Here is a 52,813-nt window from a genome sequence, read left to right on the forward strand (position 1 = left end):
TTTTTTTTTTTTTTTTTTAAAAGCAAGCCCTGAAAGCGTTCCCACTTTCTGTTTCTTTTACAAAGCTAAGGTGCCCAGGGAAATCTCCTAGAGATATTTCTGGAACCTGTTCTCTGGTATCACGGAGGGACCTGGTAGGGAATTCCAAGATGCCAGTAGCATGAGAAATCCTTGAAGCGTCAAGAATACTGTTTTTCCCCTTTGGGCTTCTTTTTACTTCCAAAGCGCGTTAGGCACACCCATCCATATTTATACAATGTGGAAAATGATCCTGGAAGAGAATCCCAGTAGTAGTTCCTTCTAGAAGTAATTTCGCCTCTTGCTGTGACATGCATTTTTCTGCGTGGCTGTTGACTAGTGGTTGGTTTGAGTGTCAGGTGCTTCGCCTCTTTGAGGCAAGACACACCTTGGGAGCCGCCCCTCCTTTGTGACTGTCTCCTTCACATGTGACCCAAATAAGAGTTGGGTTTTTATGTCACACGGTTCCTGAGGTAATGTTCAACCAACTAGAGCATTCCTTTGGTTGATACAGGAAGTTACAAATTACCAGTCTCTAAACCATGGCCTGGGCCTAGGAGATGTTAGAGTAAGTCAGATGGTACCACTTTAATTTTCGGTGATTTCTCATCAGTGGAAAGATTTTTACTTTGCCTTTAGGATTTGAATTTCAGAACACTGCATTTCCCATCTTTCACACTCCCGTTTTTTCCTGTTAGCATTTCCCAAGCACAAGCCTGCTACAGCTGGCCCTGGGTCCTGGCTTTAGGCCAGCCCTTAGCAATCTGTCTGATAAGTGTGTTTTCTCCTATGACATCATGTTGAATTCTTTCCCATAGCCATTAGATTTTACAATGTGGTCTTGGTGGGAAAGCCCCCCTGGTGCCAAGCCCAGGAAAAGGCCAGCTCGCAGGGAGAGGTCTGTGTTCCAGAGACTGTTCCCTTAGATGACGAAACTGCCATGTGCCTGTTTACTGTGGTATCCACCTACTCCTAGCTCAGCACTTCGCTTGCTGGACACCTTGCTCCTGGGCTATTGCCGGTCCTCCTTCAGCAAAGACTGTTAGATCACGTGGGGTCCTTATTCGCTAAGAGAAAGCCTAGCCTGTAAGATTAGGTATTACTTTATTGCTGTTGCCGAACCACGTTTATGACATTGCATCTGTGCATGGACAGCGTCCCCAAACTCAGTTCCTGTTTAAATATAAAGTATTTGGAAGCCTGAGAGTTCAGAATCTCAGCTTTGTGACCATCCCCTTATTCCTGTGGCCTTCCTCAGCCAGCTCTTGGCTCGTGGATTCCCTCTGTCTTCCCCAAACAGGCAGGCAGTGGAGGTGACGACTCCCTTGGAAGGTCGCCGGCTCCTTGGAGCTCCGTGGCACCCAGTGTTACCAGACTGCTCAGAAGCGCGCCGTGTGTTGTCAGCTCCTTAGGAACATCTCCTTCATCTGCACCTGGTGGTGGTGGCCTTGGTGGCTCTTGGGCACTGTGGCCAGATAACTTAGGAGAGCATCTCCACACAGTCAGGGTGGTCGTGTCCTCAGGGCCCTGTGAAGCCGCGTGTGCAGGGGAACTTCAGGCGTCCCTCCTGTGGAGAGCATTCCCCAACACTCTGGCTGCTTCCATGAGGGCACGTTTAACCACGACTCTGGTTTGGACAGGATGCCAATTTTGTCTTAACGATTCACTGAGAAAAATGAGACAGAAAGTTTCCTTGGCCTTCACAAGCACCTGAATTAGCAAATATTTGTCAGTATTGAAGTATTTAAAATACGTGGTGTTTCTTACTTGAAGCTTTAACCCCTTCCACTCCTGCAAGTGTGCCTTTGAGCCACGTCACATGGACTTCCCTGGCCCCCTCGTGGACCTACTGTGAGAGTCTCGGTGTCTTCCTTTCCTCTTGGACAGGGCTTGCGTTTTCTCACCTTGCAGGCTGGGCAGTAGAGAGGCTTCTGTATTTCCGTTCACATTTCATGGGTGGTGGGCTGCGCAACCACCCATTTACACACACACCCTGCACACACTTCTGTATTTTAGGAGCACAAACTAGGTGTTGAAACAAGCTTACATTTAGTTGTAATACTGGCCTTCCTCTCCTCCCAGCCCTCCGCAGATTGATCTAATTTTAATCTTTGAGTTTTATATCAAGAGCTAAAACCACGAACTATCCCAGGAACTGTGTTGGAACTCTCTCAAATAAAGAAGAGGACAACAACAAAAAAAACCAACTGGAGAAGTCTTGACATTGGAGAACAGAAAGCCACCAGCTGATGGAGAACAGAGGGATACTTCCTTTCCTCTAACTTTCTCTCTCTGGGTTTCCCTCTGCTTTGCTTCTTTGCCTCCCCTTAAAAGTGATGTTCCTGTGGGTTTGTCTGTCTGTCCTTGTCCTTGTGGTGATCCTGGCATGGTGATGTGCTCTGCTTTGCGTTGTCTCTGCTCTCTTACCAGCGCACAATTCAGTGGGGAGGATCTGAACATACCCAGGGGCAAGGAAGCCGAACTTTGAGGCCTGCATCCCGTGCAGCCTCCCCACGAACTGCAGAAGGCATGTTCTGCATGGTCACCAGTAAGTGGCTCCCTCTCACTGTGTTCACTGTCCTAGGAGAGCAACCTTAGGCCTTGGCTCCACCCTTGCTCTCACTCCTTGCTCTGCTCCCTTCCCACCAACCAGGGTTCATGTCAGTGCACACCCGTCGTGCCCTGGCGAAGCTGGTGCTGTGAGTGATGTTTCCCATACAACTCAGGGGTCCCAGATGGCTTACCCTGAGATGGTCATTTTAGGCACATAACAGTGTAGGAATGAAAAGTGGACTTCATTGGTATTTAAATCTGTCAATTTCATTTTTTGTTAAGGTTTTCCCTGATGACTTTTTAGCTATTTAACAAATAAAACAAAATGGACAGAATTGTCTTAACTGTTTTATTAGTAGAAAAGAAGAAAGAAACGAACTGTCATGGAGAGCAGTTGAGATTGGAGATTGAAATTGGAAGCAAGGTAGTTGGAAACCTGCCCTTAACCGCTCTAGGAAGGTTGTGTTTGGGGGTAGAGGTGAGGAGCTGCCCTTCCCTGGGGACAGCTCCCATTGAATAATGAGGCAATTCTCAGTCATGCTCGAAGGACTTGGCGTTTCAGAGTCTCAGGCACCACCCTGTGGTGGAGACTCAAGAGAGGGCATGAGCTTGGAGCAGGGCCCCAGGGACCAGGACAGCAACAACCACATCATCGCTGGCCTCTTAAGCAAAGAGGAGGACCCAGGGCCCCTGGATCTTGAAATAGCACGGCAAATGGTGGTTAGAAATACAAGCCTGAAGCCCCAGAGGCCTGTGTTCTAATCCCGCCTTCCTCTGCTTTCTGCTTAACCTTGGATGCGGGTTTCCTCCTCTGTAAATACAGTTGTTTCTGTCTTTTTTTTTTTTTTTTAAGATTTTATTTATTTATTTGTCAGAGAGAGAGAGAGAGCAAGCACAGGCAGACAGAATGGCAGGCAGAGGCAGAGGGAGAAGCAGGCTCCCTGCTGAGCAAGGAGCCCGATGTGGGACTCGATCCCAGGACGCTGGAATCATGACCTGAGCCGAAGGCAGCTGCTTAACCAACTGAGCCACCCAGGCGTCCCCAGTTGTTTCTGTCTTAAAGGATCATGAGCATTAGCTGAGGTTGTGTATAAAAGCACTAGGCACAGCGTCTGGCGTATGGTGAGTACTCAGTAGATGGTGGCTACTGTTTATAATGAACCTTGGAAGAAAATAGAGGCTCAGGAAGGAAAGGGCTGGGCTCACTCTGTAAATTGCAACAAGCATGCCCCTGCTGAGGATTACGCGTGTCTCTGGTTGTCGGGGTCATCTTTTAGATGTCCGCGTGAGAACCTCTGAAGCTTTTGCCTCTCGAGAGCAGTAAGCAGCAGCTGCTACCATAAATCAGGTCGGAATTGTCTCATTGCTTAATCTCCCTTTCGGACTTGAATTCTTTGGTTTGCTCGTTGAATTCTGCCTCTGGCTCATAAGGTATCCTTCTGCCTGGATTCAAGGGCACACTTAGTTGGCTCCCATTCTGGAAGTGACAGTTGGGGACTGATGACATGAGTCTGCCCAGCTGCGTGGGGGCCTGGGAGGAGACAGGCACCGTGAGGGTAGGGGCTGAAACCACTTGCTGACTACATGCCAGTTTCTTACACCCACGGGTCTTTGTGCCGAGCACCATTATGTTCTTTTCGTTCGGTGAGTACTGTGTCCTGACCCTGTCCCAGGCTCAGGTGCCGCGAGCCCGCAGCTCTCATGCTAGCTCACATTTGTGTCTCCCAAGATGTGGCATGAAACTTCCCTTTCTAACAACATGTGGTCCGATGCTGTCTATCCCACGTCCTGCACTTTGAGACGCAGTAAACTAGAGCATGGCCGGAGGAAGGGTCCTGGGTCTGAAGGGTCCAGCGCCATGTGCTGGTCACTGCTAAACTGGCAAGAGGCAGAACGACTGTTCTGTGTTCTTTCTCAGTCGCCCTTGTGGAAGGGCTGGGCTCATTGTGGGTCTGTTGGGCGGAACAAGGTCCAGTGGGTAGAAGCTCTAGAGAAGAGATTTTCGCATCGTTGGGAAGAACTCCGTTATGTCAGAGCTGTATGTATCAGAACCAGTCTGGCACTGCTCGGGGAACTCAGGCATTGCCTGGGCAGTCTGGAATGTTGTAGAGGAGGCGGCGTTTAGTGGGTAGAGTGCCGGGGCGATCGTGGTCCTGCGGAAGGAGGCAAACATCAGTGCCTGGGGAGGACCCCACATGCTCAGCTTTCAGGATAGGTTGGCCTGTAAGCCCCCAGACAGCATCCTAATGTAGTCTGTCCCACCACGGGCCATGCTCCTGCTCCAGAGATGATGACCTGAACATGAAGACAACAATGTGATCGGCCCCAGGTCACAGGGTGTGTGGGAACAGAGAAGAGAGGATATGCCAATGTCAGGGAGGACACCGCTCAGAGAAGATCCATGATTACCCCAAGGCCTGGCAGGAGGCGGCAGCCACTGCCTTCCTATGCAGGTCTAGCACAAGACTCCTGGGCCACTCCCCTCGGTATTGATGGGCCAGAGGCCTGTGCACGTTTAGGTCTAAATGACAGCACCTACAGGGAAAGGGCAGCTCCACGCTGCCCTTTCTCCTTCCCAGGACTTGGTTTTACTTCTCTAACTGGCTCTGTGAGTAAGCAGTGCGGGAATCACTGACTCAGACGAGGAGACCGAGGCCTTGCCCATGTCCCTACCCTCAGCGAGTCCTGCAGCCTATGGCTTTGTCTCCCATCACCCTCATCTGGGGAACCCTGAAAGGCCAGCCTTTGAGCACCCTCATATCCAGCAGGACAGGAGGCATCACCTCCGAATCTTGCAGGCTGGTCTGCTTGTAGTGCTGCCACAGGGGGCCGGTGTCCACCCTTGCTTCTTTGTGCCTTACCACCTTCCCAGAGATGGGGGAACATACCTAGCTCAGGTCTGCCTTCTGCCCTCAGTGGCCATAACTGTCCCCTCCCCACTATGATCTACCACGGCCAACAGTAGTCCAGAGCTCTTGTAGATGCTCTGAGAGGTCATGCTTCCACCGTTACAGAAAGTGCTCAGAGATTGGGAACTTGCATGGGAGGGAATGACAGAGCTGATGTGTGCGTCAGATCAAAAATGGGACCAAGAGACCCCTCCATGCCCTTTCAACTCAGAAGGGGCTTCCTAGAGAGGCTGCAGGACAGGGACGTGGGCTGACTTTAAACCAGAAAAGACCTTGGTTCAAAAGCTGGTACTGTCACTTTGGGCTGAGACAAGTCATCCCACAACTAAAGGGCACATAGGAGTCTCTTGATCCCATCCGAGCCTCAGTTTTATCACTAACCTGGGTGGATGCTGCTAGCCTCACAGGTTAGCAATTCAGCAGTAATTGTTCATCTGTGGAGTGGGTGCGCTTCCCCAGAAGACCACTTGGGGGCACCCTGTGAAAGGCTTTGCATCCTAGGCATTCTCTCAGAGGCCGACTTCGGAGGGAAACTGAATGGGCTGGAGGAGAAAAATGCCCATTCTCCCTTCTCTCTGTTGGTAAAGCCTGGGTAGGATCCCATCCCTGGCCTCTGCCACATTTCTGAGCATCACCCCCAGGCTGGCTCCCTGCCCTCTCTGCCCCAGCCCCCAGCTGTGGGAAAACCAGTGTTTTCCCCACCAGGCTGGGCTCTGGGCCCAGGCCCTGTCAGCACGCACAAAGCTGAGCTGATGTTAGAAGAAAATGCCTGAGAGGGCTGGCAGAGTGTGCCATTTCCCCACCAGGGAACCTGTCTGCCCACCCACTGTAGGAAAGAGAAAGAGGGCTGGGGGCCAGGCCTTACCAGGCAGAAACCTGGAAGGAAGAAGGAAGCTCCTGCCCATCCATCAGCAAGGGCACGAGAGCCCAGCACTGCCCTGGGGATCAGTCATTCCCCGCACACCTTTCCCTGAGCGTGGACTGGCCCTCGAGGCGCTGGGACACAGATGGCTGAAAAGAGGCCTGCCCCTGGAGTTGCCCACAGCCTCCTCACCAACCAGGGAGGTGTTTCACTGAGCTGAACAAAGGTGACAAATCCTGAGCTTCAGAAGCTGAAGACAGTCCTAGGTAACAGACTAAAAAGACACTAAAAAGAAGGTAAAGAACTGTCTGCACGCAACAGCCAGTCAGGCAGGAGAGCTGTTCGGAAGCCAGAGAGAGCCAAGAGATGGGTTTCTCCACACCCCAGCCTCACATCGCTAAACTGAGGCAGCGAGCAGATGAGAATAACGTCTGTCTGGGGGATCCCAGGCCTGGGCTGGGGCAGTCAGTAATGCAGGATGTTGGCAGTCCTCCAGTCCTCCAGGCCTCACACTGGGAAAGACCCATTCACTGTGGTCCAGGTAAAGTGTAGAGGACCTGTGGGAGACCTGGCATATCAGAAGGGCTGAGGGCAATGCAGAGTGACCCATAGGGATTTGATGACCCGGGGTTATTGCCTCAGATGTAGCAGGGAAAGAAGCTTATGACCAGCCACAGTGGGAGGAGAGGCCAGCACAGATGGGGCCGTGGCGGAATTATGAAAGAGAGTTCTCCCTGGAGCAGGAGACCCACAGGGTCCAGAACAGAGGATGTCCAAGGAGAGGGTGCTCCCCTCCCCACACATGCTTCCCTGGCATTTGGGTAACCCATCCTACACACTGAAAATGAGCCCCAGGGCCAGGGGAGGGGGAGACAAAAAGAAACAACCTTGAGGAGATTGAGATGAAACTGTAGAGAATGAGAAGTCAACTGAATTTAAGTTCACTGGGAAATTATTGGATTAAAATAGCTGCAAACAGATTAAATCAAGTCAGGAAACAAAGCTCTTTTTCAGTGAAGGTAAGGGCTTGTACTTGCTCCCGTTAGAGGGAAAGAAATCAGATGAAGGGCTAGGGAATCCCAAGAACCGAGGGTGAGAGGCGCTATGGCCAGTGCCAGAGGGAGAAAAGAGAAGGGTGTTCCAGTAGACAGAATTGCCTTTGCAGAGGCACAGAAATCTGAGCGTGACCCGCCCTTCTTGGGACCTTGAGGAAGGTCAGTGTGACCTGAGTGCACAGGGCAGAACTGGAGAATGCGCTGGAGAGGGGGATGAGAGGCAGGCAGGCGTGGGGTCTGGACCCAGGTGGGGGCGACCACAAGAGGATGTTAAATGTATAGGGAGAAAACTCAGCCGCTGGTGGCTGACTATATCAAGAGAGCAGGAGGCCAGCACCCACTCCTGCTTTAAGCAAGCATGTAATGCTGTGCGCCAGACCCTTCCTGTGGAGCTGACATTTCAGTGGGGGGTGAGGGAGAAGGAACAGATGGGTAAAGAACTGAGCAGGACCATTCCAGATGAGGACCGTGAGGATTATAAAGTTGGGATGTGACAAAATGTGATCGGCTTGGGCTCACCAGAGAAGGCCTCTCCAAGGAGGTGACATTTTAGCTGAGACCCGAGTATAAGAGCAGCGGGGCAGAGAGAACAGCAGCAGCAAAGGCCCTGAGGCAGGCATGAACTTGACAAGTTCAAGGAGCAGAGGAAAGGCCAGCATGTCTGGAGTATGTGAGTGAAGGCAGAGGGTGCAGGTGGCCCTTTAGGCCATGGGAAGGGAGAGGTGGCCATGACTCTAGGTGCAGTGGGTGGCCATTAGAGGGTTGTAAGCAGGGAAGTGATACATGAGGCTTTCCGGGTCAGGGACACCAGCCTTGCTGCCAAGCAGGCCTCGCATATTCCAGGCTCAGAAGAACTCTCTGGGGATAATTTGGCAGCTCAGCCCCAAATTTTATATTTAAACAGGATCTAGACATTTCCAGTGTGCCCTTTCTCTCTACCCTGCTGTCCTGTTTCTAAGTGCAGTTGCCTGGTTATTTGATCGCAGTCCCCACCAGTGTGGGATCCACAAGGGCAGGGTCCGTATCTACTTCCCAGTGGTCTTCCCAGCGTCTGGCCTGCCACAAGGTGTGTTTGTCCACACTTGACAAGTACCCGTCTGCATCCCCTCGGGCCTGGGATGTTCGCCCAGCTTCCTAACTGGTCCTCCTTCCCGGTGCACCCTCTTCAGGCCACTCCCCAAGCTGCAGCCACAGCCCGTCAGCCAGTCAGCCAACACATTTCTATTGAGCTTTTACTGGGTCAGACATACTCCAGCTGGTAGATATTATTATGGGCCGAATTGTGTCCTTCTGCCCCTCCCCACCCCGCCAAATCCTTATGCTGAAGTCCTAACCCCTAGTACCTCGGACTGTAATCATATTTGGAGATAGGTAGGGTCTTTACTGAGGTGATTAAGTTAAAACCAGGCCATCAGGGTGGGCTCTGATCCAGTATGGTTCATGTCCTTTTTTTTTTTTTTAAAGATTTTATTTGTTTATTTGACAGACAGAGATCACAAGTAGACAGAGAGGCAGGCAGAGAGAGAGAGAGGGAAGCAGGCTCCCTGCTGAGCAGAGAGCCCGATGTGGGACTTGATCCCAGGACCCTGAGATCATGACCTGAGCCGAAGGCAGTGGCTTAACCCACTGAGCCACCCAGGCGCCCTGGTTCGTGTCCTTTTAAGAAGAGCAAATTTGGAGTAAGATTTACGCAGAGGGAAGGCAGTGTGAGGACCTGCGGAGAGCCTGGTCACCCACAAGCCGGAGAGAGAGGCCTGGAGGAGATCCTTCCCTCCCACCCCTACCAACTCCTTGTCTATCATTGCCAACCTCCAGAAGTGAGAAGACACGTTTGTGCTGTGTAAGCCACAGTCTGTGGCACTTCGTTACTGCAGGTGGAGGTGATATGGGGATGGAACAGAACAAAAAGGCCCTTATGCTCATGGAGCTTACGTTCTGGCAAGAGAGACCGACAATAAATTTAACATTTCAGAATCAAGGGGCGCCTGGCTGGCTCAGCTGGTAGATCATGCGATTCTTACTCTGAGGGTCATGAGGTCGAACCCCATGTTGGGTGGAGAGATTACTTAAAAAAATCTTAAAAAAAAAAAAAAAAGTAAAATTTCAGAATCACGAACAGGATGATGTGAAGGAGTGAGCCGAGGGAGGAAGGGCTTGTCCGTGAGTGGGGGAGGAGGCAGGGCTCCACGCAGGTGGAGCAGCCCACGCATAGGAGGTTAGAGGGGACACGATGTAGAGAGCGCTGTGCCGGGCACTGTGTGGGAACAGAAGGCCGGGCTCGCTGGAGTGCAGTAGGCAAGGGGAAGAGGGTGACCGTTGAAAGCACGAGGGGCCAGTCACAGAAGGCCTTGAAGGCACGAGGTTTGGATTTATTCTGAGTGCAGTGAAAACTACTGGAAAACTGTAAGCATGGGTGTGACATTGCCGGATTTACACTGCTTAAAGACTGCTCTTGTGCCTCTGTGGTATTCCAGAAGGCAAGCTGGGAAACCCTGCAGGACACCGCTGCAGTGTCCAGGCAGAGAAGAGAGAGAAACATAATCCCACTGTCCCTTCACCACTTACCCTCCCTGGGCGTCCCATCCCCCCCTGCCCCCGAAGTCCTGTGTGTTTGCCCCCCTGGGCCATCTATTTCAGGCAGGTGACTGTCCCTCCCTGCTTTGATAAGTCCTCTCCAGGCCTTATGGGGCCTTGTCCAGAAGGTGCTCGATCAACTTGGGGGATGGAGAGAGACCAAACCATGAAGAAATGAATGGATTAATCGGGAAGTTTTAAATCAGAAGGGCCTTTAGATAAATGGCCAACCTGCTTCACCTTAGGCCTTAAGAGGAAAAGCATCTTGCTCGGGGGACCCTCAACTTAATGGTCAGAGTGGGCACAGGAAAGCGGAACTCACCAGACCGGAATGGTCCACAAGCATCCTCTTGAAATGAAATTCTGACCACCTCACTCCCAGCTCTAACCCTCGACTGGCTTCCGGTTGCCAGCAGCAGTGTTTACGTGAGATCTGTGGCCCTGCTGTGGACCCCCCACCCAAATCCATATGGTAAAGCCCTAACCACCAATGTGACTTCCTGGGAGATAGGCCTTAAAGGAGGTAATAAAGGTTAAAGAGGTAATCAGGGTGGGGCCCTGATCCAGGAATACTGGTGTCTTTATAAGACGAAGACACACCAAGAGCGTGTGTGCACAGAGGAGGCAGCCGCTGCCTGCAAGCCAGGAAGAAAGGCCTCATCAGAGACCAGCCCTGCTGGCACCTTGAGTTTGGACTTCCAGCTGCCAGGACTGTGAGAAAATAGATTTCTGTTGTTGAAGCCACCCAGTCTGTGGTGTTCTGTTACGGCAGCCCCCTCAGACTGCTTCAGAACCCACCTTGTGAACTGCCCAGGGCTCTTGTTAAGTGTGCAAGCTCACAGACCCATCCGGCCCCCAAAGCAGAATCTCTGGAGGATGGACCCCAAGAATCCATGTTTGGAACAGGCTCCTGTTGCTCACTGAAGTGTCCTTTCTGGGGCTCCTGAGGGCAGTGAAGGCTCATTCCCCTAAGAACCTTTGGCCACTAGCTCCTCTGATCACCACCCTCCCTCTCTGTCCAAGAGGACTTCGCCTTCGGCCTCCAGGTGAACCGGCAAGCTCATTCTGCCAAGTTGCTTTGTTTCCTTACACCGTCTCTGAGCCCTCCAAGAGCCAAGACAGAGCAGGGCTAAATGTGAAGTCTGGAAACTCAGATAAGTGAGATCTGAGCCCTGCCACGGAGGGAGAATGCTCCACACACTGTGACCAGTCCTGACTCTGGGAAGATGCAGTAAGACCTGCAGGAAAGGGAGCTGAGCAACCTGGGAATGTGGGCAAGAGTTTCGAGCTGCAGAATCCCATAAGAACTGGTGTTCAGTTGTTGTGTTTCTGCCTGGCTGTTGTGGAAGCAAGCTGAGAGCAAGCGCCCTGTCTCACATGGCCACATCCCCTCTATTCTCTTGGACATAAGGAGCCACAGTGATTTGTGGGTTCATGGCCCTCTGGCCGCTTTCAGCATTACCAAGAAGAGCCCTCCTAGAGGCTGGGGGCAGAGGGTACAAAACGCGAGACCCAGTCTGGCAGGACAGATGTTCAGAGTCTAGTTTTCTAGACTTAGAAGACTTACTTGGGCTCCAAGTCTAGTTTTCCCACTGACCATCTGTATGATGTGACCTCAGATAACCAGGTTGTCTCTGAGAGCTTCCTCATCTGTAAAAGAAGGATAATATTTCCTCCACAGGCTTGTTTATGAAATTAAATGTGGTCGCCCCTATAAAGTACCCACTGTCTGGCACCTAGTTAGCCTTCAATAAAAGTTAACTTATAGATTATTCCTTACAAAACAGGGATTTACCCAATGTGAAGGCCCTGCAAGAAGGTACTGGTGAAAATCAAGCATGACAGACAATCTATGAGGAAGGACCCACCCACACCCAGTCCCACTAGCGGGCATTTCCTGAGCGCCCACCTTCTGGAAAGAGGCCGGTGCCTGTTGTTGGAACAGTGGAGAGGGGCTGTAGGCGTCAGTGCTGAAATATCAGCTCCAGGAGGGGAGCAGGTATTGGTAGTCTCTGTATTGCCAGCGCCAGGGGGCGGGGTGCACGGACGCGTAGTAGGTGCTCAGTAAGTATTTGCTGAATGAATGGGATGAATCAATCAATAAATGAATGACCGGCCAGCATAATCCTGTGGGCCTCTGACTCATTTTTAAGACCTTGAGCAAGTCCCTCACGCTCTGAGCTTCTGGTTCCCCACTTGTGAAGCCAGGGGTGTTTAACTCATCATTTAGGTCCTGCGAGCAGAATTAACAGAGCGATAGTAACAGCAAGAATAACTTACCGAGCACTGCTATGGGCCAAGCGCTGTTGTAAACAAAACACCTTAGGAGGCAATAGTATTTTGCCTCCACTTTTTTTTTTTTTTTTTAGCTTTTATTTATTTATTTGACACAGAGAGAGAGAGATCACAAGTAGGCAGAGAGCCAGGCAGAGGGGTGGGGTGGGGGGGAAGCAGGCTCCCTGCTGAGCAGAGAGCCCAATGCGGGGCTTGATCTTAGGACCCTGAGATCATGACCTGAGCCGAAGGCAGAGGCTTAACCCACTGAGCCACCCGGGAGCCCCAAAGATTTTAATTTATTTGAAAGATGGATCACAAGTAGGCAGAGAAGCAGACAGAGAGAGAGGGAGAAGCAGGCTCCCGGCTGAGCAGAGAGTCCGACGCCGGGCTCCATCCCAGGACCCTGGGATCATGACCTGAGCCGAAGGCTGAGGCTTTAACCCAATGAGCCACCCAGGAGCCCCCTGCCTCCACTTTATTGAAGGGAGATTGAGGTACTGAGAGGCAGGGAAGGCTCCTGGAGACAGGGGAGTTGATCAGTTTTTGGAGGAATGCCTGGGGGATCGGACTGAACAATGAAGAAGACCCACGGGCCGAGAGAGGAAGGCTCTGTCCTGGGTGTCGCCGCCGGGTGGTAGCGGCGGACTTTAAAGTGGGGGCCAGCCCCGCCCCCGGCGTCTCCCTGACAACAGCGTCCGCACATGCGCCTCAAACACCGGCGACTGGGCGGGCGGCGGGCTCCGACGCCGGATGCGAGCCGGGCGGAAGGTACCGGAGCGGGCTAGGCGGTAGGGGCGCGGGCTGGGCTTTTAAAGGGACCAGCTCTTCACTGGCCCGTTCGCCGACGGGACCCGCTGATGGTGAGGGCTGGGTGGCCCAGGTAGTCGGGATCAAGGCAGAGAAGAAGCAGGGCCATGTAACAACCCCGCCCGGAGATGACAAGGGAGGGGAGGGCTGTGTAAATGCCCCACCCCCACCCCCGGCAATTAATGGGATGAGTATCCCCCAGGGAGCAATATGGGGAAGTAACTATGGGATTGCACCATCTGGGTAATAAGAGGGAGAGGGGGATTGCGTAACTCCCCAGGACCGTGAAAGGAAGCCCGGGTTCCAATAGCGTTAATGGGGATAAGGGTGGGGTGCCATAACTGATCCCCCACCCCAAGGAGGAGAGTCAGAGAGCAGGTTGAGTGGGATCACAGGTCCAGCTTAGGACAGTTACCATCTCCCATCTCCTACTCAGCATTCTGCCATCTCTCTACCCCTCGGGTCACCCAGCCATGGCCAGACCACCTGCCCCGGGCTCGGTGATTGTTCCAGACTGGCACGAGAGTGCTGAGGGCAAGGAGTACCTGGCTTGCATCTTACGCAAGAACCGCAGACGGGTGTTTGGTAAGTGCCTGACCCCCAGGCTTGTCGCCTGTCACTCCCTGGTGAGAAGTGTCACCTGTTGTTCCCTGGGGAGAGCAAAGAAGTAGGGCAGTGAGGGCCTGCTTTGCTGCACTCTTCAACCTTGGAGACCCCTGGAAGCCCTATCCCTGGGGCCCCCATCCCCGAATCACCTTAGAGCTAATTCCATCATCAGAGCCAGGGACATGGAAACAGCCGAAACACTGCCAAGAACCATTGTCACCAGAGAGGCTGTTGATTGAGTTCTCACCCTGTGCCAGGCCCTCTGCTGGGCACCTTACACAACAGACTCCCAATTACCCCCAGCAGTACACCTTACAGACTTCTCCAAGATCCAGCCTAGTAATCAGAGGCATGCCTCTTCTACAACCTGCTATCTCTAAGACAAGACATTCATGTTTCCCAGGATGAGCCAACTCACCCAGGGTTGGGCTGACATCAGCAGAGGGGCCTGGCATCCGCTGTGGGGGCTCAGCTCTGGCCAGAAAATGAGAGGGCAGCCCACAACTTAGGACTTTCAGATCCCAAGCCTATGGATGTATCATAATTCTTTTTTTTTTTTTCAAATTAAAAGCATTCATAAAGATCTTGATTTATTGATTGTGCTGAGTTTATTTTTAGTAGTTGAGAATATTTTTGCTAATATTTCTCCATTGAGGAAAAACTTATGAAAAACCTTGCCTTTACATGTGGGAAATCTAGAACATGAGTTAATAGTATCAATAAAAACAATCTAATGCATCCAACTTCAAATACAAGTAACTTGGTATTATTTGGAGTAGGTCTTGATGCAGCTCATAGAGCACAGGTGAGCTGTGAGCTTCTTAGCAGAGCTCATCCAGGGACCCCCCCTTGTGTCCCAGGCATCTGTAATGAGCATAGAAAACCATGGCTGGAAGGCACTGAAAAGCTCTTAGAGTTGCTGGGTCTGATGGCGCAGACCTCTTGACCCCCTCTGGCTCCCTTCTTGTTCCAGGGCTGCTGGAGCGACCAGTGCTGCCCCCACCCGTGGCCATTGACACAGCCAGCTACAAGATCTTTGTGTCTGGGAAGAGTGGCGTGGGCAAGACAGCGCTGGTGGCCAAGCTGGCTGGCCTAGAGGTACCCGTCATACACCATGAGACCACTGGTGAGTCCAGCCAGGGAGGCCTTGCCTGGGATGGAGGAGGGACTGGCCCTTGTCCCACCATTTACTCTGCAACCTTGGAAAGTCACTTCACTTCTCTGAGCCTACCTCTGGCTCCTCTGTTCAGCAGAGGTAATAGTACCAACCCCAAAGTACTAGAGATAGTACTGAGCTGGCTCAAGAGAGGTGCTCAGGGAGCACTACACTTCCCTTCGTGTTTCCTCCCACTGGACGCTGATTGGCCAGCAGGTTGCAACATTATCCAGTATCCAGTACCTTTGGGTCTCCCGTGCATACAAGTGAAACTGCTTCGTTGCGGCTAGGGCTAGGCTGCACCTCTCCAGCAAACTGGAGGCTTATCTAGGCAGGCGTTTTCTCCCATCAGACTGAGAATTCTCCCAGGTCAGTGACTATGCCTTCCCTCTCAGGCTGGTGACCCACCAGGGACATGTCTTCTTTCTATTCCTTCCTGGTCCCCTTAACCCTCTCCACTCTGCCTTCCCCATGCTGAATGGCTGACCCTCCCCAGGCATCCAGACCACTGTGGTATTTTGGCCAGCCAAGCTGCAGGCCAGCGACCGTGTTGTCATGTTCCGCTTTGAGTTCTGGGACTGTGGGGAGTCTGCACTCAAGAAGTTCGATCACATGCTGTCGGTGAGCAGGCAGGTGGGCCTGGGAGGGTCCGGGAGGAGCTGGTTATCTGAGATGGGCTTCGGAATCTGAATGTCTGAGCCCAGCCTGCCTGATCTGCAGGAGCCAGATCTGCGCATGGGCTGAGGGTGCTGCCCCAGGTGGGAGAGCTCTGAGCTGGCAGTGGGGACTGGTCCTGCGGAGGGAGGAAGTGAGCTGAGACTTCTCAGGGCCTGTGGTTATAAGCCTCACATCAGCCTCTCCATACCCAGGCCTGCAAGGAGAAAACAGATGCTTTCCTCTTCCTCTTCTCCTTCACCGACCGTGCGTCCTTTGAAGACCTCCCTGGACAGCTGGCCCGAGTAGCAGGCGAGGCCCCTGGTGTTGTCAGGATGGTCATTGGCTCCAAGTATCCTTTGGGTAGCCCCTAGGACAGTCAGAGGCCACACTTGGCAAGGCAGGGAGCAAGGGGATCAGGAACCCTGCCTCTGCCCAGCTGTGGGATCTAGTCCCATGGACTTTATCTTAAAGGCAGCAGGCGTGCGCCCCCCGCCACCATCCCAGGGAGGAGGGCTAAGGCTGGGCGTGATGAGATGGCAAGCAGAGGTACCCAGCCAGGCTCCTTGACCCTCCTCCAGATTTGACCAGTACATGCACACAGATGTGCCTGAGCGGGACCTCACAGCCTTCCGGCAGGCTTGGGGACTGCCACTCCTGCGGGTGAAGAGTGTGTCGGGGCGGCGGCTGGCAGATGGACGCACTCTGGATGGGCGGGCCGGGCTAGCCGACATTGCCCATGTGCTCAATGGCTTGGCTGAACAGCTGTGGCACCAGGACCAGGTGGCAGCTGGCGTGCTCCCCAATACCTCTGAGAACACCCCAAGCTGATCCCTACTCCCAACCCTCACGTGACCCAAGGCAGAGGGCAGCAGCCAGGTCCTAGGGCTGAGGCAGGAATGTCTGATCTCATCCTGAGGACTGGCCAGAGGGCCCTGTCGGGAGGATGGTGCCCTGAGAAGAAGCCTCCTGCCCCTGTAGCACCTTCCTTGCAGAATTCATGGCAGTGAGATGGGGGCACAAGGCTCTGTGGGCCAGTGGTCTGAGGGCATCTGGGTGCCCCGGTCTTCTCCTTCTCACCTGGGGGTCTGGGCCCTGGAAGCTGAGGAACTGTAGGGGCAGGGCCCCAGGGCTCAAGCTTCTCCCCCAGCTGCCTGCCGTCCTCCCCCTTTTTGCAGCACCCAGAGAGGGTGACTGGGAAGAGGGGGTGTCCCAGCTGGGCCTGGACCTCAAGTGACTTCAATCAAGAGCCTACATTACAGCCATCTGCTGTAGCAGATAAATCCTGAAATCTCCGTGGCTTAACTCTATAGAAGTTTTTTTCTTGCTCTGTCTCACCTCAGTTGGAAGTGAAAGGTTGGTCTAGGGGCTCTGCTCATTGAACTCATGTAGAGACCCTGACTCTGAGGTCTTTAACATATGGCTTCCTGTTTTGGCCTGGGACATCAACCCCCAGTCAGCCCACTGGGAATGAGCGCAAATGGAAGATTATCTAGGTCTCCAAGGACCTGGCCTCTGCCCACCTTCCATTGGCTAACACATAGTCACATGGTTACATGAGGCAGGGCATGCTGGGAAATGTAGTCCACCAACATGTTCAGGAGGTGAGCTCTCTCTCTGTAGCACCTTTCTCCATCAGGAAGGTATCAAGCTAGGCTTAGAACAGGGGCCCCACCAACCTAGAGAATCAGAAAATTCACTATACAGGGCCAGGGACTGGACCAGGTGGGGTCAGGGAGTGAGTTGCCCTGTTGGGCAGCTCTGCCCTGTGGAAAGCCAGCAAGGGCAGGTGAAGGAAAACGAGTGAATTTGCCCATTCTTGTGTCTCACATCTGCCCCATCTACTAGACACCGGTGAATGCAGGCTGAAGTATGGGGGTGGGTGCTGATGAAGAGGGCCTTTATGTGTTCTGACACCCCCGATGGTGGGCTGAGGCCTGGCCTGAGTCTGAGCCAGCTGGAAGGGACTGGGGGCCCAGATATGTGACCCCAAAAGCCAGCTGACCCTTGGAACCCCCTCTTGAAAAGGCAGCATCAGCAGCTCTGTACAACATGCAACATGGGATCAACATGCAAGATCCCATCCTAGCACTCCTTCTAAAATGCTGCCGTCCACACATTTACACACCCCCTGCTGACATGCACAGGAGGTTTGTATCCTTGCACTCTGGCTAACACTCCTGGACACCCTGATTGCCTGCCTGGTGTCTACCATGTCTGCCACCCTGGACACTACCCATAGGTTCATCACCCCTTCCAGGACCTAAAGGGCTGATTTTAGTGCCTTCTTACCCCCAACTCTGGTTCAGAGCTGAGACCCAAGCTTATCCCAAACCCCAGAGAAGGAATATTCCTGGGCAGGAGCCCATGCCTCACAGTGGCCCAGCAGGTGCCATAGACCCTCCCATGGTAGGCTTCAGCTCTGCTTCCGGGCAGTGAGTTCAGCCCATTCTCTGTACTTAGCTCCAATAGACCTTACCCCAGCAGGCAAGAGAAAAGCTTGGGAGTGGGACCCAGAGAAGGTGGCCTCTGGGCCTGAATGTGACACCCCGCCTCCCAGGCACTGGTACCTGTGTTGTGAGCACCAGCTGCCCCACGTCCAGCACTTATCTCTGGGCTTGAATCTCCCCCAAAAAGGAAGCTTCTGCATCCTTCTAGGGTACCAGCTCTGCATCAGCAGGCCAGTTTTCTCCTGGTTAGCCCTGCTCCAGTCAGAGAATCACCCTATCACACTCCTTCACCCCAAACCAAGAGGTGAACAATTCCCTTTGCTGTTTTCCTGTGTAAGGACAAGGTGGGGAGGGTGGTGGGACTGGCAGCCCAGCACCACTCTGTCAGCCCCTGCAAGCCCAGCCCTTGTGACACGTTGGCCTACTGCTCCACGGTAGTGCAGAACTGGGAGCCTGAGGGAGGAAGGAACTGCGAACCATTATTGTAATAGCCGGTGGCTGGGCCTGCAGTGTGTCCTCCGGGCAGGTTACAGGGAAAGCGAGAAGCGTGTGTAGACACATTGTGTGGGTTCAGGCCAGCTTCATGGGCCTGCCACGTGGGCATTCCACAGGGTCCCACACTCAGAGGGGCCTTCCCACCTGGTTTAATGCTCTGCTGTTGCCATCCGGAAACTCTGCACACCACAGATTATGTGGCAGGTCCTGTGTGTGTTGTCCAGGGAGAGGGTCTGGGGTCCCTATGAAGCCCCCCTCTCAGGGCTTAGAGTGAGAGACCACTTCAGTGAAGTGTCGCAAGGCCACCAAGAAGTTGCCTTCTTCCCGCTTTGGTGCCAAAAATTCCACCATTAGATCACAACAGCTCAGGGGCACCTGGGTGGCTCAGTGAGTTAAGCCTCTGCCTTCAGCTCAGGTCATGGTCTCAGGGTCCTGGGATCAAGCCCCGAATCAGGCTCTCTGCTCGGGGGGAGCCTGCTTCTCCCTCTCTCTCTGCCTGCCTCTCTGCCTACTTGTGCTCTCTCTGTCAAATAAATAAATAAATAAAATCTTTAAAAAAAAAATCACAACAGCTTAAAGGCGAATACCTCTCCACTCACCCCACCCCCTCCATGGGCCCTGAGGGTCCCTGGGAGGAAGGGGTAGTGACTGTGCCCCACAACAGTTCAGGGGTGGGCCCTAATTTAGAGGGACCTTTGGGAAAAGAGTAGCCATGCTTGCTGCCCAGGGCCCTGGAGCCACTGAACTTTGGGGCTCCGGAGGGAAGCCTGGAGGAGGAGGGACCATCTCCTGAGGTGAGAGTGCAGGTGGGCTGTGCTGTGGCCCATCCCGCTGCCTGCCGATCTTCCCAGAGTTAGGACTGACCAGCCCCCTCTTCCTTCCCCAAACAGGCTCTCAAGGAGTCCTCACCCCCTTCCCTACAGATGGGGAATGCCACGGACTGACTGTGTCTCTCCCATATTTATAGTTTGAAATCCGAATCTCCAATGCAAATCACCTCCTTTGGGAGGTGATTATCTCTTGAGGGCAGAGCCTCATGCAGAGCTCTGTAGCCCCTTCTACCCAATGAAACGCAGAAAGTGCAGGCTATAAACCAGGAAGATGGTCCTCAAGGCCCCTGCTGGTGCCTTGATCTTGGACTTCCTACCTTCAGAGCTGCGAGAAGCGAATTTCTGTTGTTTATGAGCCACCCAGTCTATGGTATTTTTTCATAACAGCCCGAATAGACTTAGGGAAGCTGATGTCCAGAGAGGGACAGGCATTTGCCCAGGGTTGCAGAGCCACGAAGCATCTCTGATGCTCTCAGCCCCAGGCACGCCCCTCCCTTGAGCCATCCCCCCCTCCAATCTCCTAATGCTGTCTTCCTGGTCCAGCCCCTCCTTGGCCCACTCCAGGTCCTCCCAGCTTTTCCAGCTGTGAAGCCTGGGGCTGCCCGTAGGAGGGGAGATACAGTGCTGTCACCTCCTTCCTCACTTTCCTTCCCTTTTTCTCCGCCCCCCCCCGCCCCCTCCCCTGCCTCCCTTCCCAGGCCATGCCATGGTCACTGAAAAATTCTTCCCTCTGCCACCCAAATCTGGCTGGCCTCCTGGGCAACTGGGCAAGTGGGAGGACCCCTGGCAAGGAACCTGGCCCCAGCATAAGGAAGGGGACGCAGGAACCTGGCTGAGTCCGGGGTGGGGGTGGGGGTTTCCCGTCTTGCGGTGGATCTTGCTCCCTGGGCAGCCTGGTGCCAGCTGTGATCCCCATGTGCCAGGCAAAGGCTTGGGGAGGGTAAGGAAGTGCCCAGATGGAGGTAGGAGGCTCAGGGGCCTGGACAAGTTGGAGCTGTGTGGACCAGAGAGGGCCAAACTGGGGGTGGGGAGTGAAGGGTGGGAGGGTGGAGGTTCTCCCCTCCCTGTGACCTCAGACACAGAGGCTGGGGCAGTGGGGATGGAGAAGCTGGTGTTCTACTCCATTCTGAATGTAGGGGTGGGTCCGGAGAGCAAAGATGATTGACTGAGGCTGAGGGTGGAGAGGGGCTCCAGAAGGAAGGTGAAGGAGAACTAGGACCTTGAACCATTCACTTTAAAATTCCTGCGTGTTTGTCTGTAAAATGAAGATAACAACACCCGCTTCTGGGAGTTGTAAGTAAATGGTATGTAAATGTTCAGCGCTGCACCAGGCACCACCTGAGGGGCACAATAAAGGCTGGCTATGATCTTCCACGTTGTTCTTATGGTAGTGGTGGCCGTTCCTGGGCTGAGAGCAGCAGGGGGCAGAGGGGCTGCCACACTGCATCCTCCCCAGGGATGGGCTGGGCAGCTGGTGGGCAGAGGGAGGGGCAGCCCAGCTGGGCCGACCGAGAATGGAGACACTCCTGGCACCTGCAACTGCAGGTTGCAGGGGACCCCTCTCCCCATCACTTCCGTCCTGTTGCGCCCAGGATGGCAATGGCACCGAGGACACGGACCCGGACCATGCCCGTCTCTGCGCATCCTGCGTCAGCATTTGTGCCTCAGAATCCAGGGGCAACCTTTTCCTCGACGGGAAAGCCAAACTCGGTGAGACTTGGGCCAGACAGGACTCTTGCCCCACATCACCCGAGGCCAGAGTAGCCAACGGACGGTCCTCTCTTAAATCCCCTCTCCCTCTGCGAGCAATCCTGTGGCATCTCTGGTCCGTTGCTTGCAATGGGCAGTGGGTAGTTCCCCCTTGGAAACAAACCCAAACCCTCTTCCTGCAGCGCAAACTACTTCCTTTAATTCTGGCTTCAGTGGGACTGATAAACCCAGTCCCCTGCGGGAGAGAAATGAGGCGAACCCTTCCTAACTGTCCTCCCTGCCATGGGGCAGTCTTCGTGCTCTTGCGGGATGAGCAGCTGTGCCCTCTCCCCCCGCGCGACGGCGCTCGCACTGTGCGTTCCAGTGGAACCCATGGAGACGGGCTGAGCCGGCTGGGTACCCGAAGCTGAGCGCGGGCTCCCTTAAAGCTCTGGGACCTGCGCAAGCGACTGCACCACCTCATCTGTAAAATGGACTTTATTGTCGTGTCAGCCCCTCAGAGGGGCTGATGCTTAAGTGGGCGAAGTGTGCACAGCGCTCAGCCTGACACACTGGAGATGCCCAATACTTGGGAAACAGCAGCCACTGCTCTAGGACGCCGGCCCGCTCAGCGTGTATCCATGTTTATAAAACGGGGGCGCTAGTTCCCTCCTCGTTTGAATTTCAAACGAGAAAAGGCGCGTCAAAGTGCTTTTGAAGGCGGAAAGGACCCTCGCGCACAACGGGATCTGTCAGCCCCAGCCGGGGTCCCAAGGTAAGGGGCTCGGGGCTCTGGCCCACCGGGAACCCTGGCCCCCAGGCGCACGGTCCCGCCCAGTGCCGCGCCCAGGCCGTGCACTTCGCCAAGCTGAGCGCAGCCCGGGTGCTGCTCTGGTTCCACGCAGAGAAACTGAGACTGAGTAGTGGGCCCGGGAGGGGTCGGCCCGGGTGTGGAGTGTCGCCAGGAGCGGGTGACTCTGCTCTTGTCCCCCAGGCCCGATCCAACCTGGCCTCGGACCGCTCGGAAGAACCGCTGCGACTCGGGCGCCTGCCTATATAACTCTCTGCAGCTACGCGCCGCCAAGCCGCTGGACAATCCAGCGCTCCCAGCCTGCAACTCCCTGCAAGCTACGTGAGGGGGCGGGGCCTTCCGCGGAGGGGCGGGGCACTTGGCTCCCAAGTTCTTCAGAAAAGCAACTCCCGCCTCCCTCACTCTGCGTCTTCAGCCAGTCTGTGTTCTAGCGGCTCCCGATGCCTGATTCCCACCTCTTCAGTCCCCCTCAGCTGTCCATCTGGCTGGAACACACCAGCCCAGGCTGAGCTCCGTGGGTAGATGGGCTCTCTGGCTTTAGCAACTGGTACGTCTCCACCCTCTGCCCCCCAGCCTAGAAATTAGACCCTGCAATCCCACTGTGTTAGGTCTGACCCCTGCTCTGCTCACCGATTCCTAGGCAGTGAGTCCCACGACTCGTACTTCTCCAACACACAGAGACACGAATGGCAAGACAGCTGCGTGGGGAGGGTGGAGCTGGGACCTTAAGGGGAGGAAGCTGATGTCAGGATCCTCTCAGGCAGGTGGCAGTCAATGGGGAGCAGAAAGCCATAGCCTGTCTGCTGGCAGAGGGAGTCTGCACTACAGGCTTCCCACTGCGTGAAGGAGAGAAGACACGAGCTCAGCCCTCTTCTGCTGCTGGGGCATCAGGAGGGAATTCTGGGACCTCCCTGCAGCCCTCCCTCCGTTCATCTGCCTAGGACCCCTTTGAACTGCCCGGGTATCAGGTGCCTGGGGCACACCCCAACCCTCACCAATTGCTGCACTCATCTTGGGCCTGCTGGAGATGCTGGCACAGGCACCAACCCTTGCACCTCATATGAGAATACTTTGGGGACACGGTGGCCATCTACTTTGGCTAGGTGAGTCGGGCACTGGGGGGTGGGGGCTGGGAGCTGAGGTCAAGTACCAGTGATGATGGCTCACGGACTTTGTCACCTCTTCAGGCTTTTGCACAGCCTGTCTGCTGCCCTTGTGGGCACCTTGGTCTTTGTCTCTGGCCTTATTACCATGGGTACCAACACACCATGAGTGGCTAGAGCTGGGGGCAGGAGGATGGGCTGGGTGGGCCAGATCAGCCGGCTGGTTGAGAATAGCCCTTCCCAGGATGGGCAGCTTTAGCTCACAGGGAAGAGATCTGGGCCATGAGGGTGCCTTCCTTATGTGCCCATTCTGCAACACCTGTGCCACGTGGAATATTTCCAAGATCTGCCCCATGGCCAGGTGAGACAGGGACAAGAGTAAGGGAATGGACAGGGTTTGGGACAGCTGGGCCTGGCTGCAGGGAAGGCAGTGCTGGTCCTGCAGTGTGTCCTCTCTCCCTCCCTTACAGCTGGGCTGCTTCTCTATCTGGTAACTGTGTTCTTCAGCATCTTCATGTCCTTCCGAGCCCTTCTGAGCCACAGCCTTCCTGCAGCACTGGAAGTGCAAGAGCACCCCCTTGGCCCACCACCAGGACCTCAGTGGCTTCCAGGAAGAGGAAGTGATGCGCAGCGCAGCCTGCCAGGTCCAGAACTCCACTTCCCAGGATTCTCAGAGACCACAAGGCATGCTGGGAAGAGCCCAGACCGGAGACCATCATTCCAGGTTCCAAATCTGGCTCCTTCCCATACCTCCTGGGTTACTCTACCACCCTCCCCTGATATCAGGATGATACCAGGTTTGGTGAGATTAAACACTGGGCATATTTAGGGTCTCAAAGAGAAACTCTGGAACAGGGAGGAAGGGGAGAAGCATTCCATTCACCCATCCAGCCAGCCACCCACCAAACACCCCATCATTGATCCTGAATCTCTTTGCTTGTCCCCATCTCCACCACTGCTCCCTTCCCCCATCCCCACCCCCTGTCCCAGCCACACTGCTTCACCTGGACCACTGTGGTAGCCTTCCCAAGATCTCCCTGCTTCCATGTTTGCCCTACTTAATTCATTTTCAGGGTCAGGGTGACCTTTTGAAAACACAAATCACATCATGCATTGCCCTCATTCAACGTCTTCTAGGGGGTTATATTATGCCCTATGGGCTGCATGAGTTTAAACAGATGTGGGAGGACCGAGAAAGCAGTCAGGGACACAGAGGTAGCAAAATCAATGTGAATGGTGCCCTCTAGAATACGGTGGTATACAGCTCATGCACCATAAAGAATGGCCCTGCCTTTCTGGGAAGAAAGACTGATCTTCCCTGCCATTACCGCCACCACCGTGGGAGGCTGCCCACCACCCCCCACAACTCCTTACTTAGATCAGTCCTTCATCGGACTTGTTCACAATTACATATTTGTGCTTGTTCATTTGAGGTCTGTCTCCCCAACTAGACTGTGGTTCCATCAGGGCCCAGGTCGTGCCCAGGTTGTTCACCACATCATATCCAGTATCTATTGCAGAACCGTATGCGGTCAGTTAATAGTTATTCTTTTAAAGATTATTTATTTTGGGGGGAGCAGACGGAGAGAGAGAATCTCACACAGACTCTGCACTGAGTCCAGAGCCTGATACGGGGCTTGATCTCATGGCCCCGAGATCATGACCCGAACCAAAACCAAGAGTTGGACGCTCAGTCATCTGAGCCAGCCAGATGCCGCAGTCAGTTCACAGTTATTGAATGAACTAGTGCATTATCCATTATCTGTCCATCCATCCTCATGCCGGTCAGCCATCCCTCATCTGCTCATCCACAGTCATCCATCTGTCTGTCCACCCGTCTGCCCTTCTGCTCACCCACTTGTGCACCCACTCATGGAGATCTGCCAATTGTTTCCTATCCGGTTTACCCATCCATCTGTCCCTCTCCTGTCCACCCAGCCATCAGCCTATCCAGCCCTCTCCCACAAGTGCATCCACTGTTGTTCACATGTACCTTTCATCTATGCATGCATCCATCCACAGTGTTTAGCCAGAACCTGGGCGGGAAAGGCCCTGCAGAGACAAAAATGACTTGGACCTCGTTCCTGTATTTCCAGAACTCTCTGCACAGGCAGAAAAAGATGGGGGCTCCTCCCACCCGGGGTTGTAACACCCAGTCTCTTGGGCCCCAGGAGGCACACCTGTTGCGTCTCCGAACACGAGTGTGCATGTCCAGAGTTGGCTACTCTGGGCCCACAGATGGCCCAGATCCCAGTGACAGGCTTTTGAAGGAGTCCCACTTCCCTCCCACATTGCTCCTGCCTTCCTGACCTACTCACCAGCTCTGCAGCCATCCTTGTCGTGGTGAGGGGGCTTTGGGCCCTTGCTCTGGCACCCCTGCTTGCTTTGCTCAACAACAACCGGTTGGAGAGCCAAATGGACCCACAAGTTCCCGTGCGAGTCTTGGAGACCAGAGGCTGAGCGGGTACAGGGCACTGGCATCTAGCTGCCTCTGCTTGAAGCCATGGCTCACTTTCATTGTGAATGTGAGCATGGGGCAAAGGAGGGGCATACAGGGTCAGAGGGGGATATAGAGATCAGAGTCCGGGAAAGGTGGCTTAGGAATGGGGAAATGGGGGCTGAATTCCAGGGTCAGAGGTAGGGAAGTAAGAGGTAGAGTTCCAGGATTCTGGGCGCAGGCTCATCCTGCCCACGGGAATGGGTTTGGACCCAGGGTAGCTGGGGAATTGGGCCTTGGAGTCCCTCTGGCCCTACAGGCTTTCCTCCTCGCCTTCACCGCGGACCTAATGCATCTCCTGCGCCAGTAGGAACACCACAGCCTTCTGTGCAGCTTCGTCAACTGCACAACTGCGCCCGCACCTCCAGTCTACCTTGTCCAGGAGGACCTCACGCCCTCCAAGTGGGAGCCTCAAGGAGGGGCTCTGGGCCTGTCTGGGAGGGGTGGAGCCGTGAGCCTGGGGACGCACGGGGCCTGGCTGGGGGGCCGGGGTGCTGAATCTGGAGGCAGAGCGGTGAGTCCGTGGGTGGGAGGGGTGAGGCGGGGCCTGACTGGGAGGACAGAAAGCTGAGTCTGCGCAGCGGACTCCTGGGCAGAGCTGGGGGCGGGGGCGGGGGGGTGGGGGTGGAGGGTATAGCTGAAGGGGCGGGGCCAGGCACCAAGGCCCGGAGGGGCAGGAGAGACTCGCGGGACCCCGCGCCCTCCTCAGCTCAGGTGCGCGGCCTTTTGCGACCCACAGGGGAACCTCACCCTCTTCTACTGGAAACTGCTGGCCCTGCGTCTGGGCTTCATCGTCGCCTTCGAGGTAGGCTCAGCTATTTGTGTGTGGGACACACTGGGGTTCAAGTTCAAGCGTTGCCGCCGCCCAGATGTAAACGGCAGGTATGATATGGGGTAGTATCTACTTCATAGGGTCGTTATGAAGATTCGGTGCCAAGCCCTTGCACAGTGTCCAGCACAGTGTACGTGCTCAATAAACAGCACTACCACTACCACTGTTCTCTTTAGGCAACGACCTGGAGGAAGGAGAGGAGGCATGCTCCCTCTGGCTTTGCTTAGGATCCTTTTTCCAGCTCTTCCTCTACCAGGGTCCCTAGTGTTACAGGTTTTGAATTATGCCTGTGTCTTTGGGCAAATGACAACCGCTTTATGCTTCAGTCTCTTCACCTGTAAAACAGGAGTAGTAACTGTCCTCACCTCCTAGTGTTGTGAGAATTAAGTGAATTAATACCCGGGAAACCTCAGAACAGTGCCTAGCATTCAGTAAGCGTCGATAAATTAAGGTAACTAAGGGACTCATTGTCTCTTTGGCTCCCCCATGCCCCCAGCACGTGGTGTTCTTCGTGCGCCTCCTCGTCTGGCTCGTGCCCGACGTTCTAGCCGCCTGGTGACCAAAATAAAGCGCGAGCACTATCTGGTCGTGCAGGAGCCTGCGGACAACCGGGAGGTGCTGCCTCCGGTCAGCGCGGCTGAACGATCCTGGCCCCTCCCTGACCACGCCCCTCGGCCCGCCTCCAGGCCTTAGCTCAGCCCTCTCTTGCCACGCCCTCTGGTTTGGCCTCTCCGTAGGAGAGAATTGGCCGGCTTCCTTCTCCTTCCTGCGTGGTCCCGCCCTTCTCCAAACTCCGCCCACTTCCCGCCCCTTCTATGACCGCATCCCCTCTGGAGTCCCCTCTGCTCTCCAGGGCCAATTTACTTAGCCTGACCAAGCCATGCTTTCTGTCCTTTGCAGCAGAGGCACTGTCCCCAGAGCCCGGGACTAGGGGCGAGTGAGGCGGAGCTGTCTTTCAAGAATCCTAGGCTCTGCAGATGCTTCCTTTCCTTTGGGGGGTTCTCTGCCTCTGGCAGGGGGTCTGGGCAGTACCTTGGCCAGCGGCCCCAAGGTCGGCCTCTGAACTGGGCTGCGAGGATTAAAGCTCTCTGAAGACCGCTAGTCCCGCGTTGCCTCCCTCTCCCTGTCGCAGTCTCCTTTTCTACGTGCAGTGCTGGCAACAAACCTCTCTGCCCCCCAGGGTGCCATCTCTCCGCGGACACTTGGTTTACACACATACACTGTGCAGTGTCTCTTCATTATGTCTGCATGCTCTAGAGACCGAGGGAGGGGAGGGACCCTAATCACTCAGTACTGAATGGTCACCAGTTGGTGGGAGAGAGTACCTTGGGATCTGGGCCCTGGACACCTGCCCCATATGCTCAAGGAGGCCTGCAGTGTATGAGTAATAGTAAAAGGGTTTAGTCAGGGGAGCCAAGACACCTCCCAATGGACGTTTACACACTTTTCACCAGATCTTCCCAAAAGCCTGGTCACGTGGTCCGGGGCTGTGGCTAAGGACAGAGGTTGGTTGTTGAGTCAAAGACCTTGGCTTGAGTATTAGTTCTGACACCTATTAGCTGTATGAACTTGAGCAAGTGATTTAATCCTTTGGGCCTTATTTTCTTATCTATAAAATAGAGACATCATAGAGCTGATGAGAGATTGAATGGGATAATCCCCCAGATTTAACATGTACTTGTCCTCATCTGGTAAGTGGGAACAATAACAGGGTCCTGGCCAAGAGTAAATGAATACAATATACCCTGCTTTTCAAAAGTTTGTGTTACAACCACTTGGCTTCCCCCAAAGACCTCTATTAGTACCTGTTTTCACTAACCAGAAGAAATACAGAGAAAATGTTTGCTATTGCGGAAAAAGGGGGAAATAGCATTCAACATTTGTTTTGCAAAGATCCATTATAGAGGCAGCAAACACCCTGAGCGGAGAGCCTGCCCCACCAAGCTCTTCCCCACCCCGCACTAGGCATCTCAGTATCAAACTACTGGACCTTTGAACTGTGTCCGGGAGCATCTGTCCTTTATCTCGATTTATTTTGCCATCTGTTAGGAAGATGTGTCCTCAAGTATCAGAAAAGTCTAAGAGAGGTTATTTTGGGGGTATGGAAATGCTAAAAAACATTTTTCCATATACATTAATGGTAACTGCTTCTTTGTTTTGTGCCATTTTTGGCTTAGGAAAGCTTTTGTAGGAAGGCTCTACTTTGGGGTAGTGGGGAAAACCTGTAAACAGATGTGAAGTGCTCAGAACAGTGCCTGGCACATAGTGTACAATAATTTATTCACAACATGAGTATTGGTATTTGTGTACATATTGGTATTAACACTGAGTGTCTGGCCATTATGGAGCGCTTAAATAAGTGGCAGGTAGTATTAGGAAAAGAACGGCTTTCCCTTTCATGGGCTTGGGATGATTGCATGGTTGCTCTAGTCTCCTTACTGGAGGCTGGTTCTGCTTGGGCTGTTGGTTTATTGAGGGCTCATTCGGTGTGGACTAGAGACCCAGAAGGCTTCCTGGAGGAGGAGGCCATTGGAAATGGCAAGGTGGGTCATTCCAGGCAGCAGGGGAGGACGGGTCATTCATGAGAGCAGTGATGCCGAAAGGGTTGGTCGGGCCGGTCCTCGATGCATCACATCACCAACTTTCGTGATTTCCATCTCTCCACCATGGAAACGAGTGTTCCTATTTTATGGGTGTTGTAGCCAGCTCAGAGAGGGTCAGCAAACTGCAGAGTTCTCAGGGTCCCTGAGGAGTCCAAGGCTTGGAAGTTTCTCTGTGAAGCCACTCCTCCCCCAGCATGTCTTACATTGGAGCAGCTTCAGAAGAGGGGTGAACTGTTTCTTGGGCAGTAAAGCAGTGCTTCCCCCATCTTTAGGACATCGGTCTGGGGTCCTTCAGAACCTCTCCTGGGCATAGGACTCCCATTGTTCCAGCCCCCCTCTTGTACCCCAGACTGGCCAAACCGGTTCTGGGGAAGGGGGGCGGGGAGCAGGCACGTTGAGACAGCCGCCCGCCTGCCTGCGAGGGTCCCTCCGCCTTCGCCTCCCCCCCTCCCCGCCCCACACAATACCCAGGATCGTGCACTGCCCGGCTCAGGGGCCATGCTGACATCGCCCCCTGAGGACCCAGCTGCAACCCCAGAGCCCCCAGGTGGTCTGGAGCCCTGGACCGTGTCGGAGGCTGGACAGAGCTCCCTGGCTGAGGTAGGGCCCCACCCTGCTGCCAGCAGTCCCATCCTCCTCCCGCCAGTGTTCCCAGAGTGAGTCCTTTGTGCTGCCCGCCTGGCCTCCGATCCGGGCTCCCACCCACTTATGGCCTCCTGAGGCTCCACAGCCTGTTTGGCTTGGATCCCCCTTCCAGCCATGACCTTCCACTCGGCTTTATCCCTGAAGGGGCACAGGGGCCATGGCAGGGCCCTATTCCTCTGGGCACTGGGGCAAGGGGGACCAGGGAGGGGGCAGGGAAATCCTGGGCATAGGAAGCGAGAGGTGTTCTCCCTGAACCACAGTAGTATCCAGAGACCCTCTCTGCCAGCCTTGCCAATTGGGTCCATTGTCTGTGTGATTAGCAGTGTCCACCGGATGGGGCCCTCCTTGGTCCCTACTGTCCTTCTCTGGCCATGGAGACACTCATGATGACCTGGGCTTCCTAGAGAGGGCAGCCAAGAGGGACTTTCCGTGTTACTTTATAGATGAGGACACTGAGGCCCAGGAATAGGCTATGACTCACCTAGGGCCACACAGCTGGTAGTGTCAACACTGGGCTTGAACCTTGGCAGGGGTTTTCCCCTGTAGGTTCCAGAATGACCCTTGGCACTAGAATATTCAGTGATCATTTCTGGGGCCGGGAATGACCATGCTACTTGGGGCCAGTTCTCTTCCTGAGGCTTTTTCCTTTTTTTTTTTTTTTTTTCCTAGCAGAGATGAGCTGCACACAATATGAACACAGCTCAACCCCTCTTTGGTCCCGAGCACCGAGGTTGAGTGGGCCACATCTCTGGAAGGCCATAGGGCTGGTATCCCAGCTAGATGGGTCATTGCCTTTTGGTCTGACAGAGGTGGAGGTTGACTCATCCCTGACTTTTCCCCTAGGGACCTGCCTCCAGCCTCCTCTCTACAGAAAACCTACCACCTTCCCCTGGCATTCACCCAGGCTTCTCCTCTAAGCTCTTTTTTTTTTTTTTTTTTAAAGATTTTATTTATTTATTTGGCAGACAGAGATCACAAGTAGGCAGAGAAGCAGGCAGAGAGAGAGGAGGAAGCAGGCTCCCCGCTGAGCAGAGAGCCCGATGTGGGGCTCGATCCCAGGACCCTGGGATCATGACCTGAGCCGAAAGCAGAGGCTTTAACCCACTGAGCCACCCAGGCGCCCTCCTCTAAGCTCTTAATAGGGGGGTGCTCCTGCCCCAAGGCTTCCATGTTTTTGCTCATTTATCCCTGTAACTCAGGAGGGTGTGGGGTGGTGTGCTCCCTGCCTTCCAGGGGCTTCCCAGATCCAAGTGGAGAGGATCTCCCAGGATATAAGGGAGCAGAAGCACGTGTGTATTCTTGCACATGGGTCCTCACAGAAGCAAATAGGACTTCTATGTCGAGAACTTCAGAGTCCTGGAGAGAAAGAGACTTCTCTGGCAGGCAGTGGTCCCGAGTCTCCTTCCACACGCTCCTACAAAGAACGGTGGGTCTCATCCTCACTGACTCAGTTTCCCCATCCGTGGGATGGCCCATGCCACCTGCCCGACTAGAGAAAGACTAATTACAATATTCAGGAGAATGACTATCAACTACGGAGCTCCTACCATATGCAAGGGGCTTTACACGCGCTGTCATTGATTCACACATTAGTGTTTTAAAGCTGGTATGAGTGGCCTATTTATCAGATGAGGAAACAGAGACGTGCTCAGATGGACAGAGGTTTAAGGTACATGCTAAAGTTGTCCCTGTGGAGAGGGCCTGGCAGAGTAACTGTCTCTTAGGAGCAGCCCCTCCCCAGGCAGGGACTGAAGAGAGCAGGGGAGAAGCTGTGCAGATAGAGTGGTCCCTCCCCCCACCCTAGTCCTCTCCTCCATCCCTCCCTCATCCCTCGGTCACTGACACTGTCACTGTTTCTCTCAGGTCAAGATTTTCTCCCTATCCATGTTTACTGGGTCCCTGGCTATTTCAGATGGAACAGTTAGCCATTACTTCCTCCAGGAAGCCTTCCTGGAATGCTCAGGTCAAGTTGAACCCAGCGCTGATGGTTCCTCTGGTTTGGCTCCTGCCAACCCCGAGTTGTAACTGTTCTCATTTTTAGCTTCCTCACTAGACTGGCAACGCGGTGGGCCACAAAATGTTTGTCCATCTGTCTCCGTTTTTTTCCAGGCTTTGCATCTGTCTCTGAGTATCTGGTCTATGACATTTTTGGTATCTCTGTCTCTCTGTCTCCATCCCTGGGTCCCTGAATGTCTCAGCATCTGTGGTTTTCTGGGTTTGAGTGTTTTGGGGTCTCCCATGCTGAGATGCTGCCTAAAGGCTCTCCGTATCTCTGGGTCTCTATCTCTATCTCTGTCTCCTGGGTCTCCTTGCCTTGCCAGGCTGGGCTCTGCTCCTCTGGCCAGAGGGGGCCTCGGGGGGGGGGGGTCCTTGCTGCCCCGCCTGCCCACAGTGAGGCCAGGCAAGGGTAGGCCCCCGCCCAGCCCGCTGCCTGTTCCCTCCCTCCCTCCCGCTTGCCTCACCACAGGGTTTGATGAATCAAACTCTTTGTCTGGGTGGGATCTCCCCCAGCCGGCTGGGCCGAGAGAGGGCTTCCCCAGCCGCGGGGAGCAGGAGCAGAACAAGATCCGCAGCGGCCCTCGGCTGGAGAGGTGAGGGGCTGCGGGAGGGCAGCTGGTGGAGGGCCGGGGGAAGGGCTGTGGGGGCTCAGATCCCTCTGTCATCAGGCCTGTCCCGAGGCTCCGGCAGACTCCTTGGGGATGACTTCCTGCCCAGAGAGGACCCAGTCAGCCTGGCTCTATCTGGGGCTGAGAGCCCGGGTAGGGAAGAACCCCTCTCTCGCCCCAAACTGGGGAGCTGGGACATCTCCCTGCCCTTCTCCCGGGAGGGCCTAGCCTGATCTGGGTGGTGGCCCGCCTGCCAGTCTGTGACCCTCCCAGCCAGCCTGGCAGGGTGTGGGCACCACTCAGCGCTGAAGGCTGCAACTCTGGGCATGGGAGCAGAGGTTGGGTAACACCAAAGCAAGGACTTCTGGGCCTGTGTGTTTGCGTTGGTATCTCAGTGTGTGAGTGTGAATTGAACAGGAGTGTGAGAAAGCTTGAGCAGATACATAAATATCTAATGGGTCAGCGTGTGTGTGTGTGTGTGTATGAGAGAGAGAGAGAGAGTCTGTGAATATATGTAGTTGTGTGAAAAGTGTGTGAATGTGTAAGCCTGTGAATATGAAGTGTCTGAGTGTACCCATGAAAGTGTGTATGTCCATGTGTCTCCTTGGAAGGGAGCGTGTGTGCATGTGCATGGAACCTACACGGATTGTGTGACAACGTATGTATGTGTGTCTGATCATAGGTCAGTGAGAGTTGAAAATGCTCGAGCTGGTTCAAAGCACAGACTCAGAAGCCAGACTGCCTGGGTTTGAATCCTGGCTCCCCCATATGCCAAGTAACCTCTGTGCCTCCCCTACCTCACCTAAAAAATGGGGATAAAACTAGCGTCACCTCAGGGTGGTGAGGATTAGATGAAATGACATATATAAAGCACTTGGCCTGCCATTCAGTAAGTGCCCAGGAAGTATTAGCTGTGACTATGCGATTAGGTGTGTGAGTGTGCTTGAACAGATGTGTGCGCATGTGTGTACACAAGGGTTTGTCCAGGCCTCCAAGACAAAGGTGGCTTGCTGGCCAGCCCTCCTGTTCTGTGTCTGCCTCTCATACCTTTTCCCCTGCAGGCCCAGGTGGGTGGCAGAGCAAAGGAGGAATGGACTGTGGGCCACCTGCCACCCTCCAGTCCCACCTGGCTGGGAGACGTGGCACTGACCGCCGCCCAGTAGCTGTGTGCCAGCAGGAGAGTCTGTCCTTTGCAGAGCTGCCCAGCCTGCAGCCCCCGAGCCCTGTGTGTCTGGATCTCTTCCCTGTTGCCCCCGAGGAGCTTCGGGCTCCAGGCAGCCGCTGGTCCCTGGCGACCCCTGCTCCTCTCCAAGGGCTGCCATGGCCACCATCCCCGGAAGTCCCAGACACTGAGATCTCCACCAGTGGGGGGCTGCGGCCCAGCAGAGCTGGCAGCTGGCCACACTGTCCTAGTGCCCAGCCCCAAGCTCTGGAGGGACCCTGGAGTCCCCAGCACCCACAGCCACAGCGCCGGGCCAGTCACGGCTCGGAGAAGAAATCTGCTTGTAAGTCACTCTGAGTGAGGGGGTGGTGGCCTAGTGGCACAGATAGGGGAGAAGTTGAGTGGCTCTTTTAAGACTCATAAGCCCCAGCGTTCCCCCAAACAGGCAGGACAAGTGGTAGATTCTAGTGACAAGAGAACTGGAAATCAGGGAGGACAGGTGACTTCTCAGAGGCTGCACAGCAGATGAGTGGCTGTCCTGGGCTCTTGGCCCTTTGCCCACTGCAGTCAGGCACTCTGTTCTCTCTACTAGCCCTCTTGTTGATCCCATTTGGGGATGGGGACCAGATCCTGGCCAAAACACTGACCCTTCCCTCAGATGCTCCGGGCCACAGGGTAGCAACAGGGAGGAGTGGAGAGAGCGCCCAGCGGATGCCAGCCAGTGCGCTCACCCCACTTCCCCACAGGGCGCAAGATGCGGGTCTATCAGCGTGAAGAGCTCCCTGGCAGCCCCGGTGCCCATGCTGTCTTCCTGGAGCCTGGCCAGGCAGCAGAGCAGACCCTGAGCACAGAGGAGCCTAGGCCACCGGAGCTGTCCGTACCCTCCAGAGTAGGCCTGGAGGGGCCTGAGCGCAGGCGCTTCTCAGCCTCGGAGTTGATGACCCGCCTGCACTCTTCCCTACGCCTCGGGCGGAATTCAGCAGCCAGGGTGCTGACCCCAGGGTCAGGCACTGGCACAGCTCGGGAAGGTATCAGCTTCTCCCCTGGGCCCTAAGAGCAGGCCATGAACCAGATGCAGCATGGGGCAAGGCCCACACCTGAGACTGGGTGGTCAGCTGCAGCGTGGCACCCCAGCGCCCAGCGCCATTCTTGGAGCCACCCACCCTCAGCTCTCGCCCTCTCCAGGAAGAGCATCTGGAAGGGAGTCGCGCAGTGTAGAGATGAGGGTGGACGGTTTGGTGATGCCAGCCCCTGTTGACCCGAGCGGGTGCCATAGCGGCTGGCCCGAGCCCAGGTACCATCTCCCACTGCACGCTCGGTCCGAGGAGGGGTGCAGGTGAAGAAGGGCCCTGACCTTGTCCGTTTCCTAGGCTGGACACGCCGGAAGAGCTGGCTCTGGGGTCCAGGAGCTCCAGCGAGCGGCGCCAGTCACGGTTTCTCCTTAACAGTACGTGGGACGAAGGGGCTGGGGGCGGGGGGTTTGGAGAGTTGAGAAGTTGGGATCTTGGCGAGAAGGAGGGAGAGCCGAATCTCAGGAGCGAGCACAGTGGCCAGCACGCAGTGGGTGCGCAAGCAGTGTTTCTGGAAGGAGTGAGTGCGTGAGTGAACGCGTTCACGGTGTCCCGCTACCCGAACCGTCCGAAAGGCTCGTTTAGTGAGGCGGGCTCTCGGGGAGCCGGGCAGGAGCCGGACCGGGCAGGCGGGCGCCCCACGGCCCTCCCCCGCCCCTCTCCCCGCCCAGCGGTCCTCTACCAGGAATACAGCGACGTGGCCAGCGCCCGCGAACTGCGGCGGCAGCAGCGCGAGGAGGAGGGCCCGGGGGACGAGGCGGAGGGCGCGGAGGAGGGGCCCGGGCCGCCGCGCGCCAACCTCTCCCCGAGCAGCTCCTTCCGGGCGCAGCGCTCGGCGCGAGGCTCCACCTTCTCGCTGTGGCAGGACATCCCCGACGTGCGCGGCAGCGGCGTCCTGGCCACGCTGAGCCTGCGCGACTGCAAACTGCAGGAGGTGGGCGCCGGGAGCCGGCGGGGCGGGGCCGGCGGGGCTGCCGGCCGGGAGGTGGCCCTGGGGCCCGCAGGGGGCGGGGCCACAGAAGGGGCGGGGCCCGGAGGACGGGGGACGGGTCCCCAGACTTAGCGGGGCCTGGGGCCCAGGGGTACCGGGCCAGCGGGACTGCACGCTGCTGGAGGTGGGCGTGGGACCCAGCGGGGAAAGCGGGGCCACGAGAGGGCGGGGCCGGGGGGACCGTCTATGCGAAAGGTGGGTGCGAGGACCTGGGGGTGGCTGCTAGCGGGGACTGAGCCGCCGCTGGAAGGAGGGGTGGGATCAGGGGTGGGGTCCGGGGCGGAGCCAACAGGGCCGGCGGAGGGGCGGAGTCAGGCTGGGCCGGCCGAGGTGGGACCGCGAAAGCTAGGACCAGGAGGGGCGGAGCCCTCTGGAGAGAAAACGCCTAGTGGGCGAAGGACTGAGAGGGCCCGGCTGGCGGGGCAGGCCCGATGGGTGGAGCTAGGGGTTCCACCTCTCAATCGAGGTCTTCCGTTGAGTTTGAACAAAAGCGCGCGGCCAGAGGTGGTCCCCTTCACCCGGCAGGTACTAGGTCATCGGAAGTGGGGCTGGGACTGCAGGGGGACCGGGAGGGAAAGGCGGGATCGGAAGGGTGGGTGGTGAGTTCACAGTGTCTGAGGCGAGCCGGTCCAGCCCTTTCCATCCTGCCTCCCCCTCACTCAGGCCAAATTTGAGCTGATCACGTCCGAGGCCTCCTACATCCACAGCTTGTCGGTGGCCGTGGGCCACTTCTTAGGATCTGCTGAACTGAGCGAATGTCTGGGGGTGCAGGACAAGCAATGGCTATTCTCCAAACTGCCCGAAGTCAAGAGCACGAGCGAGAGGTGAGGGAGTGGCATGGTCAGGTGTAGTGGGGGCGGGGACAAAGCCTGTGACTGTCCGGGCTCCCAGGTCTGGGTTCTCGCCTTGACCCTGACCCTGACCTCTCACCGGACCCCTCAGGTTTCTGCAGGACCTGGAGCAGCGGCTGGAGGCAGATGTCCTGCGTTTCAGTGTGTGTGACATTGTGCTGCACCACTGTCCAGCCTTCCGCCGAGTGTACCTGCCCTATGTCACCAACCAGGCCTACCAGGAGCGCACCTACCAGCGCTTGCTGTAGGGCTGGAGGCTCTGAAAGGCGGGCGTGGGGTGGTGGGGGTCGGAGATAAAGGGAGTCTTAGGCGGTAATGGTTCCTGAATAGGGCTCTCTGACCAGGGTCAGTTTAGACCCCACCCCAAAGGGCAGGAAGGATGTGACAAGAAGACACCTGAAAAACCAAGAGGGTGGCCGGGGTCATGGATCCTGGGGGTTCATAGGATCTATGAGCCCATCTGTGACCTCAGGTCCCTCCCCGTCTTCCAGCCTGGAGAACCCCAAGTTCCCTGGCATCCTGGCTCGCCTGGAGGAGTCTCCCGTATGCCAACGTCTGCCCCTCACCTCCTTCCTCATCTTGCCATTTCAGAGGATCACCCGCCTCAAGATGCTGGTGGAGGTACGTGGAGGGCACCGGGCTACAGTGAGAGCTGTGGGGGGCATGGTGCAATGCCTTCAACAGACCCTCCTGGGTAACCACTGGCGGGCAGGGCTATGGGTGGAGGTCCCGGTCTGCCTCACCACACTGACCTCACCTTCTAGAACATCCTGAAACGGACAGCACAGGGCTCCGAAGACGAAGACATGGCCACCAGGGCCTTCAATGCACTCAAGGAGGTGAGCTTGGCTCTCCAGGACCCCGCCCCCCAGATCCCCGGCATATCTCGAAATGAGCCCCAGCCAGCAGAGCCTCTGGTTCCCAGGTGGGAGTCTGAGGCTGGGCTCTGGGAGCCGGGGTTGGGGGACCACAGATGACTCACACACGGCCTCCCCAGCTGGTGCAAGAGTGCAATGCCAGTGTGCAGTCCATGAAGAGGACAGAGGAGCTCATCCATCTGAGCAAGAAGATCCACTTTGAGGGCAAGGTGCACACCTGCCGCTGGCCGGGTGGGGTCCGCCAAGGGGCCACTCTCGTTCCGTCCTTCCCCAGGCACAGCAGGCCGCTTCCTCACCCCCCACCCTCTCCCCTCCCCTGTTCTGTGCTGTCTGCCCTGCTGTCCGGGGCTTGACCTTTTCTCCCCCTTGCCTTCCCCATCCTTCCAGATCTTCCCACTGATCTCGCAAGCCCGCTGGCTGGTTCGGCATGGGGAACTAGTGGAGCTGGCACCACTGCCCGCAGCTCCGCCTGCCAAGCTGAAGCTGTCCAGCAAGGCAGTCTACCTGCACCTTTTCAATGACTGCTTGCTGCTCTCCCGGCGGAAGGAGTGAGTCTAGGCAGGGTGCGGGAGGTAGACCGGAGCCAGGTCCCTTCTCCCTACTGTGAGGCATCACTGGGCCTGGAAGCCCCTGTCTGTGCTGCTGGGGCACCCTGAGCCTTGGAGGCTCCCCTAGAAAAGGCAGCGATGTGAGGCCAGTCCATTTTCCAGACCTGAGAACCAAGGGCTAGGCTGTGTGCAGAGGACTCAGTGGTGCTCTGAGCTTAAGACGAGTAGAGCAGAGATTAAGAGCACAGTTCTGGAGTCTCAGCTCCGACCTAACTCATCAAGATAATGGCCAACATTTACTGAGTACCTGTCCTGTGCCAGGCATGCTGTGTGCATAATTTTTTAAAAATGATTTTATTTATTGATTTGACAGACAGAGAGAGGTCACAAGTAGGCAGAGAGGCAGGCAGATGAGGAGGGGGAAGCAGGCTCCCTGCTGAACAGAGAGCCAGATGCAGGGATCCCAGGACCCTGAGACCATGACCTGAGCCAAAGGCAGAGGCTTAACCCACTCAGCCACCCAGGTGCCCCCGCTGTTTGCACTAGTATCCCCAATCCTCTAAGCATCTGCCTGGAAAGTGGGCTCCCTTGTTATTCTCAAGAGCATGGATCTAGTAAGTGCAGGAGCTGGGAGGCCAGGTCTGTCTGATGTCGGATCCCAGGCTCTTAACCATTGTATTATCTTATCTTCCATCTGTAACACAGAGACTATCATGTAGGGATACTCAGTGTGATAATAAGAGGGGGAAAGAGCTTAACATAGTACCTGGCACGCAGTAAACACACACTCAGTGTTAGCTGTGATTGTTATCAGTTTGGGATAAGGGAGAAGTCTTTCTGAGTGAGGTAAGCCTTCAGACTGGATGTGATGAAGAAAGGACTTCTTAGGCTATGGGAAGGGTTCATTCCTGGTTTATTCATTCATTCACAAAAGTGTCACCGAACTCCTGTTCTCTTCGAGGCCCTGAAGGGTGCTAGGGTCATTTCTGCCTATAGGAGCTCTCAGGACAATTAAGCTATATCCTTAAAACCACCTGGTCAGGGTTTTTAGGGGAAAGGTGCACTCCTACTGTAGCATCCCCTGGTATGGGGTGAGAATCTATAAACATTCAAAGAGGAAGGGACATTTGAGCTGGGTTTTGAAGGATACATAGGAGTTTTCCAGGTGGAGAAGGAGTTTGGGAGGATATAGCAAAGTCACAGTAGGGTATAATAGCAGAGTGTGTTTGGGGGAGGATGAAGCCTAAATATGGCTAGATTCGTAGAGGGGAAGGCCAGGAGAAGGAGGTGGGGTTGTTGAAAGTCATAGGACAGAGATTGTGCTTGCTGAGGGCCATGGGGAGCATGGAGAGTTACGTAGACGAGTGACATTTTACTCCTGGCCAGTTTGGAGGATGGACTGGAAGGGGCGAGACCAGAAGCTATTACAGATTGCCCAGATGAGAGTAGATCCACCCCAAAATGGTAGGGGGTCTGTGGGACGCGGATTCTAGGGACAGTCAGGAGTTGGGTAGGATGGAGCTGCTGGCAGGGTGTGTGGGGAGAGGGAGGGAAGAGGCTGGAATGATGGCTGAGTTTCCTCCTGGGCTACTTGATGGAGTCTTTCCCTGGACTGGGGAACAGTGAAGGGGTCTGGTTTGGACTGGGAGATACTGACTTCTGTTTAGACGGGTTGAGAAGAAGGGACCTGTGGGACATCCTTGACCCACTCCACTCCCCATCCTTCCCAAAAGTGTTTATTGAACCCAAATGATGGGCCTGGCAGTGTGGAGCACTAGGATAGAGTAGCAAAGGAGAGACATAGTTCAGCTTCAACGTGGTCCAAGAGTCAGACACTAAGCAGCACAGGGATCTCATCCGAGGGGCGGCCTGTTGGCTCTTTAGAACAGGGACTCAGAGAACCTTAAAGCGTGCCCTGGGACAGGGACTAGTTTTGTCACCTTTTTCTTCTGCCAGGGAGTCCGCGAGAATGGCACTCCCCGTTCCTTGTGGGGACCTGCGGGCTTTTAGGGAGGTGATTGTCTTCCGAGTTTCCCCGGGGAGGGAGCCCAAGGGTGAGCGGGCTGACCTCACCTGCCCCGGTCCCGCAGGCTAGGGAAGTTCGCCGTGTTCGTCCATGCCAGGATGGCCGAGCTCCAGGTGAAGGACCTGAGCCTGAAGCTGCAAGGCGTCCCCGGCCACGTGTTCCTCCTCCAGCTCCTCCATGGGCCCCACGCAAAGCACCAGTTCCTGCTGAGGGCCCGGACGGAGTGAGTGGGCTTAGGCGTGGGAGGCGAGGACCCCTGGGCGGGCACAAGGCCTTGCGGTGTGTGGTTGTAGGACGGGGCCTGAGGCAGGCCACAGGTGGAGCTGGCGTCCAGCGGCTTCCAGGCCTGCTCTGTTAGGTTCAGAGCTGGGTGGGGCCCGGGCTTGGGGACAGACAGGGCTGTGGGGCGGGCATGCCCTGAGCCTGGACACCATGCCCAATCCTCCCAGCCCTGTCTCACCACCCTGGCCCTGGGAGACTGCACTTTGCACATTGTGACAACTCAGCCTCCCCCTCCCTAGAAGTGAGAAGCAGCGATGGATCTCAGCCCTGTGTCCCTCCAGCTCCCAGGAGGATAAGGAGTTCTTCAGCGAGGGCCAAGGTAGCAGTCTGCCTACCCCACCCTGCCTCCGGGCCCACATCCCCCTGGGGTTGGGTCCCTCACTGCTCTCCCTCTTTCCTCCCATCCTGGTGCCTTGTTGCTGGCAGAGCCGGCGGGGAGAGAGACCAGCCAGTCTGGGGCCATCAGGGGCTGCCATGCAGACCCTTGAAAGAGCGGCAACATTTTCATAAGCCAGGCCGGAACCCCGCCCTCCTTCCCAGTGCTCAGGCGGTACCTGATGGCAAAGCCTTTTGTGTCCTCCCATTTCATCCCCACACAAACCCATCTTACCAGTTAGAAAACAGAGGTTCAGAGAGGTTAAAGTGACTTATCCAAGTTCACTGGACTGGTAAGCAGCAGAGCTGAGACTGACGCCCTGATCTGTCTCTACTTCTGCCTCCGCCTCTGTTGCAAAGGAGCAGGAACCAAAGTGGCTACAGGGTGGGGTGGGGCGGGATGGGGGATCGGCTCTGTTGAGCTAGAGGCTTCTCTCTGGGGTGTGAGTGAGGCTGGTAAGCCAGAGTGTTGCCCAGTCCGAGAGGGACCCTGATCCGGCGGACACCAGGCTGCAGCTGAGGGTTGCCGAGCAGGGGAGTCAGGGCTCAGCTAACGAGGGGAAAAGGAAAGGAGCTTGTTTCTACCCATACTTGTTCCTCATCAGGCCTGGTGTTGGCCACGTTTATACGCATTTAGTTTACTTAATCCTCCTGATAACCCCGTTGGGTAGACTCATTTTCTCATATCTGAGAAAACAGGCTCAGAAATGTTAAGTAACTTGCCCAAGGTCAGACAGGCCAGTGGAGAGTAGAGCTGGGATTCAAGCCAGGTCTGGCCCCAAAGCCTGTGGTTTTCTCAATACTGCCAGCCTGTCTCCTGTGGTAGAAAGAACCGAGGGCCAAGATTGAAGCAGATTCTCTGGCTTGGGCTAAGAGAATCTCTGTTTGAGCTCTGGGATGAGCCTCCCATTCCTGAGAGGTGGTCAGAGAAGGCCCCTGAAGGAGGAAGAGGGGCAACCATGAAAAGATTTGGCGGGGGGGAGTTTTCCTGGGAGGAGGATAGGCAGTGCAAAGGCCCTGAGGCAGGAGGGAGCTCAGAATGTTTGGGGAACAGCAGGGCAGCTAGTGTTGCTGAGCTCCATGAGCAAGGGTTGGGTGAAGGGGAGAAAGGAGGAAGGGGGGCCAGTGAGGGCACAATGCCAGACCATGTAGGACTTTATAGGCTGTGGGGAGGGCTTTGGATTTTACTCAGAGGAGTTAGAAGCCCCAGAGGGTTATAATTGGTGGGGAGGTGATGTAACTTGACTCCCAGTTGAGAACGTCGGATTAGAGGGAGCCCTGGAGTACCAACAGGGGCATATGAAGGGACCATTAGTGTTTTATGGGGAGTGTTTGGAGGCAGGTGGACCTTGACCTGGAGGTCAGCGTCAGGGTGTTAGACTGAGCTGGGGAGGTGAGAGCCCTGGGCAATAACCCAAGCTGGAAGGGGGACTGGATTCACCAAGGGCTTGTATTTAGGGTAAGAGAGGAGGGGGTGGCCAGGGTGGGCAGAGGGAGGCACAGAGAAAATGAAGCAGCAGCAGCCACCCTCTGACCCCTTTCCTTCCTCCTTCTACCCCTCCCCGCCCCCTGTCATCCTCCCTGGGGACTCCCTGACTCTCCCTTGGGCTATCAGACCGCCCCCAGGTTCAGTGCGTCAGGACATACAAGGCTCTGCAGCCAGACGAGCTGACTCTGGAGAAGACGGATATCCTGGCTGTGAGGACCCAAACCAGTGATGGTGAGAGGGACCTCCTGGGAAGGCCTCCCTGATGGGACCCACGTGGGCAGGAGGTAGCTAGATGGCTAAAATATCACAGGAAAAGGTTGTGCAAGTGTTGATCAACCACAGCATGTAGGAATCAAGTTAGACAAGAGGAGGAACTTCCCTCTTCTAAAGCTGGAGGATTCAGAGTGACAGATGGGGAAGAACGGGAAATACCCTTCTTAGAGGATGTCAGGAAAAACAGGTCAGAAGTTCATCTACTAGACTGCTAGAGGCAGGGTCCTTCCTGGAACTGGGACGCTGGGATGAGGTCACCTCTGCCCCGGGGTGCAAACAAGGCTTGCATCAGGGCCTAGGCTTTCCCTGGCAGACCCGGCCCTGGTGTCCCTTTGATGCCACTAATGCTGCTCCTGGCCCGTGTGGCTCTAGGCTGGCTGGAGGGGGTCCGCCTGGCAGATGGTGAGAAGGGGTGGGTGCCCCAGGCCTATGTGGAAGAAATCAGCAGCCTCAGTGCCCGCCTTCGAAACCTCCGAGAGAATAAGCGGATCACAAGTGCGCCCAGCAGACTGGGGGAGCCCCCCGCATGATGGGTGGGACGCCAGCTCCGTGCCCAGCTCCTGGACAGGTCTGCAGGGACCTCTGGTGTCGCATGCCCCAGGCCACTGCTGGTGTTCCATGGCCTGGTGTCCGGAGTACAGCCCGTCCTCACGCTCCTCCCAGTCCGCTTTAGGGCCGACACCAGTGTCTTCCTCTGGCATAGGGACTGCACAGGTGACCTGTGATATCTGGCAAGGACTGGGGCTCACTCCCTTCATGCTGCCTGACTCTTGGTCCCTCTGGCAGGGACCCGGCTGGGGACAGCTCTGGTGCTGACGGGTGCTGGGACATATATAGAGAGATGTATATATATCTGGGGTCTTCTGGCCAGAGCCTGCATGGGCCCTGGTGGCTATGACTTTTCTGTAAATAAACTCCCATGATGCCTTGGCTTGGAGTCTGCAAGCTGTCTGATGCTGCCCCCCTCCAGCCCCACTTCCTCTAGCTAAAGGTCAAGAGGCTCTCTGGCTGCCTCCCAGTGGGGAGAGCTCACCTCTTAACTGGAGGAGGGGACGACAGGGCTGGGTGTGAATTAGGCTGCTTTGGGTGGCAACTGACAAGATACTGGATTCAACCAGTCATAGAGATTGAAGACACTTTATTGGCTCTTGTGTCTGTTTCTTATAGCTGCTGTAACAAATGATCACACACCAGGTGACTTAAACCAGTAGGACTGTATTCTCTGACTGCTCCGGAGGCCAGCAATCTAAAGTCAATATCGCTGGGCCAAAATCCAGGTGTCAGCAGGGCAGGACTCTGTCCTGTAGTGGGGATGTCTGCCAGGGGAGAATGGGTCCTTGCCTCTCGCAGCTCTGGTGGCTGCCAGCTCTCCTCAGCTTGTGGCCACACCACTCAGACTCTGTCTCTGGGGTCACACTGCCTTCTTCTCTGTGTGTCTGTGTCAGAGCTACCTCTGCCTCCCAAGGATAAGGATACATGGATTTTATTTGAGGTCCACCCAGATAATCTCTCCATCTCAGAGTCCTTACCTTAAATCCCTCCTGAAAAATCTGTCCCCCCTCCCTTGTTTATCATAGAGGATAACACTTACCAATTCTAGGGACTGGGAAGCAGATATCTTTTAGAGGACCATGTCTCAGCCTACCACAGTTCTCAAAACTAAGAAGTATATGGGCAAGGTGGGCTTCAAGCAAGGCTTGATCCAGCAGCTCCTGTGACATCACTGAGGACTCTGTTTTTTCCATTCTTCTACTTGGTTGTCCTTGGTATTGTCTTCATCCTAAGGCCTCCAGGGGCTTCTTCATTCACATCCCAACATGGAAGGAGGGTATTTTGTTTTTAAAAGATTTTATTTATTTATTCGACAGAGAGAGAGAGAGAGCACAGCTGAGGGAGAAACAGGCAGAGGGAGAGGGAGAAGCAGGCTTGCTGAGCAGGGAGTCCAATATGGGGCTTGATCTGAGCTGGACCCCGGGTCATGACCTGAGCTGAAGGCAGAACCTCAATGACTGAGCCACCCAGGTGCCCCTGGAAGGAGGGAATTGTCTTTGTCCCAGCATTCCCTGTCAAAGTCCGGGGATGCTTTCTGACTAGACCAGCTTAGGTCATGGGGCTACCTCTGGGCTGATCACGGTGGCCAGGGGGTGGTGTGTGCTGAGAGACCTATCCTAGGTCATGTGCTTTAGCCCTGGAGTCAGGTTGGGGACCTACCTTTCTTGGAACCCCATCAGTTCCCATGTGGAGTCTGATGGCTGCTGCACAGGAGAGGTAGTTTCTGGTGAGGCCAATGAACGTTGAAACCCAAATCACCCAGGAGAGTAGAAACACCAGGGAATGAGCTTGAGATGCGAACACACCTGGGCGGACCAGAGCATCCTTCACCTCTCAAAAGGAGGTCATGGGGCAAAGAAAACGTGAGCCAGGTTGGTCCTAGAAGGCAAACATGGGCAGATGGGGAGCCACTCAGACCCATGAAGGAGCTTTTGGGAATGGCTTTCTAGCCTGAGATGGTGCAGGGAGGTGGAGTGTATGGGCGAAGGGGGCAGACACATTTGAATTTGAATCCTGGTTCAGACATTGATACCCATGTGACTTTTTTTTTTAGACTTTTTAAAAAAGGTTTTAATTATTTATTTGACAGAGATCACAAGTAGGCAGAGAGGCAGGCAGAGAGTAGGGGGGAGCAGGCTCCCCGCTGAGCAGAGAGCCCAATGTGGGGCTCAATCCCAGGACCCTGAGATCAAGACCTGAGCCGAAGGCAGAGGCTCAAACTACTGAGCCACCCAGGCGGCCCCCCACCATGTGACTTTTTAAAATAAAGTTTTTACTTTGGAATAATTATAGATTTACAGAAACATTTCAGAGGTGGCCCAGAGAGTTCCAAATGTCTGTTTCCCTGCTGTTAAGATCTTCCATTACCATGGTACCGTTGTCAAAACTAAGAAACCAACGCGGGTACATGACTATTAACTGAACTCCAGATTTTATTCGGATTTCACCGGTTTTCCCACTAATGTCCTTTTTCTGGTCCAGGAATCGGATCCAGGATCCCACATTGTGTCTTGTTGTCATGTCTCCCTGGGGTCCTCTGGTCAGCACCGGTTTCCTCTGTCCGCCCTCGGTTTCCATGACCCTGACAATTTTAAAAAGTTCTGGTCAGAATTTTGTTAGACTGGCCCTCCATTTGGGTTTCTCTGGTGTTTTTCTGATGACTGGACAGAAGTTTTGGGTTTGGGGGACGAATACCTCAGAGGCCAAGGGCCCTTCTTGTCACATGATCGCCGGAGGCATGTGATGCCCACGTGGTGTCCGCATGACTTATTGGTGATGTTAACCTTGATTACATCGGTAAGCTGGGGTCTGCTTTCTCCACTGTGACATTTACTACCTTCCCCTTCCCATACTCTCTTCTTGGGAAGCAAGTGGAACCCACACTCAAGGCACGCTCCCGCTTCCTGGTGGGTACGTCTACCTGTATCCCATTATTTAAGATTCTTCTGCGAGGAAGATTTGTTCCTTTTCCCTATTTATGTAATCAGTTATTATAAAGGACCTGTGCCTTTATGGATCTTTCCTTTGGGTTATAATTCAATACTAAGTTATGTATTTTGTTGTTTAAATTGTTCCAGCTTTGGCCATTGGGAGCTCTTTCCAACTCGCTCCTGTGTCTGTTTTAGTTTAGTTTTTTTTAAAAGATTTTATTTATTTGTTTGACAGACAGAGATCACAAGTAGGCAGAGAGGCAGGCAGAGAGAGAGAGGGGGAAGCAGTCTCCCCGCTGAGCAGAGAGCTGGACATGGGGCTCGATACCAGGACCCTGGGATCATGACCCAAGCTGAAGGCAGAGGCTTTAACCCACTGAGCCACCTAGGTGCTCCTCACTGTGATTATTTCTTAACCAGATCTGAGTAGGATTGATTTTAACCATTTCTGTAGCAACAGCTTACTGTTTTTATTTTTTTTTAAGATTTTATTTATTTATTTGACAGACAGAGATCACAAGTAAGCAGAGAGGCAGGCAGAGAGAGAGAGGAGGAAGCAGGCTCCCTGCTGAGCAGAGAGCCCGATGTGGGGCTCGATCTCAGGACCCTGAGATCATGACCCGAGCCGAAGGCAGAGGCTTAACCCACTGAGCCACCCAGGCACCCCTGTTTTAGGTTTTGGTTTTTTTTTTTCCAAGATTTTATTTATTTGACAGAGAGAGAGCCCAAGCAGTGGAAGCAGCAGGCAGAGGGAGAAGCAGGCTCCCGCTGAGCAGGGAGCCTGATGAGGGTCTCGATCCCAGAACCTTGGGGTCACGACCTGAGCCAGAGGCAGACGCTTCACCGACCGAGCCTCCTAGGCGCCCCTCCTGTGGCTGTCTGACATCCCCTTTTATTTCTGTCTTTTGAGCATGTCCTCGCTTTCTGGCACTGGGAGATGCTCCGGGCTCATCTTGTGCTCACCCAGCCTGAGTGCTAGAATCTGTCATTTCTCTAAGGCTCGTAGTTGTTTTCATTGGAGATGGTGTTCAGAAACCAAGATCTGGGCACTGGGTGTGCTCATGGCTATTGACGTGTCACTGCTTCTAGGCCTTCCCACTGGACGGAGGTGGGGAATCTATTGCCCCATCTATGTTGCATGATTTTAGGCAAGACGCTGAATGGCTCTAAGCCTCTGTTGCCACAGCAGCAAATGCAGATGGTGACAGTCGTGCCTAATTCACGGAGCTGCTGTGAGAGGAAGTATGCCAGATCGGGGCACCCGGGGGCTCAGCAGGTTGAGCGTCTGGCTCTTGGTTTTGGCTCAGGTCATGATCTCAGGATCGTGGGATGGAGCTCCATGTCTGCTTGTCCCTCTCGCTCGGCTCCTCCTCCTGCTCTCTCTCTCTCAGAAATAAATAAATAAAATCTTAAAAAAAAAAAAAAAAAAAAAAAAGGATGGGCACCTGCGTGGCTCAGCCGGTTAAGCATATGCCTTCGACTCAGGTCATGATCCTGGGGTCCTGGGATCGAGCCCTTCGTCAGGCTCTTTGCTCAGCGGGGAGTCTGCTTGTCCCTCTGCTGCTCCCTCTGCTCCTGCTCTCTTGCTCTCAGATAAATAAATAAAAGGGGAAGGAAGGAAGGAAGGAAATACAAGGTCAACACAGTGCCTGGCCCATCCGAAGTTGCCAAAAATGGCGGCTTTTATTGTGTTGGAGCTGCATAGCCAGAGTGTGGGGATCCCTGGGAGGTGGCAAAGCTTTTGTCCCTTGAGGATTTAAGGAACTCAGAAAGTCCAGCATCGGGATTCCTGCGCGGAGTGAAGACCGGCGGGCCCCTCTGCTTCTTTCACTGCTGACTCTGCATGGGGAGAGCTAAGCTGGCATCAGGCTGGCCGAGCAGAGGAAACAAACTCCCATTCCCGCCCCCGGCGGATCTGGACTTGGGCCGACACCTGCGTCTGCACGAGGCTGTGTGGGGCTGGGCTGGGGGCTGCTCCGCAGCTGGCTTTGGGGCCATGCTGCCAGGCAGGGAGGCAGGGACTGCGCCAGGCCCTACCAGGCCAGCCTCCCTCCTCTGCCAGCTCCCTGTGAGGTATATCCAGGCAAAGCATCTCCAGGATGCCTTTCTCTTAGTGGTACCTGCCTCTGCCTGGTAGGCCTGGCCTGGGTGTCTGGCCTTGGCCATGGACCTAGGATCCTGCCCCTGCTTGCTGTGGGAGAAGGAGGAAGGTAGGGGTGGGACTGGCAGGACCGGAGATGAGGGCATGAGGGCAGGCCTGTCTGGGGGAGGGGTTTTGGCCCCTGAGGCTGTCTGCTCAGCAGGTCTCCAAGCCCCTATCTCTCCAAGGCAGTTTCAAGGCTTCCTGGAATCCCCTCCCCACCCAGGGCTCACTCCTTCTCTACAGGGACGAAGGAGATCCGTCTGTCCTCAGTGGACCCCAGGCTATTTTCAAAGATTACTTTTTTTAAGATTTTGTTTGTTTATTTGAAGAGAGAGATCACAAGTAGGGGGAGTGGGAGAGGGAGAAGCAGATGCCCCGCTGAGCAGGGAGCCCGATGCAGGGCTCAATCCCAGGACCCTGAGATCATGACCTGAGCGGAAGGCAGACACTTAACCGACTGAACCCAGGTGTCCCCTGATTTTACTAGTGCTTCAAAGATTTTATCCTGAAAGGAAACTGTTGAGAAAGAATTTTATTCAGTTGTTCATGTATAGGGCACACTGAGGTTTCTGGGTGAACCAGGAGCTGAAGCTTCAGTCCCAGCAGCAGGCACTAACTTCTGGGGAGGCTGTGGTGGGCAGCAGGTGTGGGGCCCCACGGCAAGGAGTCAGCCTAATGTTTCTTTGTTGATTCTCTTCCTCCCTCCTTTCTTCCCTCCCTGATTCCTTCTCTCTTCCCTCCTTCCCTCCCTTCCTCGCTTCCTTCCTTCCTTCCTTCCTTCCTTCCCTCCCTCCCTTCCTTCTTCTCTCTCTCTGCCTCCTTGTCTCTGTCCTTCTTTCTGATCCCCTTCATTCTGTGTTTCTTTTGGGGGGTGGCACAGAAGCATCCACTCCCTGCAACAGGTGAGACAAACAAGGGACTGGATGCAAATCCCCCAGACAGACTCAAGTGTCGGTGAGGGTCGGGGGCAGCAGGACCTCTCCTGTATGGTTGGCAGGGTTCACACCAGCACAATGACTTTGGAAACCCAGTGTGGCTGCATCTGCTAAGGCTGAGTACGTGCCTACCCAGTGACCCAGCGAATCCACTTCTTCCCTGGGGTAAACACCCACAGGGTAAACACAGTGTGTACATGCGTGCCCTGAAAGACACAAGCTGGGATGTTCATAGCAGTCCTATTCGTTAATGACCAAAATACTAAAAAACAACCCAAATGCTCATCGGTGGCAAGATGGACAAAGTGTGGTCTATTCCCACAGGGAACACTATACAGTAAGGAGAGTAAACCACCAGCAAGTATGTTGAAGGACACAATCTAGACACAATGTGCGAGAAGCCAGACACAAAGGGCTTCTCAGATGATTGTATTCACATAAAGTATGAAAGCGGGCGGAATTCGCAGATGGGGTAGAGGTCAGGGTGGGGCTATTGAGGGGCAAGAGTCATAACTGGCTGGAAGGAGTCGGAGGACGCCCTTTGCACAGGCTGCTCTCTTGGAGACAGTTCACGGAGGGGCACACGTAAGATCTGTGTCCTTGAGGTATGTGAGTTAAACTTCAACGGAAGCTTGGCCCCGGTAGGAGAAAGCCCGGGGGCTGTGGAGCAACTAAGGCAGCAGCCAGCTCTTGTAGAAAATCAGGCAGTCGGGGCGCCTGGGTGGCTCCGTGGGTTAAAGCCTCTGCCTTCGGCTCAGGTCATGATCCCAGGGTCCTGGGATCAAGCCCTGAGGGAGTCGGGCTCTCTGCTGGGTGGGGAGCCTGCTTCCCTTCTTCTCTCTCTGCCTGCCTCTCTGCCTGCTTGTGATCTCTGTCAAAATGAATAAATAAAATCTTTAATAAGGAAAAGAAAATCAGGCAGGCTTCCTGGAGGCAGCACCACGCAAACTGCTTCTTGAGGGCTAACACGGAGGTAGTAGGACAAGGATACGACCCGGGATTTGCCCCCCTCTGGGAACAAGGAGCTCTTTCCAGTCATGAAGAGAGGAGTCCAGTCGCTTGAGTCCTTGGCCTGACTTTGACCTTGGCCTACTCGGCTCCACTTCCATGTGGGTGGCCCAAGGACCCTTGATCCAATATTTTTTTTTCTGGGTTTCGGTTCAGAATTGCCTTCTGATTCCAGCAGTTTAGCTGTAAGTAGGAACCATCCAGGCTTAAGGAGCTGTGTGGCTTGAAACCGAACCCTTTTTTCAGATGAGGGACGTTTGGTAACAAAGGAATTTGTTTGGAATTTCTTTGGAATTTGAAAGTTCATGGGGGTGGGGGTGGCAGGGGCAGGACCTACACCTGATGGTCTCTGAGCACCTGCTGTGGGCCAGGGGCTGCTGGACCCTTTGCCATGGATGTCTCCAAGGAGTTCCCCAGCAGCCCGCGCTTCAGGGCAGTGGAAGGGGGTGCTTTATAAACTGTAAAGTGCGGTGCACTTGGACCAGGGCTGAAGCCATTCCATAACCGACTGCCTAGTTGAGCAGTCCTGTGTGTGTGGTGAGGGTAGTTTGGGGCCGGGGGATGGTGTTGAAATTGCAACCTGAAATGTACCACTGATGGACCTGTTGATAGAGCGGTGATGAAGTATTGAGGGGCGCCTGGGGGGCTCATTCTTGATTTCAGCTCGGGTCATGATCTTGGGGCCGGGGGATGGAGCCCCGCATCAGGCTCCATGCTGAGTGTGGAGCCTGCCTGGGATTCTTTTTTTCCTTCTGCCTCTCCACCTGCTCTTGCATGCGTGCTCTCTCTCTCTAAGGAAAAAAAGATGGGGCACCTGAGTGGCTCAGTCAGTTAAGCATCTGCCTTCAGCTCAGGTCATGATCCCAGGGTCCTGGGATCAAGCCCTGCGTCAGGCTCCTTCCTCAGCGGGGAGCCAGCTTCTCTCTCTCCCTCTGCCGCTCCCCCTGCTTATGCTCTCTCTCTCTGTCAAATCAATAAAAATTTAAGAAAGGGAAAGAAAAAGGAAAAAAAAAAAAGAATATCAAGTATTTAATGAGCACATAGGCCCAGATAGAGAGACTGTGTGTCTATCTCCATATTAAACAGGTGTCGTTGAACCCATTTCACAGGTAAGAAAACAGATATTCAGAGAGAAAGGCGGTGTGTGAGTCCATTCACTAGAGCCTATACCGGCTCGCTGCCCCGGCCAACTTCCCAGTGGGTCTTTCGATGTCAAGCTCATTCTAACCTCAGGACGTGTGCCCAGACTGTTCACTCTTCCTGGGGTGTTCTCCTGTCAGATTTTCAGTCTGGCTCCTTCTTGTTATTCCAGCCTTAACCCACGTAAATGCCGCCTCCTCTGGAGACCTTCCCTGGCCACTCTCAAATGTGTGGCCGCCCCACCTCTCCTCCTGCCGCTCTGGGATTTCTTGTTTGTCATTTATTGACTCGCTTACTGTCACCTCCACATTGGGCTGTGAGCGCCACGGGGCAGGGACCTTGGCTTTGGCCTCAGCGCTGATTGTAGTGCTTGACACAGGGGAGAAGTTCAGCAAATGTTTCTTGAGGGGTTTGAGGGGATTTGCACCCAGCTCCAGATGACTCCCGAGCCGAGCTCTTCACGTGCCCCCAGCCCGCTCTGCTCCTCAGTTCCCACGCTGCGTGCGTGAGCCACATGGTGCTGCGGGGCAGGGGGTGGGCCTTGGGGCCCTCAGTCCGTGGGTGAGGCTGCCCCACCTGGGCTGAGGCTGCCCTGGGCACCAGGAGACCAGCTCAGCCACTCTTGCCGCCCTGACCTGGCTTTGAACCTGGGCTCAGCTCTCACTTCCTGTCCCTGAATAACCCTTCCCCATTCCAGAGTTCCTCTCTCAAGGCCTCCAGGGCCCTCCCCAGATTGTGTTTCTGACGCTCCTGGGCGAAAGAACAAAGGGAAATGGACTGACACGGCAGCAGCAGGGACTCCGGTGAGACCGATGGTAGAACTTCCCGACTGTGGGAACTGCCGCAGCTGGGCGGGTAGAGGAAGTGGGTTTATGGACTCTCCTCCCCTGAGCAGCGTGAAGAACAGGACTAACAGTCATCTGCTTGGGCGGGGTGCGGGGGGATGGACGGGATGACCTTTGGAAGCCACTCTCAAGCTCTCCGCTCCTGAGCTGTCCTGAGGGCTGGGGGCCTGGTCAGGAGAGCGGGAAGAGGGCAGCAGCGGGGACTGGCGTTGTGGGAGAAGGTGGAGGAAAAGGCTGAAGGGGGCAGAGGCCGTGCCTGCTTATTCAGATGAGGCCATAAGGACACGGGGGTTTCCAAAGAAGGGTGTGGGGAGTGAGCACTGCAGTTGGAGTCACACCAACCTGGCTCCGAGTCCTGCTTTACCACTTACAAGCCAGGAGGCTCTAGGCAAGTGACTTCCCCTTTCTGAGACTCAATCCCCTCATCTGCTAAATGGGATTAATAGTGTAGATAAGGGGCTCTGGGCTAGCACAGTGGGAAGAGCCCCCGACTCATGATCTCAGGGTCATGAGTTCAAGTCCCACATGGAGTGTAGAGATTACTTAAATAAATAAAGAACTTGGGGCGCCTGGGTGGCTCAGTGGGTTAAGCCGCTGCCTTCGGCTCAGGTCATGATCTCGGGGTCCTGGGATCGAGCCCCGCATCGGGCTCTCTGCTCAGCAGGGAGCCTGCTTCCTCCTCTCTCTCTACCTGCCTCTCTGCCTGCTTGTGATCTCTCTCTGTCAAATAAATAAATAAAACCTTTAAAAAAAAATAAATAAAGAACTTAAAAAAAAAGTGCAGATTAAAGAGGGGGACACCTTGAAAAAAGAGTTTGCAAAAAGCGTTATCCAAGGGGAGGTGGTGCACACGGCCGACTGGGCAAGTGCTAGGATAATGATGGTGGTATTGTTCCCTGCGCAACCTGTGCACCTGGCGTTAGGTCACCAAATCCTTATGTCCCCAGTTCTACACAGGAGGACTCTGGGGCTCAGAGATGACACTTGTCCAAGGTTGCATAGCCAGTTGGAACCTGACTTGGGTTCTGATTTCAGGCCAGTATCCTTCATCCTACTCCGTGCAGCCCGTGATTGACTGTGGAGGCATTTTGCAAACTGTAAAGTGACAAATGTCATCATCATCATCACCGTCATTTTATTTTTTATGATAACTGCTGTCCTTGAACTGGCTTTCCCTAGTGGGCGCGGCGTCCTCCTCAGTCCGGCCACTAGGGGGCAGCAGAGTCCCGGGGCTGGGACAAGGAGGTCCCGGGGTGTGCGCCCCCCCCCCCCCCCCCCCCCCC

At 55.0% G+C, this 52,813-nt stretch overlaps 2 protein-coding genes across 2 annotated transcripts; both read left to right on the forward strand.

Moving 5' to 3' along the window:
- The first annotated feature begins 13,519 nt into the window (after nucleotides 1–13,519).
- Nucleotides 13,520–18,814, forward strand: LOC111154721 (REM2 and RAB like small GTPase 1). Its single transcript, XM_022514588.1, has 5 exons — nucleotides 13,520–13,640; nucleotides 14,635–14,787; nucleotides 15,314–15,438; nucleotides 15,687–15,823; nucleotides 16,053–18,814. The coding sequence occupies exons 1-5, from the start codon at nucleotides 13,529–13,531 to the stop codon at nucleotides 16,300–16,302; spliced, it is 777 nt and encodes a 258-aa protein (XP_022370296.1). The 5' UTR covers nucleotides 13,520–13,528; the 3' UTR covers nucleotides 16,303–18,814.
- A 14,308-nt stretch (nucleotides 18,815–33,122) lies between these two features.
- LOC111154762 (Rho guanine nucleotide exchange factor 19) lies at nucleotides 33,123–42,909 on the forward strand. The gene is made up of 15 exons (XM_022514655.1): nucleotides 33,123–33,537; nucleotides 33,941–34,222; nucleotides 34,380–34,488; nucleotides 34,565–34,641; nucleotides 34,936–35,198; nucleotides 35,919–36,079; nucleotides 36,198–36,350; nucleotides 36,598–36,727; nucleotides 36,871–36,945; nucleotides 37,104–37,193; nucleotides 37,372–37,532; nucleotides 39,623–39,781; nucleotides 40,080–40,159; nucleotides 41,831–41,935; nucleotides 42,350–42,909. Exons 1-15 carry the CDS (start codon nucleotides 33,123–33,125, stop codon nucleotides 42,505–42,507), a joined length of 2,418 nt encoding a protein of 805 aa, XP_022370363.1. The 3' UTR covers nucleotides 42,508–42,909.
- Nucleotides 42,910–52,813: the final 9,904 nt, after the last annotated feature.

This window comes from Enhydra lutris, unplaced genomic scaffold (genome assembly GCF_002288905.1).
Source record: "Enhydra lutris kenyoni isolate GAN:26980312 unplaced genomic scaffold, ASM228890v2 scaffoldscaffold38, whole genome shotgun sequence".
Taxonomy (NCBI): domain Eukaryota; kingdom Metazoa; phylum Chordata; class Mammalia; order Carnivora; family Mustelidae; genus Enhydra; species Enhydra lutris.

Excerpts from the sequence above, each read along its gene's own strand:
- LOC111154721 (XM_022514588.1), top strand. The coding sequence starts at position 13,529 with ATGGCCAGACCACCTGCCCCGGGCTCGGTGATTGTTCCAGACTGGCAC. Across the intron at positions 14,788-15,313 it reads CATACACCATGAGACCACTG|GCATCCAGACCACTGTGGTA; the intron begins GTGAGTCCAGCC and ends GACCCTCCCCAG. Across the intron at positions 15,439-15,686 it reads AGTTCGATCACATGCTGTCG|GCCTGCAAGGAGAAAACAGA; the intron begins GTGAGCAGGCAG and ends CTCCATACCCAG.
- LOC111154762 (XM_022514655.1), top strand. The coding sequence starts at position 33,123 with ATGGACTGTGGGCCACCTGCCACCCTCCAGTCCCACCTGGCTGGGAGA. Across the intron at positions 34,489-34,564 it reads AGCGGCTGGCCCGAGCCCAG|GCTGGACACGCCGGAAGAGC; the intron begins GTACCATCTCCC and ends TCCGTTTCCTAG. Across the intron at positions 37,533-39,622 it reads CTGCTCTCCCGGCGGAAGGA|GCTAGGGAAGTTCGCCGTGT; the intron begins GTGAGTCTAGGC and ends CCGGTCCCGCAG.